This window comes from Salmo trutta, chromosome 32 (genome assembly GCF_901001165.1).
Source record: "Salmo trutta chromosome 32, fSalTru1.1, whole genome shotgun sequence".
Classification (NCBI taxonomy): domain Eukaryota; kingdom Metazoa; phylum Chordata; class Actinopteri; order Salmoniformes; family Salmonidae; genus Salmo; species Salmo trutta.
This window is the reverse complement of record NC_042988.1, coordinates 13,337,488-13,409,576: the sequence shown is the minus strand read 5'-3', so window position 1 is coordinate 13,409,576 and position 72,089 is coordinate 13,337,488. Positions and strand designations below refer to the sequence as shown.

The following is a 72,089-nucleotide window of genomic DNA, read 5'->3' as shown; positions in this document are numbered from 1 at the left end:
TCTACTGACTGTCTACTGTCTGTCTACTGTCTGTCTACTGTCGGTCTACTGACGGTCTACTGTCTGTCTACTGACTGTCTACTGGCGGTCTACTGACTGTCTACTGTCGGTCTACTGTCTTTCTACTGTCGGTCTACTGTCTGTCTACTGTCTGTCTACTGTCGGTCTACTGTCTGTCTACTGTCTGTCTACTGTCGGTCTACTGACTGTCTACTGACTGTCTACTGTCTGTCTACTGACGGTCTACTGACGGTCTACTGTCGGTCTACTGACTGTCTACTGACTGTCTACTGTCTGTCTACTGTCTGTCTACTGTCGGTCTACTGACGGTCTACTGTCGGTCTACTGTCGGTCTACTGTCGGTCTACTGTCGGTCTACGGTCTGTCTACGGTCTGTCTACTGTCGGTCTACTGTCTGTCTACTGTCTGTCTACTGTCGGTCTACTGTCGGTCTACTGTCGGTCTACTGTCTGTCTACTGACTGTCTACTGGCGGTCTACTGACTGTCTACTGTCGGTCTACTGTCTTTCTACTGTCGGTCTACTGTCTGTCTACTGTCTGTCTACTGTCGGTCTACTGTCTGTCTACTGTCTGTCTACTGTCGGTCTACTGTCTTTCTACTGACTGTCTACTGGCGGTCTACTGTCTTTCTACTGTCGGTCTACTGTCTGTCTGTCTACTGTCTGTCTACTGTCGGTCTACTGTCGGTCTACTGACGGTCTACTGTCGGTCTACTGTCTTTCTACTGTCTGTCTACTGTCAGTCTACTGTCTGTCTACTATCGGTCTACTGTCGGTCTACTGACTGTCTACTGTCGGTCTACTGTCTTTCTACTGTCGGTCTACTGTCTGTCTACTGTCGGTCTACTGTCTTTCTACTGTCGGTCTACTGTCTGTCAACTGTCTGTCTACTGTCTTTCTACTGTCGGTTTACTGTCTGTCTACTGTCTGTCTACTGTCTTTCTACTGTCGGTCTACTGTCTGTCTACTGTCTGTCTACTGTCGGTCTACTGTCTTTCTACTGTCGGTTTACTGTCTGTCTACTGTCGGTTTACTGTCTTTCTACTGTCGGTTTACTGTCTGTCTACTGTCGGTCTACTGTCTATCTACTTGGGCTGGCGCTAGAGGGAGTGTGTCAAATAACTGACTGACTATAATCATCACACTAAGAACTAGGTGCTGTGCTACATGGCCACTGGCCACACCTATCTAATGGTCCATTACAAAGCAGGGAGGAGACACTGACGTATAGTCACATTTATCTCACATATATTCGCACAGATTAGACCAGTTTAATTATTTTCGATCCCACACCTGTCTCCTCTCTCTCTCTGCAGTATCACACCTCAATCAACCTAGCTAACCAGAGGCTTTGTTCACTTCACACTAGACACTGTGGACGTGAATACACGTAACTACGCCCACTGAGCTGCTCAGGAGAAGCTCTCTATCCGCAGAACAGAACGTGAAGCCTGCAGGGCTCATAATGAGTAATAACGACTACATGACATGACTAATCATGTTCAAATGGAGGTGCTATAAAGGTTAGTGCACACAGACGGAGGTGTGGGATGACCTGCTGGAACCTATACTTTCCTGTTCCGGATGAACAGAAATCTATCAAGCTCACTTTCAGAATAGTACAAACTCTCAACATCCCTTCAATATTACAGTGCTTTTCAATACAGATCTATTCTGCTTAGCCTACATTCACTTGTGACTGAATTTCATGTCTTAAATCGTCTAACTTGACTCTAAACGGGCCCCTAAAGAAAAATAATTAAACTGGTCTAATCTGTGCGAATATATGTGAGATAAATGTGACTATACGTCAGTGTCTCCTCCCTGCTTTGTAATGGACCATTAGATAGGTGTGGCCAGTGGCCATGTAGCACAGCACCTAGTTCTTAGTGTGATGATTATAGTCAGTCAGTTATTTGACACACTCCCTCTAGCGCCAGCAGTAAATCACCTGTGTGACAGCTCTGAGGCCTATCGCTCTTCTCTGCTCTGTGGAAGTGGCAGCACACGCACACGCACACACACACACACACACACACACACACACACACACACACCACACACACACACACACACACACACACACACACACACGCTTGTGCCAGCCTCGCCCCTCCAGGGTGTGTTCCTGAAGTGAGATTGAGTCACCTCGCTCACCCTGTCTTCTATCTCTCCCTCAGGAGGCTGCATGTCCCGTCTGACTTGAGAGAGCCTCAGCTCACCGCTCCCTCAACGCCCCCACCCTCAGCCCTCCTCCCTTTCCTGTTTGAGTTGTCCTCTTGTAGCGAGTTGTGACATTATCAGGCATGCATACTGTTCATCAGTGTGTGTGTGTGTGTGTGTGTGTGTGTGTGTGTGTGTGTGTGTGTGTGTGTGTGTGTGTGTGTGTGTGTGTGTGTGTGTGTGTGTGTGTGTGTGTGTGTGTGTGTGTGTGTGTGTGTGTGTGTGTGTGTGATCTTGCACCCCGGTGTGAGAAATAAGTGTGAGTGCTGACACATGGCCTGTGAATTTGGTAGTGGTATTGGTGCGTCCTTGTCACGCCCTGACCATAGAGAGCCCTTGGTTCTCTATGGTATAGTAGGTCTGGGGGTGTTCTATGTTGTTTATTTCTATGTTGGTGTGCTTGGTATGGTTCCCAATCAGAGGCAGCTGTTTAGCGTTGTCTCTGATTGGGGATCATATTTAGGCAGCCATTTCCTCACTGTGTTTTGTGGGATCTTGTTTCTGTGTAGTTGCCTATGAGCACTGCTTGAGCTTCATGTATCGTTTATTCTTTGTTTGTGCGTTTCACTTAAATAAAATATGTGGAACCCAGATCACGCTGCATGTTGGTCTGAGTATGCTTCCAGTTCGGACGACGAGTGTGACAGTCTACAGATATAGAATCTTAATTTGATCACCCTGTTGTAGGAGAACTTGTAACGGTTGTCGTCTGATATAGACCAAACTGCAGCGGGGAAATGTGCACTCATCTTCTTTATTATAAACGGACAAGAAGGAGAACCAAAACAAACACAAAGAAAACACAACGACTAATCACAGGCTGGTAAGGCACAAGGCTATACACAGAACAATCTCCCACCAAGTACTCAACAAACACATACCTATATATAGGACTCTCAATCAGAGGCAACTAGAAAACACCTGCCTCCAATTGAGAGTCCAACCCCAATTAAGAAAACATAGAAATACAAAAGACTAGACAGAACATAGAAATACACTAACAGAACAGTGCCCAAAAACCCCCGGAATACATAAATCAAATACCCTACTAAACAAACCACCATCCCGAACCATATAAAACAAATACCCTCTGCCACGTCCTGACCAAACTACAATAACAAATAACCCCTATTACTGGTCAGGACGTGACAGTATTTGAGGTTTAAAAGGCTTCTGAAGTTTATAATTTCCATTTGATTTTCCCTGACAAGAACTTTATCAACCCCTACAAAAATGACCATTAATTATAATCCACATAATAATTTACATTTCTTGTCGCTGCAGGATAATTTTTATGTTGTAGCAAATTGGCTCAAATTAAGATCCTACGTGCACTTCTGCATGTGTGTGTGTGCATGTGTGGTCAGGCATACTATGAGTCTTGTGGTGAGAAACCCCATGAACCAAGCTCTGTAGTGGGAAGTAAAAGATAAAGAGATTGGGTACTAATGATGTCCGTGCTTGGTGACACATCATCTACACAGAATCATACACGAACATCAAGAGCTATAGAGGAACTGATATAAACGTTCTGAAAAACTGGAACACTGACTTCCTAAAAGCAGCACAACATGTGTTCACTCACACACACACGCACACGCATTCACAAACACACACACAAACAACTTACCCGTTTGTCCCATTGGCTGTGCGAGTCGGCTGAGAGAGAGTCACCTCAAGTGGACCCTGTGAAAGAAGAAGAAAAGAAAAAAACACTTAACCCAGGTAGCACATTTGGTTCCTTGAATGTTGTGGACATGTACATTTTTGGTTTCCCATTGGTTCTGGGAATTAAGCCATATGTTTCCTGACCGGTAAAACGTTCTGAGAACGGAAGTGAACATTTAGCCTGTTTTGGGAACATTCATATTTAGGTTGAAGGGAGGTTCTGCGAACGTTTTACTATGGTTCCCTGAACGTTTCCTGAGAGGTTTTATTACTGTTCTGAGAGGAAATTATAGGTTATTTGAAGGCAATAAAAATAAGGTTCTGAGAACATGTTTCAACAAGACTTTTAATAACACTGTTAGCTTAGTTGAACTGTTTTGAACTCCAAGCACAAATCAAAATGAATTTCCTTAGGCATTAATCATGTAAACACATGTATTCTTTTATTGTGGCACATCAGTGAGATTTGAATCTATGACCTTCTGTTCTGTATCCATGGAATTAGTCCACTGGGCCACCAGGATGGAGCTAGAATGCCATGTTTTTTTAACTCATACAAAGATGTTAATTTGAGTCTATTCAAACAGACTCCATTTCAAGGAAAGACGCAGTGATTAAGATCAGGTGTGGCAAATTAGTAGGCTCAACCAACACAGCTGAACACGCTTAGCAAGACAGTGGATAGAGATAGTTTTGTTGATGCTGCAGAACATCATTCTTTTTTAAATAACATTCTTAGAAAGTTCTCTGAACGTTACTAAAGTTTTCTTGTGGTTTTTATGGATCTTATTTGTATGTTCTCTGAGAACATGACTTTAAATAGAACCATGATTCCTCATGTAGGAAACGTTATGCTGAAACTACTGAAAATCCCAGAGAAGAATGTTGTTTCTTAACATACTCAGAACAATGTAAGCACATGACTTTACATAGAATCATGAGGAAACCTATAGGAAACGTTATGCTGAAGTACTGAAATTGTTGGAGAACGTTCCTAGAATATTACCAACATTTTTATTAAATGTAACCATGTTTTAACTTTTAGGAAACGTTCTGTTCAAGTAGTGTAAATGAGCTTTGAATGTTCCAAAGCCAAACAACTATCCTGCACCATTCCCAGAAGGTTTTGGGAAGGTAGTATGTAAAATAACCATAGGACCAACACCCTCTCACCAAGATCTAAGAAACGTTATGGTTCTCATAACCATATGAGAACCTCATAAGGTATGGTTCTCATAACGTTATGTGCTAGCTGGGAAGAGTCTGCATTCTGATTACAACATACATGTGTAATGAGGGGTGATCTGAGAGAGCTATGGGCCCATCAGTTTAAGGTAGATAACCCTGTGGAGATTTGATGTAGGCTAGTTAATGTGCTATGACAGTTAGCATGGTAGGTTCCCAGGTAGGTTCCCAGGCAGTCTAGATGGGGTGATTTCCCCCCTGAAAGTTTTCCCCCCAGCCAACCCTGTGTGTTACAGTACAGCACTCTGCCTGCCTTTCCTGGCAGCCCCACCAGGCACATAGCTGCTCTGTTCTTGTAATGGTTGGCTTTCATGCAAGGGTGAGATGGTTGGAAGAAATATGGCATTCAAAACAGGCTCATTTAACATAAGAGCCAGAAACAGAGGATTATTTTGTGCTTTATCTCAACACACTCCCCACATCCTTTTATTCACATCCAGTCGTTTCTGTGAAAAAGGCAACTAACATCAAATATTTATGGTCGGCCGCACTCCTATATCACATAGCTGTATGTGTCTTTATTTGTTTATTACTGTTATATAAACACACAAATGAGAAAATGATATATTCAAGCTCCATAAGACTTATGTTGGCACAGTGTCAAAGTAAACCAACAGAAATAAATCACTTTTTTTCTTAGCAAACACTTCTAGCCAGAGCACTTGAACCTTTAGGTCACTAAACCAACGAAGGCTGTAACACAGTATAGCCTACCCTCACACTCCTCTTTCAGAGAGAGACAGAGAGACAGAAAGAAAGACGGACAGACGGACGGACGGACGGACGGACGGACGGACAGACAGACAGACAGACAGACAGACAGACAGACAGACAGACAGACAGACAGACAGACAGACAGAGAGTGAGAGAGTGAGAGAGTGAGAGAGTGAGAGAGTGAGAGAGAGAGGCCAGACCAGGGAGACAAACAGACTAGGCCCATAAATGAGGGTGTAGAGACAGACTCCTGTTTCTACTTTAACTGCCCTGATGATTAAGCAGAGGGCTTTTTTTCATTTCCTGGAAAATCACAATGAGGGGCCAACATCATTTCACTGTACAGTACTTTTCCTCTTAAACAGCCATCTATCCCCACCCCTCTCTCTGCCGCACACTGAGAGATGTGTCAACTGAATACATGGAGCCCCTGCTAGCAGTCAAGTTAAATATATTTTCACGGTGCAACAGTGAACTTTTTATTCTGGACGCCCTGCAGCCAGGGTCTGGAAAGGAGATTTCCTATTGCTGCGTATGGGCCCTTAGGATTCCTAGCCTGGCCTTGGAAAACCTCATCAGAGATAGCCTGTGATCCAGTTGGCCCGTGTCCGTAGCCTTCCCTGTAGCTCAGTTGGTAGAGCATGGTGTTTGCAACGCCAGGGTTGTGGGTTTGATTCCCACGGGGGGCCAGCAGAGAAAAAAAAATATAAATAATAATGTATGAAATATATGCATTCACTACTGTAAGTCGCTCTGGATAAGAGCGTCTGCTAAATGACTAAAATGTTTAAAAAAAAAAGTGGTGCGCTGTGTGTTTCTGTGGCCTGTGATGTTGTCTCTGAGGAGTCACAGCCTTGAGGGAGGCCCTGCAACGGCCCGGTGTTCTGGCCTACCTGAAACACTATCCAGGTCAGCTCTGGGCCCCTCGCTGTTCAAACACCACATTTTACTGCTGGGTCTGCTAAGTTTAGGACTCTGCCTCTGCAAAGTGCTTCAGAAAGTTTAAAAAAAATGTGAAAAGAAAAATCCAACTACTAATGTACAGTACTCGCTCTGTATGAGGGTAGACGCCAGGCGGAGGGCCGGAGGTCAAATGAAAGGATAAGAAGAAGGTGTGAGTAATGTGATTGAGTTCAAGTTTAACCCAGGGAGAGGTACTGCAAACGTCAGACGAGCCCGATAGGAATGACTGAATGGTGTCGTAAAGCAATTTGTGAATGAGGCTCTAGCGGGCTGTGGCCCTCCCCTGCTCCTGGCTCTGCTTGGCCCTCGTCAACCCTCAACCGTCTGGCCAAATCCCGTTCTCTAGACATTCTGCTCACACCAGGCACAGCCTGAGCCTGCCATGTCTGACTGAGAGAAAACTGGTGACGGAACTGATTGCCAATTGCCATATGGGAAGTCTTGCATATAAATCCAACAAATAAATCCTCCCCAGGCTTATTGTGAGTAGGTACTCTCTAAGAAAAGAACACTGTCACTGAACATTATCTCCCCTGTCCGTTTATCTAGGCCAGAGATTCCCAAACTTTTTCACTCGCACTTATTTCCTTCAATTCACACATTTTGTCATGAGGTGCAGAGAAAATGTTGCAGTTTTAAAGCTGATTTTCTTGCAATTCGGTACATTTTGCCTTGTCTAATGTGTATTTATGTGACATTTGAGTGACTCAAACATTACAACAAAATCTATGGGCTAGTTGATCTGGACAAGTGATAAATATCTCTCTAATGTATACAATGACTGACGTGACAAGAGGAAAACTGATGATGCACTAACCAATTTATAAATTGCACCTTGTGCATTCCACTATTACAACTTCAGGAGTAAGTTGAAAGCCCCTGCCGATCCCTCGCCCCCCCCCCCCCCCCCCCGGTTTGGGAACCACTGATCTAAGCTACCTCTTTAAATGCATAGTCCCAAAGGTGATAGAAGGAGAAAAGAAGGAGGGAACGGCGTGCTATTCAGAAGTCTGGAGGAGTCGATCTCGAATGGAGAGAGTAGACAGAGTGGAAGAGAGGGCAGGCAGGGGATGAATCATCCGGACTGGAGCCGGGGCCAGGGAAGGAGGGAGGGAGAGAGTGATGCCGTGATGTATTCGTTCCGTGGCTCACTTCCGCTCTCCTCTGGCCCCCCTCCACCACCACCACGCCCTCCTCCCTCCTCCCCCTGCCTGGCCCTGCGGCTCTCCTGGGAGGCTGAGTAACCAGGATGAAATGCTCAGGCTCTGCCAACGCCAGCCTGAGGACCAGATGTGTGGCCTGAAGGTGGTGAGGCCGCGACGCAACGGAAACCAAATATAAACCAGTGTACCGTAACACCTCTGAAGACTCTTTTCTAATAAAGAGAGCGGAGGGGAGGGCAGAGGCATCGCCGTTAACCGGTTAACGGGACCCACTTTCGGGCAAGCCAGGACTGGACCTGCTTCTTCCCGGTAATGCTGGCAGCTAACGTAGACAGGCACAATGCCTGGTGGCAAACATAGCTAGGCCTAACTTCACATTGCATCTAGCAGAATGCTGAGATTTAAGTGGAAACATGGAAGGGAGAGAGAATGACGGATGTCCTCTCCTAAAATTAGTGCCCTGGCTATCTCAACACTGGAGGCATTCATCTCAGCCTGCCTGACTGTTTGGGCAGCTGTTGCGAGAGCAATTTCTTTGAATCAGGATTGTAAACATGCAGGGAAAGGTTCTGAACTGGCCTAGGCAGGGACCACTCTGCCAGCCAAGCCTGCACAAGCGTCACAACTGCCATGCCTCCAACCTCAGCAGGAGCACAGGCCGGGCACAGAGCGTCCCTCCATAGTTTCAGTATTATGGATGTTACGCTTCACAACCCTTCTTGGCAGCGCAGAGGAAAACGTCGACGTAGTAGATGGTGGTGGTGGTGAAGATGGTGGATGGATGTATCTGGAGCGGATGGGAGACTCGTCACTCCTCCACCAGGCCTGTGGGTAGCTGTGGTCATCCCTGGCAGCAGCAGGGACCATTTAGCTAACAGGCTTTTAGAGAGAAAACGTTCCAACACACACACACAGGGAGGGCTGGGAAGTCTGACCTACTGCCTCAAAGTGCGGCTTGTCCAACGCTGGACGTAACTGAGGCCACTGTGTAAACAGTGGAACTTCCCTGTAGGGCTTTCCCAGGACCAGGACTCATCTACGACACCCACCTTCCAACTCCACCCCCAAAACCACCATTGACACCATGGAAAGCTAAATATTACAGTTCACAAATCCTTTGATTTTCCCTGGGATGGACGGCCTTCGGAGTCTGTGCTGTAATGGGGCATTCTTAGTCTGGGTCAGCTGAGGTCTAACGGTTGGCTCAGCAGGTAGTATTGACTGGTCGTATCTATATCCAGCACACATCAGTGAGAGGGGTCAGGCCCGGGAGGAAACAGGATTAGCAGTAGACAGGAAATCAATAATCAATATTTTCTAGGGAGTTGTGTCCGGTTGTAGTTAAGGAGCTGATACAATCTCAAGTGGGAGGTTAGGCCTACTGTTGTAGAAAAGGGTATGAACACACAATAACCTAAGTCACTGGAGCAAACGAAAGCCAGTGGTTTGAACAATAGGCCAAACCCCCATCACCACTCATTCACATAGCCTATGCTCACTGTAGTCCAGATAATACAACATGGATGGCCACACAATGAATGTGAAATTAGATCATTATTGATTGGAACAGGGATGTTCTTTAGAGGTTACTCTCTCTGTTCTCTTTTGGGACAGGAAGTGTGCAGCACACTATTGGGTAAATCCATATGAATTCATTTTAAAAGCTCACAAACAGGGTTGTCAAACTATTTAATAATTTCTTGCACAAAACTATTTTGAATAGAAATTGATATATATTTTTTTTAAATCTTTAACGTCAATTATCTAAAACCGTGTAAACTCAGATTTTATTCATACGTTGTAGCTTAGACCCTACTTTAGATCCTCTGAGGTGTTTGTTGTGCCGCCATCGGTTGAGACACAACATGCTGTCGAATACAGGGTGGGTGTGATTTCAATCATAGAAAACAAATCTGAGAATGGACCTATCCCTTCAGACTAGCTGTAGCTGGTACACCATTAAAATGCCATTTTAAGTTCTAATTACGACCACAAAGATGGTCGCCGGTCCACCCACCGTCGAATGTCAACGGGTCATGTCTATAATATTATCTATCCTTCAATGATTTCAATAGATTTCCTACGGAGGATTGACAGTAGCCTAACATGTAAAACAACATATTCCCATTCAAGTCAACATTCTCTGATATGTGGACCTCCAACCATCTTTGTGGTACTATTTGAAAGTCTAAATGTCTATTTGATTCTCATTTTAGTACATTTATCAGCCAAAACCTGACACCCACCCTGTATTCAACAGCATGTTGTGTCTCAAACTGATGGTGGGCACAACACAAACACCTCAGATTATGTAAAATAGGTTATAAACTACAACATAAGTGAATATGTAATAAAAAATAAATAAATTATAAAACAGTTTGACAACTCTGTTCGTAAGCTTCTAAATGATATTAATCTCAACCGTTTATCTTTTCCAGTGATGAAGACATGTCTCATGGTATGGTGGGGTATGCAAAATAAGTCAACGTTGAGCACCTTAATCTCTTGAAGGTTTTGGCATTCAGGTCCAAAAAGTCACTTTCTGAGCACTTCTACAATGGGCAAATGTGTATGGAAGGTTTTGTTCGAATCAAAAGGGGTGCTGTCAAAAAGTGAGTGAACTCAAATGGATTTACCCTACTGTAAGTCACAAAGGGGTAATGACAGAGAAAAGACATGATTGAGGGGCTAAAAGGGGTGGTGACATTTTTTGGCCTGGATATGCATGGCTAGGTTAGATGGGGGGGGGGGTTATGCTATATGGTGGGAGGTTGAGCACAGGAGGTTGGCGGCACCTTAATTGGGGAGGACAGGCTTGCGGTAATGGCTGGAGCGGAATAAGTGGAATGGTATCAAACACATCAAACATGGGTTCCATGTGATTAATGCCATTCCATTAGCTCCTTTCCAGCCATTATTGTGAGCCGTCCTCCCCTCAGCAGCCTCCACTGGGGTGGAGTGGGTCTTACTTTAAACCCATCAAGCGGCCTTAACTGAGACATACTACAATAACCCTGCATTGATTGAGGAAATGGACCCAGGTTGGAGTTTTTTTAACTATCACTGCCAGACAGATGGTGCATAATGATCAAGACATGGGATGTTTGCCAAGAAGAACAACTCTCCAGTACTGACACCTCTCTGGATCCCCCCGAGCACCACATGTTCCTCTTATCTCCGGACCAGACCAGTCTGTTAGTGCAGTTGGACTGCTGGGAAGAGACCTGCCTATCCATCGCAACTCAAGACCATTTTCATTCAAAAAAGTATCTCCCTCCAGTTTGTAAAACATACGCGTGTAACAGCTGGCCGACAGAACGGATGATAGGAACGGATCTAGACTATCACTCATAACATCTTCAGAGGTGAACAGTAGGGGAGAGTGGACTGTTCGTCTGGATGGGTGTTTCATGTTCTGGTTGTGGAAGAAGACATGCTGCCCAAGTCCAACTAAGCACTGCAAGCAATACAGAAAATATGACTGAAAGCATAACATTAAGAAATATTGAATTAGGCCTACAACTAGAGGGCTTGCTAAGCTGCGGTCAGTAATATCGACTTTGACGATGAATTCAAGGTAAAGCTCCTTTTTAATGGACATGTGAGGAGGGTACAGTACGTTGTGTACTAGATTGATGTGAAGAGGTTACCTCAATACAGGGTAACAATGACCCCTCACAAGTGGGCGGACAATGCTGAACTCTCTGTGCCCGAATAGAAGACTGACATTACAGAGAAGACAAGGCCACAGTCTTGTTTGCCATACAGTGGACGGAGGCCACAGGATCGATTCCATTCAACACTGTGCTTTTTGGTTGCATCACACTGTGTGAGATTACTCAATGTTGCCCAGGCTTCAAAGAACAGGCCAAACACAGGGATCAACACACATTCTGTCTGTCTGCGTGTCCTGTATCCATGACAGTGTAACTGTATTTTATTGTGATGGAGGGAGCAGGTCACATGACCTGACACACTCCCTGTATCCTGGAAAATGAATCAGTCAGGTCGGCATGATGGTACTGGTACCACTTCAAAACTGTAAATATAGGCTCTGTGACAAAGCTGGTCCAACACAACCTCTAGTCTAGGCCTATCTTTGTGCACATAGGCCTGCTCATTGCTGCCTATGTCTGCATGTTACCATGTGTTTCAAGAGCTGGTGTTCAGGGCAAAATCAGGAAGGTGGGTAACTAGGGTGACAAGGGGTCGTGTAGCCAGCTATACCAGCTATACCTATCTGTGGTGAGGAATGAAATTGGTTTTGGTTGAAGGGCTGCCACTTGTGTGTTGCCCTTCAAAGCAAGCTGCACAATGATTTATGCTGGCTATGTAGGTTATGCTTAGTTATAACTATGTTATAACTAAGCTCACTGGTCACCATAACAACACCCACCCGTAGCATGCGCTCCAGCAGGTATATCTCACTGGTTATCCCCAAAGCCAACACTACCTTTGGCCGCCTTTCCTTCCAGTTCTCTGCTGCTAATGACTGGAACGAATTGCAAAAATCGCTGAAGTTGGAGACTTGTACCTCCTTCACTAACTTTAAACATCAGCTATCTGAGCAGCTCTCCGATTGCTGCAGCTGTACACAGCCCATCTGTAAATAGCCCAACCAACTACCTACCTCATCCCCATATTGTTTTTATTTACTTTTTTTGCTCTTTTGCACACCAGCATTTCTACTTGCACATCATCATCTGCACATCTATCACTCCAGTGTTAATTTGCTAAATTGTAATTACTTCGCTACTATGGTCTATATATTGCCTTACCTCCTTACTCCATTTGCACACGCTGTATATAGATTTTTCTATTGCTATTGACTGTACGTTTGTTTATTCCATGTGTAACTCTGTGTTGTTGTTTTTTGTCGCACTGCTTTGCTTTATCTTGGCCAGGTAGCAGTTGTAAATGAGAACTTGTTCTCAACTGGCCTACCTGGTTAAATAAAGGTGAAATAAAAAAAATTAAAAACAAAAAGATAACTATGTTATAACATGTACATGTGTCATAGTAAGCAATCAGATTCAAATACAATTTCTACTTTGTGTACTCTCAAACGTGTTCCATGCAGGTTAAATGCTTGATTACTTTTTATAAACATGTAGCGTCAGCCTTTATGGCGTGTTATTATAATTTGTTATGTCTCCCTACGTAGCAAAATCCCAATTGACTGACATATTGGCTGTTATTTAGTAGTCCTGAAGATGAGAATAATACGTAGGCTGTGCATAGATGCGTATGACAAGTCTTAAGGCTGTGCATAGATGCGTATGACAAGTCTTAACAACGCCGTATAACTGCATCATAGGGGAGGAGGGGGCAGACAAATCATATTAACATGGTAATACTAATAATGCATGCAGATAAGGTTACTTACACGTCCGTTGCAGGTCAGATCCTCCTTGTTGCGCAACTCAAAAGATTCTTCCTCCTCTTTCTCCCCATAGTCCCGTCCGAGCAAATTGAAACCCTGCCTGCAGCACAGAAACCAACCAAATCCTTGCACAGGCATTCAAATCGGGTAAAGTCAGGTGTTTTCGACTATTCTTGTCGTAAAGTCAACATTCACCGTCTGGCCTCTGGGGGTACGCGTGTACGTCTCACAGTACGTAACTAAATCCAGAGTCGCGTGAGGATAACATCCAAGTTGAACAGCTTCTCTCCACAGACTTCCAGAGGGAATATGACAAACAGACACATACGCCAAGAGCACAGTCCAACACTAGCCTATAGAAGAAACATGGAAGCTATCGAAGAGTTCAACCTGGTGAAAGTTAGTCTGAAAGTTGTGTCAAATCTGACCTTCCAAAGGTCTAGTTGTTGCCTTGTCCCGAGACTTTGCTCTTATCTGAAGTCGCTGCGCAAGTTATAACAAGCTAACTAAAATACCAATGTATCTACTTTCAAGCCTAAATACCACTACTGGCTGACAAAACCATGAATATTGTAAATAAAAGCCGTCTAAAGAAATCAATATGAGGAGCGAAATTCGTGTTGCCTGCTGCTGTTCATATACTACAGTGTAGTAGCTAAACTAAACGGTAGGCAAGCGATTATGACTTACTTGACTTGAGTTTGAACAAAAGCGTGCCAGAGATCAGCCAGCCTTGAATGGGCGGGTCGAGCCGTCCCCTCATGTCGAATGAGAAATGTAACTGGCTGGACTATAACACGCCCAGAAAAAGGCACGCCCATCTTACACGCCCCCTCTTCCAACAGACTATTGCGTCACATGCCTCTTTGATGACCTACGACTTTACCATCCTTGCCCATCATTCTTAAGAAAATATGTTTTCTTACCACATGTCTACTTCATGTTTGTGTGAAGGCTACTGTAAATACGGTGTTGGTAGGCCTAAGCCAGTACTTGTGTAATTGTGTATTTTCATGCTGTTTTTTCTGGTTGATTTAGCGTGTGTGCGTGTGTTGTGCGTGAGAGTGTGTGAGTGTGTGTGCATGCCTAATGGTGATGTTAATACAGGCATGTGCCCTCGGAAACACAAGAAATGCCTCAATAGGAAGCAGATGGACTCTCTCCCTTTATTCTCTATTCCAGTAAACTCCCTTCAATGACTTTACAGGCAGTTATGGTGATCACTGATCACTAATAGACAGAGCTCTTCTTCCCAAATGTTGTTAACTGAGATAAGCCTGTCTGTGACTTTGGGTTTGCACTACAAGAAAGCATTTTTCTTTACTTGTGATATCAGATTGAACTCATGAATGTATTACTTTGTGGTTGGAACTTCTTAATTATGATTACCAGATGTGATCAGATTATATCTAGATGTGTTTTTAGCCAATATAAATTTGGCAAATTATACTTGTTGTTTTGTTCCAGAGTGAATATTGATCAGTAATTACCATATAATATAGCTTTGACACTAGACTAATATACTAGACCGGTGTATGAAATTTGCTTAGAGAGCAATTCAGGAGAACTAGAAAACAACCAACACCTCAAAACTTTTATCCACATTCCCCTGACTTACATAGGCCTACAACCTCTTAAAATGGTCCACACGCACACAGTCGTGAAGAAGGCGCGACATTGCCTCTTCCCCCTCAGGAGGTTGAAAATATTTGGCATGGGACCTCAAATCCTCAAAAAGAGCATCTTGACTGGCTGCATAATTGCTTGGTATGGCAACTGCACCGCCCTGGATCGCATGGTGCTACAGAGGGTGGTGTGGAGAGCCGAGTACACCACTCCCTACCATTCAAGACCTCTATATCAGGCGGTGTGAAAGGAAGGAAAATTGTTAAAGACTCCAGCCACCCAAGCCATAGACTGTTCTCTCTGCTTCTGCACAGCAAGCAGTTCCAGAGAAACAATTCTGACACCAACAGGCTCCTGAACAGCTTCTATCCCCAAGCTATAAGACTGCAAAATAGCTAACAAAATGGCTACACAGACTTTCTGCATTGACCCTTTTATTATTGCACAGACTCTATGCACACTCACAGGACTACACACCCACTCACACCCACTCACACCCACTCACACTGAGACACACAAACACACACATAACATGCACACACACTCATACTAACTCAACACACACGCACACACACTCACATACAATCCTTAAATATGCTGCTGCTACTCTGTTTATCATATATCCTGATGCCTAGTGTCACAAGGTGTGGCTCAAGGAAGCAGGAGAGGTAGAGTCAAGCACAGGAGATTCCGTGAATACTTCTTTAATATATCCACACGAAAGAAAAAACACCAGCACGGTCGGGCAGGGCGTATAAATAAAACGCACCACCCTCTCCAAACATAACGCAGGGACGCAACCCAAATATAAACTCAGCGTAAAACACGGGCAGAGGAAAACACAGACCCTCACTTCCAAAACAAGAGCCCTGACAAAAACAATCCCGCACAAAACACAAACCTACCTAGCTAGCCTAAATACCCCACCCTACTAACAACTAATACAAAACAGGTGCGTGCCTATCCTAGACCTAACTAACAGAACGTGAAAACAGAGGATCGGTGGCAGCTAGTAGGCCGGCGATGACGACCGCCGAGCGCCGCCCGGGCAAGGAGGGGCGCCACCTTCCATAGGTCTCGTGACAGTACCCCCCCCCCCCCCGACACGCGGCACCCGCAGCGCGCCGACGCCGGCCTTGAGGACGCCCCGGAGGGCGAGGCGCAGGGCGATCCGGATGGAGGCTGTGGAACTCCCGGATTAGCGTTGGGTCCAATATGTCCCCCACCGGTACCCAGCACCTCTCCTCCGGGCCGTACCCCTCCCAGTCCACGAGGTACTGCAGACATATCACCCGGTGCCTGGAGTCCAAGATGGACCGGACTGTATACGTCGGGGCCCCGCGATGTCCAGGGGGGGCGGAGGGACCTCCAGCACCTCATCGTCCTGCAGCGGACCAGCTACCACCAGCCTGAGGAGAGACACATGAAACGAGGGATTAATACGATAATAAGAAGGAAGTTGTAACCTGTAACACACCTCGTTTATTCTCCTCAGGACTTTAAATGGACCTACAAACCGCGGACCCAGTTTCCAGCAGGGCAGGCGGAGGGGCAGGTTCCGGGTTGAGAGCCAGACTCTCTCCCCTGGGGCAAACACTGGGGCCTCACTGCAGCGACGGTCCGCGCTCTTTTTTTTGTCCCCTGGCCCGTTCCAGTGACTCCTGGACGGCGTTCCAGGTCTCCCTCAAGCGCTGGACCCAGTCCTCCACCGCAGGGGCCTCCGTCTGGCTCTGATGCCAGGGCCCCAGGACCGGCTGATAACCCAACACACATTGGAAGGGTGACAGGTTGGTCGAGGAGTGGCGAAGAGAGTTCTGAGCTAACTCGGCCCACGGCACGAACCTCGCCCACTCCCCTGGCCGGTCCCGGCAGTAGGACCGCAGAAACCTGCCCACATCCTGGTTTATCCTCTTTACCTGCCCATTACTTTCGGGGTGGAACCCTGAGGTCAAACTGACCGAGACCCCCAGTCGCTCCATAAATGCACACCACACCTGGGACGTGAACTGGGGACCTCGATCCGAAACGATGTCCTCAGGCACCCCGTAGTGCCGGAAGACGTGGGTGAAAAGAGCTTCCGCGGTCTGCAGGGCTGTAGGAAGACCGGGTAAAGGGAGCAGACGGCAGGACTTAGAGAACCGGTCCACAACAACCAGGATCGCGGTGTTGCCCTGGGACGGCGGGAGATCGGTGAGGAAATCCACCGCCAGGTGGGACCATGGTCGCTGCGGAACCGGGAGGGGCTGTAATTTCTCTCTAGGCAAGTGCCTAGGAGCCTTACTCTGGGCGCACACCGAACAAGAGGAGACATAGCGCCTCACGTCCTTCCCCAAGGTGGGCCACCAGTATTTCCCACTAAGACCACGCACCGTACGCTCAATCCCTGGGTGATCCGAGGAGGGTAGCGTGTGCGCCCACCGAATCAACCGATCGCGGACACTGAGCGGGACGTACTTACGACCCACGGGACACTGAGGAGAAGTAGGTTCCACCTGTAACGCCAGCTCGATATCCGCATCCACCTCCCAGACCACCGGTGCCACCAGGCAGGAGGCTGGAAGTATGGGGGTGGGATTGGTGGACCGTTCCTCGGTGTCATGGAGATGAGATAGTGCATCGGCCTTAGTGTTCTGGGAACCTGGGATGTACGAGATTGTGAACTGAAATCTCGCAAAGAACATCGCCCACCTGGCTTGACGAGGGTTCAGTCTCCATTGCCGCCTGGATGTACTCCAGGTTACGGTGGTCGGTCCAGATGAGAAAAGGGTGACGCGCCCCCTCAAGCCAATGTATCCACACCTTCAGGGCTCTTACCACAGCCAGCAACTCCCTGTCCCCCACATCATAGTTACGCTCCGCCGGACTCAACTTCTTAGAGAAGAAAGCGCAGGGGCGAAGCTTCGGTGGCGTGCCCGAGCGTTGTGATAGCACAGCTCCTACCCCAGCCTCGGACGCGTCCACCTCTACTATGAATGGCAAAGAGGGATCCGGATGCGCCAGCACCGGAGCATCGGTGAACAGAGCCTTCAGACGGCTAAAGGCCCTGTCTGCCTCCGCCGACCACCACAGCCGCACCGGGCCCCCCATCATCAGTGAGGTGATGGGAGCCGCCACCTGCCCAAAGCCCCGGATAAACCTCCGATAGTAATTGGCAAACCCCAAGAACCGCTGCACCTCCTTCACCGTGGTGGGAGTCGGCCAATTACGCACGGCCAAAATGCGGTCACATTCCATCACCACACCGGATGTGGAAATGCGATATCCCAGGAAAGAGACGGCTGGCTTGGAGAACTCACATTTCTCAGCCTTAGCGTATAGGTCATGCTCCACCAGTCGCCCAAGCACTTTACGCACCAGAGACACATGCTTGGCGCATGTAGCGGAGTAGATCAGAATATCATCGATGTACACCACCACACCCTGACCGAGCAGGTCCCGGAGAATCTCGTCCACAAGGGATTGGAAGACGGCGGGAGCATTCTTTAACCTATATGGCATGACGAGGTACTCATAATGGCCAGATGTGGTACTAAATGCAGTTTTCCACTCGTCCCCCCCTCGGATACACACCAGATTGTATGCACTCCTGAGATCTAATTTCGTGAAGAAGCGCGCCCCGTGAAATGACTCTACCGCCGAGGCGATGAGAGGTAGCGGGTAACTGAAACCCACCGTAATAGCATTTAGACCTCTATAGTCAATGCACGGGCGCAGACCCCCCTCCTTCTTCTTCACAAAAAAGAAGCTCGAGGAGACGGGTGAGTTAGATGGCCGAATGTATCCCTGCCTCAAGGATTCAGTGACGTATGTCTCTATAGCCACTGTCTCCTCCTGAGACGGGATACACGTGACTACAGGGAAGTGCAGCGCCTTCCTGGAGGTTTATCACACAGTCTCCTCGTCAATGAGGTGGTAATTGGGTCGCCTTCGTTTTACTGAAGGCGATAGCCAAATCGGCATATTCTGAGGGAATGTGCATGGTAGAGACATGGTCTGGACTCTCCACCGTAGTCGCACTGATGGAAACCCCTATGCATCTGCCCAAGCACTCCTTTGACCACCCCTTAAGAGCCCTCTGTCTCCACGAAATCTTAGGGTTGTGAGTGGCTAGCCAGGGGATCCTAGTACCACCGGAAACGCCGGGGAATCAATGAGGAAGAGACTGATACTCTCCTCATGACCCCCCCGCATTACCATGACCAGTGGCATGGTGACCTCCCTGACCAGCCCTGACCCTAGTGGTCGACTGTCTAAGGCGTGCACGGGGAAGGGTTGGTCCAGCTGGACCAAGGGAATCCCTAACTTAGCGGCGACCCCATGGTCCATAAAACTCCCTGCCGCGCCTGAATCGACTAGCGCCTTAAGCCGGGAGTGAGGGGAAAAAGCGGGAAAGGACACTAACGCATACATGTGACTGACAGGGGGGTGTGGGTGAGGCTGGTGCTGACTCACCTGAGGTGTCAAATAAGTGCTCTGCCTGCCCTCTAGACTCCCGGGTGAGCTCCTCCAGGACCGGTCCACAGTGTGTCCTCTGCGACCACAGGCGGTACAGGAGAGGGCTCCCCCTCCAGTCTTCCTGGCTACAGCCCCCCCATAGGCGTGGGTGCAGGAGGGCTGGGAGGTGGAATGAGCGGGGCCCGGTTCGGATGCCCACGGGCGGCCAGCAGATTGTCCAAACGGATAGACAGGTCAATCAGCTGGTCCAGGGTGATGGTCGTGTCCCTACAGGCTAACTCCCGGCGGATGTCCTCCCTCAAACTACACCGGTAGGGATCTATTATGGCCCTCTCATTCCAACCCACTCCAGCGGCCAAGGTCCGGAACTCAAGAGCAAAGTCCTGCGCACTCCTCGTCTCCTGTCTCAGATGGAATAGCCGCTCCCCCGCCGCTCTCCCCTCCGGGGGATGATCGAACACTGCCCGGAAGCGCGGGTGAACTCCGGGTAGTTGTCCCTGGCTGAGTCCGGACTGTCCCAGACGGCGTTGGCCCATACCAGGGCTCTACCCGTGAGACACGAGACGAGGACGCTGACACTCTCCTCCCCCAAGGGAGGAGGACGGACGGTCGCCAGGTATAACTCCAGCTGGAGTAGGAACCCCTTACACCCAGCGGCCGTGCCATCGTACTCCCTGGGAAGGGGGGAGTTTAACCCCCCTGGGACTGGGTGCTGTGGGTACTAGTTGGGGTGCCGGCTGTTGAACCGGCTGGTCAGTGGGGCCGGAAGCGCTTCGGTCCCATCTCTCCAGGCGCGCCAGCACCTGGTCCATGGCGGTACCCAGACGGTGGAGGAGGGTGGAGTGTTGAGCGACCCTCTCTTCCATGGACAGGGCTGGCGCTGAAGCTCCTGCTGACTCCATTTTCTTTGGTGCGGGATTCTGTCACAAGGTGTGGCTCAAGGAAGCAGGAGAGGTAGTCAAGCGCAGGAGACAGATGATTCCGTGAATACTTCTTTAATATATCCACACGAAAGAAAAAACACAAGCACGGTCGGGCAGGGCGTATAAATAAAACGCACCACCCTCTCCAAACATAACGCAGGGACACAGCCCAAATATAAACTCCGCGTAAAACACGGGCAGAAGAAAACACAGACCCTCACTTCCAAAACAAGAGCCCTGACAAAAACAATCCCGCACAAAACACAAACCTGCCTAGCTAGCCTAAATACCCCCCCCACTAACAACTAATAAAAAACAGATGCGTGCCTATCCTAGACCTAACTAACAGAACATGAAAACAGAGGATTGGTGGCAACTAGTAGGCCGGCGACGACGACCGCCGAGTGCCTCCCGGGCGAGGAGGGGCGCCACCTTCCGTAGGTGTCGTGACACCTAGTCACCTTACCCCGATAAATATCTACCTCTACCACTCCAGTATCCATGCACACTGTAAATATGGTATTGGCACTGACCCTGTATATAACTACTGACCCTGGAACTGACCATGTATATAGCTACTGACCCTGGAACTGACCCTGTATATTGCTACTGACCCTGGAACTGACCCAGTGTATAGCTACTGACCCTGGAACTGACCCTGTATATAGCTACTGATCCTGGAACTGACACTGTATATAGCTACTGATCCTGGAACTGAACCTGTATATAGCTACTGATCCTGGAACTGAACCTGTATATAGCTACTGATCCTGGAACTGACCTTGTATATAGCTACTGACCCTGGAACTGACCCTGTATATAGCTACTGACCCTGGAACTGACCCTGTATATAGCTACTGATCCTGGAACTGACACTGTATATAGCTACTGATCCTGGAACTGAACCTGTATATAGCTACTGATCCTGGAACTGAACCTGTATAAAGCTACTGATCCTGGAACTGACCTTGTATATAGCTACTGACCCTGGAACTGACCTTGTATATAGCTACTGACCCTGGAACTGACCTTGTATATAGCTACTGACCCTGGAACTGACCCTGTATATAGCTACTGACCCTGTATATAGCTACTGACCCTGGAACTGACCCTGTATATAGCTACTGATCCTGGAACTGACACTGTATATAGCTACTGACCCTGGAACTGACCCTGTATATAGCTACTGACCCTGGAACTGACCCTGTATATAGCTACTGACCCTGGAACTGACCCTGTATATAGCTACTGATCCTGGAACTGACACTGTATATAGCTACTGACCCTGGAACTGACCCTGTATATAGCTACTGACCCTGGAACTGACCCTGTATATAGCTACTGATCCTGGAACTGACCCTGTATATAGCTACTGACCCTGGAACTGACCCTGTATATAGCTTCTTACTTTTTCGTGTTCTTCTTATTTCTATTTGTCATGTGTTTTTGTCCTGCTTTACTTCAATTGATAGTACTACGGATACTGATTGCTGCGTTGTTGGGAAAGAGGTTGTAAGAAAGGAATTTCACTGTATTTGTGTCAATAAAACTCTTTCTACACTACAACATTCCACCGCTGTCCAACCCAAACTCTAACTCTTATACTGTCCTTTTGACGCCCTCAAACACACACACACACACACACACACACACACACACACACACACACACACACACACACACACACACACACACGCACACACACACACTCCCCAATCCCCCCCACCTTCCCCTCTTCCACTTTGCTGAGCACTCTGTAAAGGTGCCGTGATAGAAGGCAGAGTGACTGGTGCTAAATCCAGACACGTGATATCTTTCTAGACCCCTCGGCGCTCACTCTCATTTCTCCCTTAATATCCCTTCATTTCCCCTGCGCTGCTTGGAGCAAACTCCCCCGTGCATTCATGCTCAGCTGGCCTTAACTTATTCTTGACTGTAGGGACATTTAGTAGGGATCGCTGTGTGCTGCAGACTACTGGTCTGTCTGAGGATCATTCCCTACTGGTTGTCTACGTGCCGCTCTTGGCTCAATCCCTTTAGCATTTCTAAAGCACAGGCGTAAGCATACATGTCTGTATGTACACACACGCGCACACACGCACACACGCACTCACGCACGCAAGCTCGCATGGACGCTCGCACGCACGCACGCACGCACACACACACACACACACACACACACACACACACACATACTACTGTCTCCCCCCCATGCTCTGTGAACCCCCCACCTCTTCTGTACCCCATAGTGCTGTGAGGGATAAACTCTCATTATTGTGTGCAGCACAGCAGCTCAATAAAAGCCTATGGATGTCCCTGTTCTGCCGAGTGCCAGCTCCACAATGCACAGTGTCATGTACCATAAGCTCTCTGCCTGCCTCCCTCCCTCAGCCCCGCAGGCCACCCCCAGCCCAAGCACTATGAGGGGGAGAGGAGAGGAGCTGCTCACTGTTTTACAATAACTGTACCATGACACAGGCAGAGCGAGAGAGTGGGGGGGTGGCCTGAGGTGCGAGCGTGAAGTTTTTGTTATGTTTATAGTGAGTATGTATGTGAGTGTATGGATGTGTTTTTCTCTGAGTATGGAGAGTTTCCCCAGCAGCTCTCCTCAGTAATTCTCTCCCTGTCTTGAGTGAACGGCCCTCCCCCACCTCCCCTCTATCTGTATCCATTCTCAGTTCTCTCTCTCTCTCTCTCTCTCTCTCTCTCTCTCTCTGGGCCAGATCCTCCCCCATCTCCCAGAACAATACCCCAGAGGCCCAGCTCCCACAGACCTGCAGGAACATATGTTTTATTTTAGAGCTCGCTCAGCCCACGCCAACGCAATAAAACTGAAAAAAAGAAAGGCCTCTCCCTCCATACGGTTTCTGAGAGTTGAAGTTTCACAGAAAGTCAATGGCAGTTATTATGATTACGTCATAAATCAAGAGAATTCATTGTCAAAGTGTGTCAGATTAGTTTTTCTTTGTTTGCTGAAGGAAGGAGCATCCAAAATATTCAATATTCCTCTTTCTCTGTTAGCATCACTGTGCGCCAACACAAAGCGATTGATCCCATTCATTTACAGTCTCTTTCCAAACTGTCTTACTCTCTCGCTACCCCCATCACTCCCCTTCCCCCTTCCTCTCCCCCTGCTCTCCTCCTTCAGGCCCCCCTCTCTCCTGCCTCTCAGTTTCCCTCAGTTGAGATATGATGCTCCATTAACACATGCACACACCCCCTCACTCAGGCAGGCTAACCTGATACGGGGCGGGGAGGTGGGATTGGGATAGACTCTGCTATCCCTGGAAAAAGACCATTGGTGTGTAGGAGAGATTGCTCTAGTATTTGTAGTCATTTTTGGGGAGGAGGTCCACACAGGGGGACAGACAGGGTAGGGGTCGTCTTCTTAAGCCATAAACATATCTCTTACTCTTGTTTCCACTCCTTTTCCCACCCACTCACTAACTCTATCTCTCTCCTGGTGGGGTATTAATCAAATATTTCCCCCAAGCCTTTCTGTTGGCCGATCCCACCCACTTCCTGTCTTCCTACCTCTCCGCTCCTCTCTTCTCCTCTCCACGGCCGCCCCAGCCCATTTGTTGACATTGGTGGTTTGGTGTTTCCAAGGGAGACGTTTTGTAGAATAGACCCAAGTCACACATGTCAGGCTGATGGGAGACAGAGCAGAGCAGGCCCTGTTGTTCACAGTCTCTCTGTGCATCATCCAGTTACATGTAGGATTACTGCACACGTCTTATGGGGGTGTACTTGACTGATTATTAACATCAACGTTTCCGTGAAGCTTTAAAAGTCAGTGTAAGTTAGTGGACCCTACGGTCTTGTCAGGGATTGGAGCGGTTGATAGGTTAGGATTGGAGAGGGGTAGGCCTACTTATTTATTGGTGCAAAATTGTGGTATTTACTTACAGGTGCAGAAGTTGAATAAAGTTGGATCCATCTAGATTTTCAACAGCAAACAATACATGGCCAATAACTGAAGCTACGACTGGTCGACGCTGTGAAAGGAGGGAGGGTGGTTCCTTTGGAAGGAGATCTGTCTTTGAAGAGTTAGCTACAACCATCATCTTACAGATGCAGTCCCAGTGTTCAAAGGTCACGGGTCATCTCATTCCTCTGAAATAGGGATTTAGACTATCTACTTTACCCTATTGACCTCTCAACCCAGTCTCCTACAGGATTTCCTGAGTCCCCACTGGGTCAAGCGTTGAACTTAACCCCCATCTCATCTCTCCACCCCTCACCCTACTGCTGTTAGGTGTGGTTGAGGGTTACGCTATGAGGCTACAGTTAGTTGGTGAATAGAGGGGCGCTATTGGCCCATTATGTACTGGATAGTGGAGCCCTTTAACTACAGTACCTGACCGGAAGTTCCATCTGAGGAATATCCTGATATATATATATATAACCTTTATTTAACTAGGCAAGTTAGTTAAGAACCAATTCTTATTTAGAATGACGGCCTACACCGGCCAAACCCGGAAGACGCTGGGCCAATTGCGTGCCGCCCTATGGGACTCCCAATCACGGCCGGTTGTGATACAGCCTGGATTTGAACCAGGGTGTCTGTAGTGACGCCTCAAGCACTGAAATGTAGTGCCTTAGACCGCTGCACCACCCAATACTATGTGACAGAAAGGCCATGTAATGGAAAAAAAGAGAATTAAAGAATGACGATGTGGACTGTGAGTGTAATCAGTGTATGTTGTGTGTGTATGTGCATGTGTAACGCATGCTTGTGCGTGTGTGTGTACAGCAGGTCTCCCTGGTCAGCCTGAGGGGTCATGTTAACTAGCAGTGGAGGATCATGGGGTTTTGAACCATCGCCGCGGGCACATCTGTTCCCAGAGAGAGAGGGAGCCTGTGGTGGAGCAGAGGGACTGGTGTCAGGGCCAGGGCAGGGTGAGAAGGGGAAACATTCCCAGTTTAAACTTCTGACCCCCTCGCCCAAGTTAACCCACAACCCCTCTCTGGCTTCAGTACTGTATTAATACCCCTAGCACTACCATCCTGTTACACTGAGCACACTTGCCTGTCACACCAGTACATCCCTCAAATTGGACTGGAAGAGACTTTGTGTTATACTGTGTTACTGGTACACTGCTAGTGTTGTGTTGAGAGATGGGAGTTTACTGCGTGAGGAATGTTTTTGCTTTAAAGAGCCTCTTCTGTTTAAGCAGGCCACTGTGGTATATGTCCACAGGAGGACAGGAGCTGAACTGACTGGCTGTGTGCGTATTGACTGAGCATACACAAACTAACCAAGCGTTTTCCTACCTCACCCTCTGGACAATAATACAAGGGACAGTTTAGAACTTACAATCGAAATCTCTGTCCCCACCCTCCGCCCCTTCAGACAGAGTAGGGAACATTTAATACTTTTCCCTGGGTTCTGTTGAACTCTTTTAGGAGTCTGGAGACATTGATTTATCTCCTTTTAAACGATATTCTCCTGAAAAATAAAAAAGCTTATCTGAGTTTACAAAACATGATATCTTTCTCTGAGCTGAGTTACAGTAGGCGTATACAGTGCTGTAAGTATTTTGGATTAAGTATAAGGTTATATCAAGGACACCGAAGACGTGCGTGCCCTCAGTAGAATTACATAACAGAACACCATTACCCCCCGTTACTCATACATAGATGAATATTCCATAGGCACTAATTCCTCAACTGACCAACAAATGAAAACAAGACAAGAAACAAAAGCTTAAGCTCCCTTATCATCGACTTTAATCTTTAAACCAAACAACAGGCAGAAAGAACTTCACAGCCTTGAGACAAAACGAGGGAGAAAAAACAGGGAGATAGGAGATAGGAGATAGGGAAGGAGGGATAACGGGATAGGACAGATGCTGGGATTGCGATGAAGAGGTAGAAGACAAAACAAGGAAAAAGCCAAACAAACAGTGAGGAGAGACAGAGGCCAGACGCCCTCATATTGCCTGGTATTTTCACATTAAAGGGAAAAGGCTGGAGAGATAAGGCTTGATGGAATGCACACTGCGCACTTCAATACAGTTACACTCCGTCTATTCTGTCCTCGGGCAAGGCTCACTGCTCAAATGCCAAAACAGCATTTCAAATCGTTTTTTTGGAGTTAGTGTGCGTGCATTGCCACTCTTCCATGCATGGTGGACATTGGAGCGGTAGAAGGAGGCAGTAAAACTGAGGTTCGTTGAGAATCAAGGGAGGGTAACAGGCTCAGCAGGCTCAGAGAGGAGAGAGGATAACTTATTGAGAGTTAAGGGACTGGGCAGATGGCCAGGGTCCTTGAACTATTTTTGGCTCTTTGACTGTGTGCTCAGTACTCAGAAAACAGAATGTGTGGTACTTTGCCAAAATAAAACTCTGGACCGACCTGTGTGTGTGTGTGTGTGTGTGTGTGTGTGTGTGTGTGTGTGTGTGTGTGTGTGTGTGTGTGTGTGTGTGTGTGTGTGTGTGTTTGTGTGCGTGTGAGCATGCAAATGTGTGTGTGTGTGTGTGTGTGTGTACTGTAAGTGTGTGTGTGACTGTGTGTGTGTGTGTGTGTGTGTGTTTGTGTCTACATGTATACACGCTGGGGGAATGTGTTGACTGGCAGTCACAACAGGGCGTTGCTGAATGATGGACATGTCAGAAACATTGGCAGATTCAGTGGAAACCCTTTGCCCAGCACGACTAATACGATACCTGTGTATACCTCGAACTTAGCAAAGAACCTTCACAGAGGACCTTTGCAAACTTCTGCTCCTTTGATTTGGCTCTGTCTGTGGGAGTGTTTAGCTCAATGTAAGGTAGTAAGGTTGAAAAGCACGACAGCATGTCTTCCAGGTATATACTGTAAGCGTGTGTGTGTGTGTGTGTGTGTGTGTGTGTGTGTGTGTGTGTGTGTGTGTGTGTGTGTGTGTTGTCTCAGGTTCTGCTGAGGCCCAGATCCAGACTGTTGCTAGGCGCCGTGACCTCCAAAAGCAACAGTTTCCTGGGCGGAGGGTGAACCCTGCTATGTGCGGGGCAGTATTTCATTACTGCACCCTCCTCCAAACACACCACATACCACACACCACTGCCGTCTCCTTCAGGAACCGCTCATGGGTTAATTCTGTAAATGCTAGGAGCAACATCCATCTCTTAATGTCCCCACCAATCAATGCTGATTGCCTTATTTTTCTTTGGCTGACCAGAAGAGTCAGAATGGCCACCGTTCACTGGGAGGTCTCTCTCTCTCTCTCTCTCTCTCTCTCTCTTTCTCTCTCTCTCTCTCTCTCTCATCATGCAGGAACAGACTGCAGTGTCAGACATTTAACACAGACTCAATGTGGGTTTGACCTCCAAACAACTGGTGCAACACAAGCCTGCTTGGATTAAAGAAACATCACATGATTACTTTCCATTTAAAATCATATTCTGCCACTAGTATGCCTGCCCTGCTAGGCCTGATAGAGGAATTACAGCCATTCCAGAGAAGCACTCCCCCCCCCCACACACACACACACACACAACACACACACACACACACACACACACACACACACACACACACACACACACACACACACACACACACACACACACCCGTGTGCTCTGGGCTGAGTGGGGGCCATCTGCAGTGCTGAGAGGACAGGCCGTACTGCCAGAGGTACTTTACTGGAGCTCAGCTCTCTGCTCCAAGAAAAAGGAATCAGCACTGGCCCAGGGTGAAGGAGAAAAGGCCTGTAGGACTGTCTGGCCAACCCTGTGTGTGTGTGTGTGTGTGTGTGTGTGTGTGTGTGTGTGTGTGTGTGTGTGTGTGTGTGTGTGTGTGTGTGTGTGTGTGTGTGTGTGTGTGTGTGTGTGTGTGTGTGTGTGTGTGTGTGTGTGTGTGAGTGAGTGAGTGGGTCTAGGGTGGTTTGAGGGGGTTGGTGTGGGAGATTCCTAGTAAATATGTTTGGTGAACCCATGGATCACCTCAAGCCTTTCTGCTTTGAGTCTCATTACAGTTTTTTACAATGACTTTGGCACTAATTTCAGAACCTTGATGTCATTTTTCAAAACTCTAGACACAAAACTCACAACAGATGATAAAAATGCACATTTTTCAAAACTCTAACACTTTTTCCAATATCTTGGATACAATACACATAAAGCTAAGATCATTTGTTCAATGAACTAAAATCCCCTGTTCAAAATGACACAACTTAACATCAAAGTATTACCATTTCACACTGTTGCATTACTCTTAATGCATAGCTTTATGGAAACTATATTTCATGTTTAGATCATGAAAGTTTCAGGATAACGAGATCCATTGACACCAATTACTGTGGAACAGGAACCAATTGGACTACATTATCTATGGATGTAATATTTCATCATCATTCTTTATCAGACACTGTTTCTATGGTCCCATGTACCACTTTTCCAGACCATGTTTTCAGATTTGACATTACTGTACACTCACCGGCCACTTTATTAGGTACACCTAACTAGTACTGGGTTGGACCCCCTTTTGCCTCCACAACAGCCTGAATTATTCACGGTGTTGTACGTTAAGAGATGCCCTTCTGCACACCACTGTTTTAAACGACTGTTATTTGAGCATTTGTGGCCTTTCTGTTAGCTTGAATGAGTCTGGACATTCTCCTCTGATCTCTCTCATTAACAAGGTGTTTTTGCCCACAGAACTGCCACTCACTGAATGTGTTTTGTTTATCGCACCATTCTCTGTAAACTCTAGAGACTGTAGTGTGTAAAAATCCCAGGAAGGCAGCTGTTTCTGAGATGCTGGAATCACCATGTGTGGCACCAACAATCATACCACGGTCAAAGTTGCTTAGATTACACATCTTGCCCGTTCTAATGTTTGGTCGAACAACAACTAAAGCTCTCTACTCTATATACTCTATATATTGAGTTGCTAAGTGGCCAGGGTGAGTGTATGTATGCAGGCCCTTGTAATTGCTTTTCCAATACTGCCAACTCGTTAGTGATGATTGATTTCACATTGTGGTGCGAGTATATAGTGAAATGAGTCGTATCCACATACAACAATATAGCGATAACATGGAGCCGACAGGTGATCCAGGTCACAATAGAGGTCAAGCAGTGGGAGGAGGAAGACGAATGGCAGGGGACAAGCACCCCTTCTGAGAGGTGGTCGTGGGCCTCATTTGAGAGGTGTGGGGGAACGTGGTAGAGGACAAGGCCACGGACCAAGACAGTGGCAGCAACAGCAAAGAGTGTCCAATGAAATCCGAGCAATAGTTGTAGACCATGTGGTAAATCATGGCATGACAATATCTGAGGCAGCTACAATGATTCAACCAAACCTCAGAAGATCAACCGTGGCCTCAATCATCAGAACTTTCCTCAGTGAGAACCGGTAAGTCTTCATCATGCACTAAACATTAGGCTACTCTCAATTGTCAAATGACTGTATACTGCATGCCAATGTGTACCACAGAGTAGGTGATGTGACTAAATGTGTTCTTACTGTCATTTTCCCTGCAGAATGGAGACTTGGCCAAATAGGGGAGGCAGAGGAAAAATTCTGACTGACCAACAAGAGCGGGCTGTGGTCAATTTGGTTTGGGCCAGAAATGATATTCGCCTTACAGAAATTCAGCTGCACATCTTGGACAATGACGACATGTTCAACAATGTGGAAGCCATAAGTTTGCTGACTATTGCACGCATACTGAAAAGGCACCAGGTGTCTCTAAAACAGCTATACCGTGCGCCTTGTGAAAGAAATGCAGATAGAATGAAGCAACTGAGGACTGAGTATGTTCAGGTATGTTCAGTTTCAAGATGCCTGTTGTGAAAAATTCCCCCAAAATTCTGCATCATTGTAATCAGTAATTTTCTTTCCAAAATGTATTTTTAGAGGCTGATGGAGCTGGATGCTGACGAAAACCATCACAAATTCCTATTTTTGGATGAGGCAGGCTTCAACCTGGCCAAGACAAGGAGGAGAGGTCGGAATTTCATTGGCCAGCGGGCAACCATCCAAGTACCTGGACAACGTGGGGCCAACATCACCATGTGTGTGGCTATATCAGAAGATGATGTGGTGGGACGCAGACCTCGTATTGGATCATATAATGCAGCTCTCCTTGTAACCTTATTACAAGTTATTTGAACCAATGATTCTGCAAGTGCAACGTTTCTTTAAAGATATGAATGCACAGTGCAATGTTATCAACGTTGGACAGCCTGTGTTACAAGTGATGACTGTTTTGAGTTTTGTGTCTAGAGTTCTGAAATTAGTGCTAAAGTGATTGTTAAAAACTGTAGTAACTTTGTAGTAACTTTGTAGTAACACAGTGTTAGTGAGACCAAACCAAGTGAATTCACAGGGTTTCCCACCTCATTGTGTCTGTTATCTAAGATCTTGTTCCACAGGCACAAGGTGTCCTTTGTTGACAAACTGCACTGGAAACAGTCTCGTACTGTATACTCAGACTCATTGTTTGTGTTGTGCTAAGTTGAATTCCCATCACTCAAACCAGTCCTTTCTCACATTCGGTCACCTGATCCGATGTGTTTTCCTTTACCCTCTCGTCCCAGCTGCAATTGTCAAGTGCTACAGTCAGCAATCAACATCAAACAAAAAAGAGAAGACAGGGCAACAAAAAGAGAAGACAGTGGGCAAACAAACTGACAGACAGACTAAACATGTATGGCTTGTCTGGCGTGTGGGGAAATGTAGGACCAGGCAGGGGGAAGTGTGCATGAGTCTGTGTGTGTGTGCGCGCAAACGTGCATGTGTGTGGGATTGGCAACAAACAGTGGGAACAAAAGAGCCTCAGCTCTTGCTCCAGTAGGGCACAGCTGTTGGTATTTAAACTCAGTGCAGGTGCTGCCGTCTTTGTGAAGCTACCAGTGCGTCTCCATCGTCTCCTTGTGTTTGAGTGTTTGTTGGAGATGTGTGTGTGAACGGTTAATATTGAGCTAAAGAAATAAATGTAATATGCAGAAGACTTTCAGCTTTGCGAACACATTTGGAAATGAACAGAGCGAGTGTGTGTGTGTGTGTGTGTGCGTGCGTGCGTGTGCGCACGTGCAAGTGTGTAAGAGAAAGATGATGAAGTGGTCCTTCATTAGCAGCGTGTTGGTGGAGGCCCAGTGACACCCAGACAGTGTTCACACTCCCCAGTCACGTGACCTGAGTGAACCTCACCATGCTGCTGTCATGGCACTTCAACATAGTAAAGTGGAATGTGATGATAGAGCAGTGAATACTGGCCAAGACTTATTATAAACCTACCTCTACTGCTCTGGCTGAAAAGACAAAAAAGGATTAGTTCCTCTCAGTGCCATCGGGGAAACTTTACTTAGGGGGAAGTTATTTCACGTAAGAGGAACTTCACAAAGCATTTTCAGGAAGTTGCTGGATATGCACTTGTGAGATATCTGTTGCATTGTACACACTTCATGAATTGTAAAGAAAACTATTATTAGGATGGCTAGGAAATCACTCTTTTAAGCGTGTTTGCTTGCTTATTTTGTTTGTCTATGTCCACTTTAAGTCCTGATTGTTGGAGCGGGCTCTGCTCGTTGTAGCAGCTGTCCAGGAGGCACCAGTTGAGCTAACAGTGTGGCTGGACCAGGAGGGGGGCTGACACCAGGTGGGATCCCAGTCTGGATGCCCCCTGCTGGGCATGCTCTCAGCTGGGACTGAGTCATCCTGGTGGAGGTCACACAGGTGGATGGACAACAGACCACCGGTGTGTGGGGTCCTCGTGGCTCCCATGGGTGGGGGCCGGAGAAATGCCTGTCTACAAAAAGCACCCAGCTATCATGTGTAGTACACTTCAACATCATAAAGAGAGACATTCAGTTTTCTCTGATGGAAACACACTTGCTCACAAACACACACACACACACACCCACACCCACACACACAGAGAGGTCCTCTTCAATTTACTGTAACTTCATTGTTTGTTTGTCTCACAGTATACACATATACATGAAGAACGTGCTCATCATACCCCGTTTTTCCTTCCATCCATCTTCATGACATCTAGCACTCATCCATGATCAGTGAAACTATCTCTAGGGAACATTTGGGTGTGTGTCAGGACTTGTCTGCATCCCCGGTTGTGTATTGTGTATGTTTTTGTGTGTGTATTTGGTATTTTTGGTATTTTATTAGGATACCCAATAGCTGTTACGATAGCAGCAGCTACTGTTCCTGGGGTCCACCAGAGGCCTACTTTTATGATTTACATAATACAGAACATTAATAATCAAACATTTATGATTTACATTTGGATATGTGACATTTGCATTCAGTAGCATCTACTGTAGACTATCAGTTAGACATACATATCAGTACAATACATATCAGTACAATACATATCAGTACAATACATACCAGTACATACATATCAGTACATACATATCAGTACATACATATCAGTACATACATATCAGTACATACATATCAGTACAATACATATCAGTACATACATATCAGTACAATACATATCAGTACAATACATACCAGTACATACATATCAGTACAATACATATCAGTACAATACATATCAGTACAATTCATATCAGTACAATTCACATCAGTACAATACATACCAGTACATACATATCGGTACATACATATCAGTACAATACATATCAGTACATACATATCAGTACAATACATATCAGTACAGTACATATTAGTACAGTACATATCAGTACAATACATATCAGTACATACATATCAGTACAATACATATCAATACAATACATATCAGTACATACATATCAGTACATACATATCAGTACAGTACATATCAGTGCAATACATACCAGTACAATACATACCAGTACAATACATATCACGACATACCACAGGAGGTTGGTGTCACCTTAATTGGGGAGGACAGGCTGGTGGTAATGGCTGGAGTGGAATCAGTGGAAAGGTATCAACAACATCAAACACATGGTTTCCATGTGCTTGATGCCATTCCATTTGCTCCGTTCCAGCCATTATTATGAGCCGTCCTCCCCTCAACAGCCTCCACTGTTACATACGTATCAGTACATACACACAAAATATTTAGGTAAAACAGGCGAGAGTCGTTGTGCTGTGAGGTGTTGCTTTATCTGTTTTTTAAAGCCAGGTTTTCTGTTCACTTGATTTGGGGGCTGTGAAAAGGAAATGTATGGTGGGGTAAGTGTGTGTGTCAACACATTAATGTTTCCTATAAAAACAAGAAACGATACTTACGAGAGAGACTGGCATGCATAGTATTGGGCCAGCTACAGTTTTTCTAGATCCTTATTTGCAGCACCGGACCATGTGTGTGTGTGTGTGTGTGTGTGTGTGTGTGTGTGTGTGTGTGTGTGTGTGTGTGTGTGTGTGTGTGTGTGTGTGTGTGTGTGTGTGTGTGTGTGTGTGCGTGTGTACACAGCTTGTGTCCCTTGCCTTGTACAATGGCACCCCTATGGAAAATACACACTCTCCAATGGGGGCTGGCCAAAGTACAATCTGATCAAAAATTCCCTGTGTGTGTGTGTGTGAGTGAGAGAGAGAGAGAGAGAGAATGAGATAGAGAGAGAGAGAGAGAGAGAATGAGATAGAGAGAGAGAGAGAGAGAGAGAGAGAGAGAGAATGAGATAGAGAGAGAGAGAGAGAGAATGAGATAGAGAGAGAGAGAGAGAGAATGAGATAGAGAGAGAGAGAGAGAGAGAGAGAGAGAGAATAGAGAGAGAGAGAGAGAGAGAGAGAGAATGAGATAGAGAGAGAGAGAATGAGATAGAGAGAGAGAGAGAGAGAATGAGATAGAGAGAGAGAGAGAGAGAGAGAGAATGAGATAGAGAGAGAGAGAGAGAGAGAATGAGATAGAGAGAGAGAGAGAGAGAGAGAGAGAGAGAGAGAATGAGATAGAGAGAGAGAGAGAGAGAGAATGAGATAGAGAGAGAGAGAGAGAATGAGATAGAGAGAGAGAGAGAGAGAGAGAATGAGATAGAGAGAGAGAGAGAGAATGAGATAGAGAGAGAGAGAGAGAGAGAGAGAGAGAGAATGAGATAGAGAGAGAGAGAGAGAATGAGATAGAGAGAGAGAGAGAGAATGAGATAGAGAGAGAGAGAGAGAGAGAGAGAGAGAGAGAGAGAGAGAGAGAGAGAATGAGATAGAGAGAGAGAGAGAGAGAGAGAATGAGTGAAAAAAAGTGCTAAACTATAAAAAGGATCATTTTAGGAATATGAAATACTTATGAGAAAGGTCATTTGGGATTTTGAAGTAGCATATTGACCCAGTAGCTATTTGCACATTATTCATTCAGTGTGTTCAGTTTTCATACATTTCCTAGTGTCAGTAAAAAGGCACATTTCGAGGGGGAGAATAAAGTCTAGTGATGAATAGACAGGGTGAGATGTGGACAGCAGCAGTCACAGCCTGCGTCCTTCAGTGACTGAGCTTTAACATTGAGCCTCAGGTGACATCTGGTGGTCAGTTAATGTATAACACAAGAATGCAACGAATCCTAGACAGACATTATTTCCAACACATAATATTTTCAACTCATTACATGAATACAAATGAATACATTGATCAAGTAAATTGTAGTCAATTTCAGTAGGCAGTATCAGTGCCTTCAAAACGTATTTTGGAATGGGACATTTAGTTATGATGTCTGTGGGACATTTAGGTATGACGTCTGTGGGACATTTAGGTATGATGTCTGTGGGACATTTAGGTATGATGTCTGTGGGACATTTAGGTATGATGTCTGTGGGACATTTAGGTATGATGTCTGTGGGACATTTAGGTATGATGTCTGTGGGACATTTAGGTATGATGTCTGTGGGACATTTAGGTATGATGTCTGTGGGACATTTAGGTATGATGTCTGTGGGACATTTAGGTATGATGTCTGTGGGACATTTAGGTATGATGTCTGTGGGACATTTAGTTATGATGTCTGTGGGACATTTAGTTATGACGTCTGTGGGACATTTAGGTATGATGTCTGTGGGGCATTTAGGTATGATGTCTGTGGGACATTTAGTTATGATGTCTGTGGGACATTTAGGTATGATGTCTGTAGGACATTTAGGTATGATGTCTGTGGGACATTTAGTTATGATGTCTGTGGGACATTTAGGTATGATGTCTGTGGGACATTTAGTTATGATGTCTGTGGGACATTTAGTTATGATGTCTGTGGGACATTTAGTTATGATGTCTGTGGGACATTTAGGTATGATGTCTGTGGGACATTTAGGTATGATGTCTGGGACATTTAGTTATGATGTCTGTGGGACATTTAGGTGCGATGAGGCTCTATGAAACGGTTTGTTAAGCAGTTGATCCATTACTTTCAATAACTATTAAGGCCTGTCATGTAACATAGACTAGAGTGTAAAGTCCCTATGGTTTAATTAATATCCACTTGGCCAGTCATAGACCAGTATGCTACACTAAACAAAAATATAAACGCAACATATAAAGTGTTGGTCCTATGTTTTATGAGCTGAAATAAAAGACCCATATGTTCAAAAAGCTTATTTGTCTAAAATTTTGGGCACAAATTTGTTTACATCCCATTTAGTGAGCATTTCTCCTTTGCTAAAATAATCCATCCACCTGACAGGTGTGGCATATCAAGAAGCTGATTAAACAGCATGATCATTACACAGGTGCACCTTGTGCTGGGGACAATAAAATAGCACTCTAAAATGTGCAGTTTTATCACACAACACAATGCCACAGATGTCTCAAGTTTTGAGGGAGCGTGCAATTGGCATGCTGAATGCAGGAATGTCCACCAGAGCTGATGCAAGATAATTTAATGTTAATTTCTCTACCATAAGCTGCCTCCAACGTCTTTTTAGAGAATTTGGCAATACGTTCAACCGGCCTCACAACCACAGACAATGTGTATGGTGTCGTTTGGGCGAGCGGTTTGCTGATATCAACGTTGTGAACAGAGTGCCCCATGGTGGTATGGGCAGGCATAAACGAACACAATTGCATTTTATCGATGGCAATTTGAATGCACAGAGATACCGCGACGACATCCTGAGGCCCATTGTTATACCATTCATCCACCACCATCACCTCATGTTTCAGCATGATAATGCACGGCGCCATGTCGTAAGGATCTGTACACAAGTCCTGGAAGCTGAAAACGTCCCAGTTCTTCCATGACCTGCATATTCATCAGACATGTCACCCATTGAGCATGTTTGGGATGCTCTGGATCGACGTGTATGACAGCGTGTTCCAGTTCCCGCCAATGTCCAGCAATAGAAGAGGAGTGGGGCAACATTCCACAGGCCACAATCAACAGTCTGATCAACTCTATGCATAGGAGATGTGTCGCGCTGCATGAGGCAAATGGTGATCACACCAGATACTGATTGGTTGTCTGATCCACGCCCCTACCTTTTTTAAGGTACACTACATGATCAAATGTATGTGGACACCTGCATGTTGAACATCTCATTCCAAAATCATGGGCATTAATATGGAGTTGGTCCTCCCTTTGCTGCTATAACAACCTCCACTTTTTTGGGAAGGCTTTCCACTAGATGTTGGAACATTGCTGAGGTGATTTGCTTCCATTCAGCCACAAGAACATTCATGAGGTCGGGCACAGATGTTGGGTGATTAGGCCTGGCTCGCAGTTGGCATTCCAATTCATCCAAAAGGTGTTCGATGGGGTTGAGGTCAGGGCTCAGTGCAGGCCAGTAAAGTTCTTCTACACCAATCTTGACAAACCATTTCTGTATGGACCTCACTTTGTGCACAGGGGCATTGTCATGCTGAAACAGGAAAGGGCCTTCCCCAAACTTTTGCCACAAAGTTGGAAGCACAAAATCGTCTAGAATGTCAATGTATTCTACAGCGTTAAGATTTCCCTTCACTGGAAGTAAGGGGCCTAGCCCAAACCATGAAAAACTGCCCCAGACCATTATTCCTCCTCCACCAAACTTTACAGTTGGCACTATGCATTCGGGCAGGTAGCGTTTTCCTGGCATCAGCCAAACCCAGATTCGTCCATTGGACTGCCAGATGGTGAAGATAATGCATTTCCACAATGGTGGTGAGCTTTACACCACTCCAGCCAATGCTTGGCATTGCACATGGTGATCTTAGGCTTGTATACGGCTGCTCGGCCATGGAAACCCATTTCATGAAGCTCCAGACTATTGTGCTGACTTTTGGAGGACAGACGATTTTTACGCGATACGCACTTCAGCACTTGGCGGTCCCGTTCTATGAGATTGTGTGGCCTATCACTTCGCAGCCTAGACATTTTTGCTACTAGACGTTTCCAATTCACAATAACAGCACTTACAGTTGACAGTTGAGCTCTAACAGGGCAGACATTTTACGAACTGACTTGTTGGAAATGTGGCATCCTATGATGGTGTCACGTTAAAAATCACTGAGCTCTTCAGTGAGGCCATTCTATTGACAATGTTTGTCTATGGAGATTGCATGGCTGTGTGCTCGATTTTATACACCTACAAATGTGAAGGGGTGTCCACATACTTTTGTATATACAGTGGATATTGTGAAAGATGTCTTCAATGATCACACATGGGATAAAAATTATGGAAATTTGATGTTCAGTCACTTTTAATGGGTAGTACAAGTGTATTGCCTAATGTGAAAACAGTGTAATGTACTGTAATGTACAGTACCGCAGCATTTACATTCAAATAGCAATTTCGAAACATTTATCTTACATTTGTGCTATTGCTAACGGGTTGTTAAAATAACTGCATTGAGAAGATAACATGATGTTGTGTTTTGGTGATTAAACTAATGTACTCATTACGTTCACAGTAAACTTCTATGTTGTATCAATGGCTGTGAGGTGAAAGATGTCTCGAAACAAAATGAATGCAGGTTAATTGTTTTGTAGTTTGGTCAGGACGTGGCAGAGGGTATTTGTTTCATGTGGTTCAGGGTGGTGTGTTTTTGTAAAAAGGGTGTTTGATTTAGTAATTCCGGGTGTTGGTTTATGTTTAGGTATTTCTATGTAGAGTCTAGTGAGTGTATGTCTATGTTTGGGTTAATTGGGGTTGGGACTCTCAGTTGAAGGCAGGTGTTGTCTATCTGCCTTTGATTGAGAGTCCCATATAGTAGGGTGTGTTTGTGTTTGGTATTTGTGGGTGATTGTTCTGTGTTGAGCTTTGCTTGGCCAGACTGTTTGTAGTAGTAGTAGTAGTAGTAGTAGTAGTAGTAGTAGTAGTAGTAGTAGTAGTAGTAGTAGTAGTAGTAGTAGTAGTAGTAGTAGTAGTAGTAGTAGTAGTAGTAGTAGTAGTAGTAGTAGTAGTAGTAGTAGTAGTAGTAGTTGTTCGTTCGTTCGTTCGTTCGTTTGTTTGTTCGTTCTTTTGTTTTGTTATTTTGTACGTTCATTTTTGGAAGTTAATAAATCTCAAGATGAGCATACACATACCTGCTGCGTTTTGGTCCTCCTTCACCGACGACAACCGTGACAGAATCACCCACCACTCAAGGACCAAGCAGCAGAGGAAGGAGCAGACGGTTTTCGAGTTGGACTGGCGGGAGAAGTGGACTTGGGAGGAAGTTCTGGACGGGGCCGGACCTTGGCACGAGGCTGGGGAGTATCGCCGCCCGCAGTGGGAAATTGAGGCAGCCAAGGCAGAGAGGCGGAGGTACGAGGCCATGGACGCGCTGAGAGAGAAGCACGAGAGGCACCCCCAAGAAAATTTTTTGGGGGGGCACACGGGTAGTTTGGCTAGGCGAAGGAAGAGCCGGAAGCCAGCTACCCGTGGTTATATGGAGGAGCGTATGGGGTGGAGAGCGCTATGTTTCGCTGAGAAGCGCACTATCTCACCCATACGCACGCACAGTCCGGTGCGAGTTATTCCAGCCCCTCGCAGGTGCCGTGCTAGAGCAGGCATCCAGCCTGGTAGGAGGATGCCTGCACAGCGCATCTGGTCGCCGGTACGCCTCCGAGGACCAGGCTACCCAACTCCCGCTCTACGCACGGCTACCATCAGGCCCCTGCACAGCCCAGTCTGCCCTGTGCGAGCACCCCGCTCGTACAGGGCTACTAGTTCCATCCAGCCAAGGCGGGTTGTGCAGGAGGTAAGATCTAGACCGGCTGTGCGCCTCCATAGCCCGGGGTTTCCAGCTCCTGTCTCTCGTGCGGACCCGGAAGTGCGTCAACCCAGTCCGACTCGTCCTGTTCCCGCTCCCTGCACTAGCGTTCAAGTGCGTAAACCCAGCACCGCCAGTCAACAGTCGTCAGAGCTGCCCGCCAGTCAACAGTCGTCGGAGCTGCCCGCCAGTCAACAGTCGTCGGAGCTGCCCGCCAGTCAACAGTCGTCGGAGCTGCCCGCCAGTCAACAGTCGTCCGAGCTGCCCGCCAGTCAACAGTCGTCGGAGCTGCCCGCCAGTCAACAGTCGTCGGAGCTGCCCGCCAGTCAACAGTCGTCGGAGCTGCCCGCCAGTCAACAGTCGCCGGAGTGGCCAGACTGCCCCGAACTGCCGGAGTGGCCAGACTGCCCCGAGCTGCCGGGGTGGCCAGACTGCCCCGAACTGCCGGAGTGGCCAGACTGCCCCGAGCTGCCGGGGTGGCCAGACTGCCCCGAGCTGCCGGAGTGGCCAGACTGCCCCGAGCTGCCGGAGTGGCCAGACTGCCCCGAGCTGCCGGACTGCCCAGACTGTCCCGAGCTGCCGGAGTGCCCAGACTGTCCCGAGCTGCCGGACTGCCCAGACTGTCCCGAGCTGCCAGACTGCCCAGACTGTCCCGAGCTGCCGGACTGCCCAGACTGTCCCGGACTGCCCAGACTGTCCCGAGCTGCCGGACTGCCCAGACTGTCGCCCAGACTGTCCCGAGCTGCCGGACTGCCCAGACTGTCCCGAGCTGCCGGACTGCCCAGACTGTCCCGAGCTGCCGGACTGCCCAGACTGTCCCGAGCTGCCGGACTGCCCAGACTGTCCCGAGCTGCCGGACTGCCCAGACTGTCCCGAGCTGCCGGACTGCCCAGACTGTCCCGAGCTGCCGGAGTGGCCAGACTGCCCCGAGCTGCCGGACTGCCCAGACTGCCCCGAGCTGCCGGACTGCCCAGACTGCCCCGAGCTGCCGGACTGCCCAGACTGTCCCGAGCTGCCGGACTGCCCAGACTGTCCCGAACTGCCGGACTGCCCATACTGTCCCGAGCTGCCGGACTGCCCAGACTGTCCCGAGCTGCCAGACTGCCCAGAGCTGCCAGACTGCCCAGACTGTCCCGAGCTGCCAGACTGCCCAGACTGTCCCGAGCTGCCAGACTGCCCAGACTGTCCCAAGCTGCCAGACTGTCCCGAGCTGCCAGACTGCCCAGACTGTCCCGAGCTGCCAGACTGCCCAGAATGTCCCGAGCTGCCAGACTGCCCAGACAGCCTGGAACGGCCTGAGCCGGAGCCACCTCCAGAAATAGGTGGGTTTATGAGGGGGGGTGTAGCACAGTGCCGTCGTTGACGGCAGCCACCCTCCCTTCCCTCCCTTTAGAAAAGGGGAATTTTTGTTTTGGTGTTGCTTGGGGTTATTTTTGTTAAGGTGCTTCGGGGGTAGCACCTTTAAGGGGGGGGTACTGTCACGTCCTGGCCAGTATAAGGTTAATTGTTTTGTAGTTTGGTCAGGACGTGGCAGAGGGTATTTGTTTTATGTGGTTCAGGGTGGTGTGTTTTTGTAAAAAGGGTGTTTGATTTAGTAATTCCGGGTGTTGGTTTATGTTTAGGTATTTCTATGTAGAGTCTAGTGAGTGTTTGGGTTAATTGGGGTTGGGACTCTCAGTTGAAGGCAGGTGTTGTCTATCTGCCTTTGATTGAGAGTCCCATATAGTAGGGTGTGTTTGTGTTTGGTATTTGTGGGTGATTGTTCTGTGTTGAGCTTTGCTTGGCCAGACTGTTTGTAGTTGTTCGTTCGTTCTTTTGTTTTGTTATTTTGTACGTTCATTTTTGGAAGTTAATAAATCTCAAGATGAGCATACACATACCTGCTGCGTTTTGGTCCTCCTTCACCGACGACAACCGTGACACAATGAAAGGTTTTGAATGTAAGACTGGCTGTGTTACAAATGTTAACAGTTTGGAGTTCTGTACTAAGAGTTTTAAAAAGTCACAACAAACTGTAAGAAGAGACAGGTCAAGGTCACCCAGGAAACAGATGGTAATCAAGATGGATGTTGCATTCAGTTTGACCCCTGACCCCAACCTGAATGTATACACCTGTGTGTGAATGAGAGAAATTAACACTTTCTAGTGTGTGTGCGGGTGTGTGTGTGTGTGTGTGTGTGCGTGTGTGTGCGTGTGTGTTTGTGTGTGTGCTATTTTTTTTTTCATTGCTGACTTTTATATTTTTTTCTAATCTACCTTGGCCGTACGGCCAATCACTCTATTTTTCTCACTGTTGTTGACCAACCAGTGCTTTGCTGAGAGAACCAATCCAATCAATGTGACATGCATTTTAAAACCACAATGATTATTCTTTATACAAGCAATTAGTGGGAAGAAAAACAACTCTAGACCATTACTCCTCCCCCTCCTCCTCATCTTCTTAGAGAGTATACGCTTCATATATTCCATTTCCAAAGGTATATAGTATGTTTTGATATTGCTGGGGGAGGTGGAGGCAGAGAGATTACAAAATGCCAATCTGATATGATGGCCAGTGTGCCACGCATTTCATAGATAAATCCCCCAGTCAATCTGACCAGCCCGCCCCCACCCTATCCTCTCTGCCTCTGCCTGTCTCAGCATCAACCACAAACTGGCAGTCACTAACCCGGGCCACACATTATCAGTCTCTTGTCATTTTGTTGGTACCTATTCAGGGCCCTATTGTAGGTCAAGGTCAGTCCTCCACATAACTGCTTGTGGTGTAGCCTACTGTAGGCTCCTCTCTCTTGTACAGCACAGTATTATTCTCGACCACATAACTAGGGAGCAAAGGCAGACATTATAAGCGTCAGAATCGTTGTCAGACTTTTGGTCTCAGGGGAGTAAGAGGCTTTTGACCAAATTGATGATGCTCTCTGATAGGCTCAGTGCGCCTATGACCAGTGCGAGGCCGTGAGAAGTACCGCATGCCAAGCCCACTGATGGAATATGGGAGATGCCAAACCAAAGCGGTATACGAGTGTAACGATGCGGGAAAGGAGCAACCTTATTCTACGACGGTAAAACGAATCGCATAAATCCTAGGCTACTAAGCTACAGACTAGGTATATTTGCGGAACTATTGACGACAAAGTCAAACGTATAGCGCAAAAATTATCTACTGGGAAACAGAAGTAGCTTGCTGGACAAAAAAGTTTTTTTCTCTCTCCCACCCCTTCCTTACTACCTTCCTTCTGGACCAAAACTACGCGGAATTCTGGAGGACCCACTGAAGTCACAGTGTCAAAGCACGCGTTGCTAGTATCTCACATCCACAAAGTGATCACAATGATCACTTGGAAATGTGTCCCCTATATGTGACCTTAATTAAAAACAATTTACATAAAATATAGCCTAGCAATGCGCGGTCTCGGTGAAGCGCAGCATCAGCACCAGTAACTGATGCGCGTCCCCGCCCCGGCAGAGGCTACCCGAGATCCCGGGAAGAGGAGTTGAAACTGCGCTAGTTAAAGTTGGGAAAAGGGAGGTGAAAGGATGCTACCGTGCCCTGTGGATAGGAGAACACAATCTACGATCTAATTAACATAGCATGTGCGGAAACGCGTGTCCTCTGTAAAGGATGATTTGCAAAATATTGAGCATAAGCCTTTTATTTTGGGGTGTTCAAGAATGCTCATCACGTAAGTCTTGTGAAACAGTAATGGTCATTTCTGTCAGTGTCTTGTCCTTCGCTAGCCTATTGCTATCATATTAATTAAATAGCCTAAGCCTGTATATGCAGCATATTGATAACAATATTGACATAAAAAGGGATTCATTGTAAAAATGTGAATCAAGAAAGAAGTGGCCAAAGCCTCTGGGCAATAGGTGCATCTAGTCTTTGAAGGGCAGAACATCTGATTTAAAATGACCAATAATCATCAAAACATTGTATAAGGGTTAACGATGGCTGCTATGTTTTACACAGTTGCATATTCTATATGTTTTTGCTTTGAATTCTGAGGAAAGTCAAGTGGCATGTTTCCTGCGGGCTGAGGGCGCGCGGCGGTTACAGTCTCGTACTGGGCTTTCTGCATTGCAGTGCTTTCTCGCGCCAGCGTGCAAGTTTCCTGCATCGCATGGTTCATTTCCCGCCCACCTCTCTAGCACTCTGTAACGGTCATGCCAAATAACCACTGTGCCGTAGAGAATATCCCAAACTGTGTGATAATGATGGCTCTGAAAATGTGGTTTATTATCTGTAAAAGCTGCAGGATGCTGTGGGATGATGGATGATGGATGATTAGAGCCGTATCCTAACCTGCCTGCTGCGTGCGGGACCACCCCACTGCAGTACTTTCGCAGAGTGTGTGCTCATCACCTGTACGCGAGCAAAACGTCCCCTTCATCTAGGAACACGCATGACGCGGCAAAAATTCCTAACAGGAATTCCGTGATCAATGATGTATATCGTTTTTTTATAGTCGCTTTTGGTGTGGTTGTACAGCAGGGTATAACATGCAAGGTCGTAGGGAGGTGGATTTGAGATGCATGTGGAGAAAAACTTGGTGGTGTGTTTTTCCATAAATCACTGTCGAAACAATTACCTCAGAAGATCTGAATTAAAGGCTGCAGCAGTGTGATTCACCAAGCAGTATTTTAATAGATAGGGTGGGGTGGAGGAGGAGGGAAAGGGAGGTAGGGTGGAGGGAGAGAGGGGGGGTGGTGGGCTAGGACCACCTGACACCATGATATATGAATGTACCATGTAAAGGTCTAAACTTCTGAAAAACATTGTTACTTCACTTCATATCAGTGCATATAGTACAGTAAACAGGGCAGGTAGTTTGTTTTTCTCTCTCTAGGCTGTATTAGTGATTACTAGTGAATACTTAGTGCCCCAGTGCCCTCTTGGTGCTGTGGCGGTGTTAGCCTACTGTAAGAGGATCACACGGGCAGGCTATCCTGCGCTGCTGGACTATCAGATAGACTGATTAAGGTGGGATTTAAATATCTGGAGCATTTGGGTGTGATATTGTGGTGAGTTGTACTGTATGTCCATGTATGGTACATTTGGTTGTATAAATCCGTTGTGAACACTTGTTATGGGCATGTGGTGCGACGTGTACTTTTTGTTGTGGTCTCACATGGATTCCATTTTGGGTAACTAGGTGGTGTTATGGAATCCGTGTGTGTGTTGGGGTAACCACACTGGTCAGTTTTTCTAGATGTGTTTATACCAGTAGAGTATTTGGCATTTTGTTCTGTGGTCTATTGCGTTACTACTGTATGCCTTCAGTATTGAGGGAAGTTGGTTGTAAGTACTGGCTATTAGTGGTGTAGAATCACACCACGGTGTTTGGAAGCTGACAGGTTTACTGTGATGGTGTTGTGGTGATTTACCCCCTGTAGTTTGGCCTGCCGGCCTGTGTATCTGGGTGGTGGCAGGCATATGAGGCAGTGCCCACGACTCAGGCTGTGTCAGGCAGGCAGGCAGGCAGGCAGGCAGGCAGGCAGGCAGGCAGGCAGGCAGGCAGGCAGGCAGGCAGGCAGGCAGGCAGGCAGGCATATACTCTACATCTGCTGTGGATGGGATGTGAGGTACACAGTGGAACTGAGTCAGATTAGAGCGGAGACTCCATTCCTGGGACATCCTCATCTGGGGTGTGGCTATCACACAGCATTGCTGGAACACTCCTACTATGCTACCGCCCGTGCAGCTGCCCTGCTGTGTGTGTGTGTGTGTGTGTGTGTGTGTGTGTGTGTGTGTGTGTGTGTATCACAGGAGGTTGGCAGCACCTTAATTGTGGAGAACGGGCTGATGGTAATGACTGGAGCGGAATCAGTGGAATGGTATCAAATACCACATGGTTTCCATTCCATTTGCGCCATTCCAGCCATTATTATGAGCCGTCCTCCCCTCAACAGCCTCCTGTGGCGTGTGTGCATGTATGTGTTTATTACTGTGAAAATGTGTATATATCTGTTTGTGTGTGTGCGCACTGATGTGTGTCGTCCTGTCTTGGTGTGCTGCCCATGCATCTCCAGTCCTCACAGAGACTAGTTGTGTGTTGTGGTGTGTGTGGCTGTGTGTGAGTGAGTGTCAGTGAGTGAGGGGAATTGATATGGAGGATAGAGGTGCACCAGTGTGGAAACCTTGTTCTGTTCTATTCTTAGACAGATGCAGGATGCTGTGGGACGATGGTCCTGTATATGAGATCTTTTGGGGCTTTGATGTCTTTCACATTTAGCTTCTTTTTTAAAAAACTTTCCCTCTGTCGTCCGTGTCGCCAGGCAGACACTCCCCACTGTGAGGCCTGACTTTGGCTATGAATAATTCAGTCTGCACTCTAACACGCACCAACCTGCCTTCCACTCTGTGTGCCACACAACCCCAATACAAAACAATTCTGGCATTTAACATTAGGATTCTTGGCTCCTAACCATACATGAAAAAGAAGAGATATTCATCACACTGTACGTCATTTATCATGGGCCACTGCATGATGTGTGAGGAGGCTGTTTCAATATGCACAGCAGTTGTGATGTGTCAGCCCAGACAGCCCCTTGCAGCCTCTCCATCCCACAGTAACACTAGACTGATGCGTCAGCATCTCTGATAAGCCGGCAGCAGCTCTTCACACTTATAGCGAACTGAGCCAAGCCCTTAATGATAGATGGATTGAGAGAACCCCTGGTGCTGGTGGAGAGAGAGAGAGAGAGAGAGAGAGAGAGAGAGAGAGAGAGAGAGAGAGAGAGAGAGAGAGAGAGAGAGAGAGAGAGAGAGAGAGAGAGAGAGAGAGAGAGAGAGAGAGAGAGAGAGAGAGAGAGAGAGAGAGAGAGAGAGAGAGAGAGAGAGAGAGAGAGAGAGAGAGAGAGAGAGAGAGAGAGAGAGAGAGAGAGAGAGAGAGAGAGAGAGAGAGAGAGAGACTATGTACAGACTCAGTGAGCATAGCCTTGCTATTGAGAAAGGCGGCTGTAGACAGACTTGGATCTCAAGAAAAGACAGGCTTTGTGCACACTGCCCACAAAATGAGGTGGAAACTGAGATGCACTTACTAACCTGCCAAACGTATGACCATATTAGTGACACGTATTTCCCTCAGATTACACAGACCCTCAAAGAATTCGAAAAAACAAACCCAATTTTGATAAACTCCTACATCTATTGGGTGAAATACCACAGTGTGCCATCACAGCAGAAAGATTTGTGACCTGTTGCCACAAGAAAAGGGCAACCAGTGAAGAACAAACACCATTGTAAATACAACCCATTTTTACATTTATTTATTTTCCCTTTTGTACTTGAACTATTTGCACATAATATGACATTTGAAATGTCTTTATTATTTTTGAACTTTTGTGAGTGTAATGTTTACTGTTAATTTGTATTGTTTATTTCACTTTTGTTTATTATCTACTTCACTTACTTTGGCAATTTTAACATATGTTTCCCATGCCAATAAAGCCCTTAAATACAATTTATGAGAGGAAGAGAGGGTGGAGAGAGAAAGAGAGAGAAGGAGAGAGAGATAGAGGGAGTTCGAGAGAGGGCGGTAGGAGAAAGGGAGAGAGAGGGTGAGAGAGAGAAGTAGCATGATCGAGAGAGGGGGTGAGAGTGAAAGAGATGGAGAGGGAGAGAGAGAGAGGAGGAAGAGAGAGAGAAAGAAAGTGAGAGGGAGAGAGAAGAAGAGGAAGAGAGAGCGGGGGGTGGAATGTTCTGGATAAGCTCTGGGTACATCCTTTAGTAACTGCGACACAGCGACACCCACTCGAGAGGTATTTGAGATAAAATGAGAGGAAGAGAGAGGGAAGGTGTTAGGTAAGGCGCTCCCTCATGATTTTGGCTCAGGAGAGAGAGAGAGAGAGAGAGAGAGAAGAGAGAGAGAGAGAGAAGAGGCATGCTGAGTGAGATGGAGGGATAGGTGATGTGAGGAGAGAGAAGAGGGTGGAGGGAGGTTTGGAGTCGGATGGAGAGGAAGAGAGAAGAGCATCTTTTCAGTAGGGGGTGGGCGTTGAGTGGCAAGGCCTGGGTTAACCTACAGCATTCCTATTGGCTCTCTGCTTTCTCTATGTCTTTACTCAGTGGCGGTTCTAGACCATTTCAACTGGGGGGGCCAAGCTGGGGCCAGTTGTACTGTTAGAGGGGCCAGTTACATTAGACGTTATTGTTGTCATATCGTTTTCTTCACTGCATTGCAGGCATTAGCAGGCAAAAGACCATGTTCATAATCATCATCGTTGCCACTGTCTAACGGATGTAAAAAAAGAATGATAGCAAAAATTTGTTATGTAAAAATTATTTCATACTCCACATTTAGGGGGGCCACAAGGGGGTCCTTTACTACCTGTAGTTCTTCTCCACCCTCTACAATTCTCTACACTGCTCGCCACAGAAATTAACAAAAATCTATGTACCTTAAACTGGAAGTTATGTACCTTAAACTGGAAGTAAACGTGAACTTCTATTAGTGTAGGGTTAGTTATAGGCTTTGTTGTTGACTTGACTAACAAACTATAGGCAGCAGAGTATTGTACTTCATGACATACTTCATTAACAGTGAGTTCTCATTCTGTAACGTCTGCAGGAGAGGATCAGGGGACATGGCCAGAAAGGTCACCCAGTCCAGACTCAGATACCCAGACAGAGACCGTATACTATAACACTCAAGGTCAAAGGCAGCACATGTCTCTGGCTCAGCTGATTTCTTTCCACCTGAATGGACTTGTCCTTGGATGACAGCATTCACGGTCCCGTGACAGATTGAGCTGTTTTGACGGTGGGAAATGAAATGGAAGGTGTTTAGGCTCAGAGTGAGTGGCATAGTGTACTGTTGTAACTGAGTGGCATAGTGTACTGTTGTAACTGAGTGGCATAGTGTACTGTTGTAACTGAGTGGCATAGTGTACTGTTGTAACTGAGTGGCATAGTGTACTGTTGTAACTGAGTGGCATAGTGTACTGTTGTAACTGAGTGGCATAGTGTACTGTTGTAACTGAGTGGCATAGTGTACTGTTGTAACTGAGTGGCATAGTGTACTGTTGTAACTGAGTGGCATAGTGTACTGTTGTAACTGAGTGGCATAGTGTACTGTTGTAACTGAGTGGCATAGTGTACTGTTGTAACTGAGTGGCATAGTGTACTGTTGTAACAAGGACCTCTCTTCCTGACCAGTTCAATGATGCTGTCTCATATACTGTGGGGTAGTATGGAGAGTACAGTGGGGTAGTATGGAGAGTACAGTGGGGTAGTATGGAGAGTACAGTGGGGTAGTATGGAGAGTACTGTGGGGTAGTATGGAGAGTACAGTGGGGTAGTATGGAGAGTACAGTGGGGTAGTATGGAGAGTACTGTGGGGTAGTATGGAGAGTACAGTGGGGTAGTATGGAGAGTACAGTGGGGTAGTATGGAGAGTACAGTGGGGTAGTATGGAGAGTACTGTGGGGTAGTATGGAGAGTACAGTGGGGTAGTATGGAGAGTACAGTGGGGTAGTATGGAGAGTACAGTGGGGTAGTATGTAGAGTACAGTGGGGTAGTATGGAGAGTACAGTGGGGTAGTATGGAGAGTACAGTGGGGTAGTATAGAGAGTACTGTGGGGTAGTATGGAGAGTACAGTGGGGTAGTATGGAGAGTACTGTGGGGTAGTATGGAGAGTACAGTGGGGTAGTATGTAGAGTACAGTGGGGTAGTATGGAGAGTACAGTGGGGTAGTATGTAGAGTACAGTGGGGTAGTATGGAGAGTACAGTGGGGTAGTATGGAGAGTACAGTGGGGTAGTATGGAGAGTACAGTGGGGTAGTATGGAGAGTACAGTGGGGTAGTATGGAGAGTACAGTGGGGTAGTATGGAGAGTACTGTGGGGTAGTATGGAGAGTACAGTGGGGTAGTATGTAGAGTACAGAGATAAGGTTTAATTCTTCAGCTGAGGTTATCCCCTGATAGTTGTTCCTGTTTGAGCTCTTCCGCTCCGACGCTCCTGTCTCCATTTATTTTCTCCCTCTTCAAGAGGTGTTCTAATAGATGAGTCTACTCCCTCCCTCCCTCCCTCCGCAGGCTGAATACTAATTCTGCAAACGTCTCCCTTGGTTTCGACCTCTCTCTGTCGCTCCCTGTCTCCCTCCCTCATCGGTTTGACCTCAGAGAATGCTGTATTAATAGAAGCTACAATGGTGAAACTAGTTTTAAACAACAACCGTGGCACAGAGAGGATTACTCCAAGACATGCGGGTTGGGGGGGGCATGGTTTTAGCCTCCCCAGGTTTTGTACTGTGAGATTTGGGTTTCTCTTTCTTTCCCCCCTTTGTCTTTTTTTCTCTCTCCATGTTCTCAGTCGGTTTGTCCAACTGTCCCTCTATCTATTCCTTTTCTACCCATCTACATGACTCTGAGCTGGGCGGAGGAGTAACAGACATGTTATGACATTGCAGAAGATAAGGCAGTGTTTTCTAGTGACCGTGGCGAGGACATAGTGGGTTTATCTGTGCCAGTGACAAGATTAGGCAGAATTATAGTGATTCCTAATTGCTGAGGGTATTTATCGAGGAGGGGGGACGGCGGATGAGACAGACGGTTGATGAGACGATGAGGGAAGGCCTCTGATTTATTTTGCTGCTATCTGTCCACTAGGCACCCGTAGAATAACACTAGCTATCTCCCCGAGAGACAGACAAGGCCTCAGTCAGTAGCGCCGTTCATTAACTGCATAGTAGTTCATGGAAAACAGATGTATGTGATCACACACGCACGCACGCACACACACACACACACACACACACACACTCGCACTGTTCATTTCCAAATGTGTTTGCAAAGCTGAAAGCCCTCTGCATATTCCATTTATTTCTTTAGCTCAATAAAAAGGGGACGGGTGGAGGTTCTCTTCTTGATAACGATCATTCATCTCACAGGCACAGTGGAAAAATACTTACTGGCTTCTGATTTCATGCCTGACTCAATCCCCCATCCATTACTGCTGAAATAAAGACATTAGTTAGGTCTCTGGATCTTTATCTGGGAGGATTGATGGTTAGATTCATCAGTATAGCTCCACCTGTTCTTAAGGAGCCATGTTATACTGTAGCAGTACAGATGACTGCACCATGCACTGTGCAGATGGGAGGTCATATTCTGGAAGGGTTATTACTGCACACCACAGAGAGGCCTAATTCGTCTGTGCTTTTGTTTTCCTGCCTCTGAATGCAATCAGACTTTTTGGATGTTCATAGCTTGTGCCCAGCTACAGGACAGATTATGCAGAGCCTAATTAGTTGCAATCCAACGTCTGTCCCTTATCTGTGTGAGAGGCACCACTCGACATGTTGGGTTCTGTTCAGCTGAAATCCCTGATGTTATCATGTGATTTGAACGGTTTTGGAGAATGATGTATTGTGTAGTCTGAGTATTACTGTAATCTCTGTGTTTAACCACCTCTTCTCTCTCATCTTTTGTTCTAGATGAGTGTGTTGATCCCTTGGTATCTTCGCTCTATGCCAACTCCTTCTTGGCCTCTTCCAGATATAACTTTTTGTACTCGGCCAACTTTGCCAAATTGTATGGTTAGTTTTCTTAACTACTTCATTGATTAATTTGTTGTTTTATGTCTTCATGTAGACTATTTGGTGTTGTGTATGTGATTGGAGGATTTATGTTGTGTATATTGCCTATTATCGACAGTATGTGTGTGTTCTGTGTGATGAGAACTGTGTGTGTGTGTCTGTGGGTTTCTGTGTGTGTGCATGGCTAGTGTGTGAATATTGCCAATATCTATGTGTATGTTTTGTGTGTAATGAAGTCAGAGTGTGAGTTCTGGTTGATGACGTGTGTGTGTGTGTGTTGCGTTCCTCTTCCAGGAAGCAGTGGCTGGTCCCCGTCCCCCCGGGACAGTCAGCCCTGGCTGCAGATTGATCTGAAGAGGAAGTACCGCATCCAGGCCATCGCCACTCAGGGCACCTTCAATTCCTATGACTGGGTCACCAAGTATACCCTCCTCTATGGTGACCGCCCTGATGCCTGGACACCCTACGTTATGAAAGGAGGGAACTCGGTAGGGGAGGGGGGGGGGTTAAAGGGATAATTTACTCAAATTATTTATTATTTGTTATCAGCTTGAAAGTTGTCTACAGGCTAGGAGTGACTGTTATGAAATTATGACATTTGAGTGAACTATCTATTTAGGTTGGGGTCTGTCAGGTCAAAAAACAGTCATTCAAATGTAATCCTTGGCAGTCTGTTCACACTGGGCACAGACTTCAAATCAATGTCTATTCCACGTTGTTTCAACGTAATTTCATTGAAATGTATTGAAATAACATGGAAACAACGTTGATTCAACCAGTGTGTTCCCAGTGGGTTGTTTGATTTCATGTTCATTTTAGAAATGTTCACCACAGAGTAACAGTAAGTAGAAACAACATTACCACATTATCCCTCAGTGAGAGAGTCTGACAACACTAATCTGTTTTCATCTGTTTATTAGTAAATGAATAACTGTTCTTCTTCTCTCTCTATCTCTATTTCTCTCTCTCTCTCTCTCTGCTGTGCACAGACGATGCCTGGGAACTGGAACTACCACCAGGTGAAGAGGAATGTGTTCCACTACGCCTTCACAGCCAAACACATCCGCCTCCTGCCCCTGGGGTGGAACACAGAGAACGGAGGCAAGATCGGCGTCAGGCTGGAGGTGTTTGGCTGTGCTTACGGTAAGGACATCTTCCAGAATCATTGGAACTCTAATTTGCTGTAGGAGTCTTTTCTGAAATCTCAAGATAGCACACTCAACAGTCATGCAACTAACACAGTTAACAGTCAGTAACTAACCTCAACAGTCAATTGAGTCAACCCTCATAACTCAATGAGACCAACGTCAAACAGTATCTATCAAACATCTATCTACACCGTATCACAGGAACGCTTTTGAGCCTCTCAACCATTTCAATCTTCATAGGATCACAAATGTGCCATTCAACCTCTAACATCTAACCACTTCCCCTTCTTTCTTGGCCAGACTCCTACGTGATGCAGATGAACGGGGACGACTCGGTGGCCTACATGTTCCCAGGGAAGAGGTTCCGGACCCTGCAGGACCATTTTGCCGTGAACTTTAAGACCCTGGAGCAGGACGGGCTGCTGCTACACAGTGAGGGAGTCCAGGGAGACATCTTGACCCTGGAGCTGAGGAAAGGACGCCTCGTCCTCACCATCGGACTAGGTAGGAGCTGGAATGCGTGGGGTACGGCTGGGCAGAGACGCTAAACAGGTCAGAGTGCTGTATGCCATGGATGGAGGACAGATAAGAAGCACTCTGACTTGTTGGTCTGTGAAGGATCAAATCGAATAAAAGGAAGTCAAAGGAAATTCAATCTGTTTATTGTCATAAACACAAGATACAGGATACAATGAAATGCTTAATGGAACATAAATATTCATGTTGTGGGGTGATTATACAATCTGATAGGCTGGGATATGACTTAGGGGTTCAGTTTCCTAGATTAGATTTAATTCTCTTTACTGGATGAAAAACAGGGCATGAATATCCCTGTCAATCCTCCATTACTGCTGAAGTAGACATTAGGCTTCTGTATCTGTGAGGAGAACTCAGGTTGGTATAGCCATTACTTCAGCTTCACCTTCTCCAAAGGAAACATTTATAGAAAAATGTATACACGCGTAACTGTAAGTCGCTTTGGATGAAAGCATCTGCTAAACGGCATACAGTACAGCTATAGCTTGAACTATAGCGAACTTGATTATTGAATGAGTTTTACCCAGCAGTACTCCCATCATCCTATCAAATTCTTACGTCATTCATTTCCGTTCTCCTATTAAAGGAAGCAGTACGGTCAACCAGGTGGACGGTCGGACCACAATGACCGTTGGCAACATACTAGATGACCAGCACTGGCACTACGTCACCATCAAGCGCTACGGTCGACAGGTCAACTTCACAGTGGACGCCCACACTGAGACGGCCATTAGCAAAGGAGATTTCACCTACATAGACCTGGACACTCAGGTTGGTCGTAGAACTAGATGCTAAAGTGTGTCTGGACATGTTTTTTGTTGTTGAACATTAGAAGGTAGTGGGCCTGGAGAGTTTGGAGTCAGGCTTGTGACAGTGGTCCATAAGGACAGGAAGGAAGTGGTCATTGAAGGGGTCAATGGTCGTAAACAGAGATCAGCCTACTATTTACCTGGCGCCTGCTAGTCATTCAGGGTGTACTTTGTTGATATACACATGATCTGTTCCTAGGCCGTCATTGAAATTTGTTCTTAACTGACCTGCCTAGTTAAATAAAGGTAAAAAAAAAAAAAACTACAAATAAATGTGTGACTTTGAGTATAATATTCCATTGATCATAAGGGTACATTTATCTAATTCATTCCTCTGCTGGTACTCTCCCAGATGTATGTGGGCGGAGTGATTGAGCCCAATGTGCCCCACCTCCCAGAGGTTCCTAACTTCCGTGGCTGCCTGGAGAACGTCTTCATCAACGGGATCAACGTCATCAACATGGCCCAGGACCAGGAGCCTGAGATACGCATCCCTCGGCAGGTGTAGCTTCTCATCAGACTTCACCTCTGCATCACCTACTCGTTTACCTACACACACACACACACACACGATTTACCTGTGACCTACAGTGATGTTGCTAATCTTTCTTCGTAGTTTGTTGTAAATGCAATTATCTCTTCCTCGTACCTCGTGTTCTTTTTTTCTCAGAAGAAAATGCACTACGCGTGCCGTGACATCCTGTGGAAACCCATGACCTTCGCCGGGCCCAACAACTACCTGCAGGTGCCTGGGTTCTTCAGGAAGCCTCGGATGTTTGTGAAGTTTAAGTTCCGTTCCTGGGACTACACAGGCCTGCTGATGTTCACACGCTTCGCTGACGAGCTGGGAGCCTTGGAGCTGGGCCTGAGTGAGGGACAGGTCAATGTCACACTCTTTCAGCCAGGCAAGAAGAAACTACAGTTCGCAGCAGGTGAGCCAAAATATGGAACTGAACTCACCCTGCCTCGTTAATAAATTCTTACCCTTCTATAAATTATAAATAATGTGCAGAACATTTGTTGAGAAGGTAGAAGATGCAGCTTTGGCAAATGAATACTGTATTATGTTGCATTCATAGTGATTGCTCATTCATTACATCTAAAGCTGTTTTAATATTGTTTCTGTGTGTTCTCTTCAGGTTACCGTTTGAATGACGGTTTCTGGCACACGGTAGACGTAGCAGCCAGAGACAACCTACTGTCCATCACCATAGATGAGGAGGAGGGCTCTCCGCTGAAAATCACCAACCCCTTCACTGTCCGCACAGGGGACCGCTACTTCTTTGGAGGTGGGCTGTTCACCACACCTGTTCTGGCTCTTCACTTTACTGTTCCCAACATCAACATACATTACCATAGCAACCACTGGAGGTGAGCTGTTCACACCTGTTCTGGCTCTTCAATTTACTGTTCCCAACATCAACATACATTACCATAGCAACCACTGGAGGTGAGCTGTTCACCACACCTGTTCTGGCTCTTCACTTTACTGTTCCCAACATCAACATACATTACCATAGCAACCACTGGAGGTGAGCTGTTCACACCTGTTCTGGCTCTTCAATTTACTGTTCCCAACATCAACATACATTACCATAGCAACCACTGGAGGTGAGCTGTTCACCACACCTGTTCTGGCTCTTCACTTTACTGTTCCCAACATCAACATACATTACCATAGCAACCACTGGAGGTGAGCTGTTCACCACACCTGTTCTGGCTCTTCACTTTACTGTTCCCAACATCAACATACATTACCATAGCAACCACTGGAGGTGAGCTGTTCACACCTGTTCTGGCTCTTCAATTTACTGTTCCCAACATCAACATACATTACCATAGCAACCACTGGAGGTGAGCTGTTCACCACACCTGTTCTGGCTCTTCCCTTTACTGTTCCCAACATCAACATACATTACCATAGCAACCACTGGAGGTGAGCTGTTCACCACACCTGTTCTGGCTCTTCACTTTACTGCTCCCAACATCAACATACATTACCATAGCAACCACTGGAGTTGAGCTGTTCACCACACCTGTTCTGGCTCTTCACTTTACTGCTCCCAACATCAACATACATTACCATAGCAACCACTGGAGGTGAGCTGTTCACCACACCTGTTCTGGCTCTTCACTTTACTGTTCCCAACATCAACATACATTACCATAGCAACCACTGGAGGTGAGCTGTTCACCACACCTGTTCTGGCTCTTCACTTTACTGCTCCCAACATCAACATACATTACCATAGCAACCACTGGAGGTGAGCTGTTCACCACACCTGTTCTGGCTCTTCACTTTACTGTTCCCAACATCAACATACATTACCATAGCAACCACTGGAGGTGGGCTGTTCACCACACCTGTTCTGGCTCTTCAATTTACTGTTCCCAACATCAACATACATTACCATAGCAACCACTGGAGGTGAGCTGTTCACCACACCTGTTCTGGCTCTTCACTTTACTGCTCCCAACATCAACATACATTACCATAGCAACCACTGGAGGTGAGCTGTTCACCACACCTGTTCTGGCTCTTCACTTTACTGTTCCCAACATCAACATACATTACCATAGCAACCACTGGAGGTGAGCTGTTCACCACACCTGTTCTGGCTCTTCACTTTACTGTTCCCAACATCAACATACATTACCATAGCAACCACTGGAGGTGAGCTGTTCACCACACCTGTTCTGGCTCTTCACTTTACTGCTCCCAACATCAACATACATTACCATAGCAACCACTGGAAGTGAGCTGTTGACCAGAACTGGGGTACGTCCCAAATGGCACCCAATTCCCTTTATAGTGTACTACTTTTGTTCTTATATACCAGAACACTGTTCATCTACATCATTTGTTTTATATTTTTATATTTTAACTTTTTTTGTCATTTAGCAGACACTTATCCAGAGCGACTTACAGGAGCAATTAGGGTTAAGTGCCTTGCTCAAGGTCACATCAGCAGATTTATCACCTGGTCAGCTTGGGGATTTGAACCAGTGACCATTCCGTTACTGGCCCAACGCTCTTAACCGCTAGCCACCATTTTGATGTTCTCATTATCAAAATGACAACCCAATAGGAACATATCTTCACACCTCCCTCTGTGCTTTGATCCTCAGGGTGTCCGAAGACTAACAACACGATCAGGAAGTGTGAGACCAAGCTGAACCACTTCCATGGCTGCATGCAGCAGATCTTTATCGACAACGAGCCGGTGGACATCGACATCATCCTGCAGCGACGCTGGGGACGCTACGCTGAACTGTTGTTGGGCACCTGTGGTATCACTGACAGGTAGGGGGCATCAGTAACAGAGCAGAGGGAGGGGGGCATCAGAGACATATATACGGAGGAGGAGGTTGGCAGAGGGGCACAGACTAAGATACTATGGTGAAATGGTTTGTTTGCAACAGGCTAGGACAAGCCTGGGCATTTATTTTTCATGGAGGGCCACATTAGAATATATTTTTGCCTTCGCGCGCCAGAATCATATTACCGGATTATACATCATGTGTATGACCGTGTTGACAGATATATCTACTGTAAATCCCGCCCAGATAAGCTACTTATTTTACTTGTTTAACATGCACAGAAATAAACCACATCCATGTTCTCCTTTTGGTGGGTATTTTCTTTCTTAAACAGGCAATGAACTACAAGGAGGGAAAAGTACACTGCATTCAGCACCACGGACAGAACTCTTGTTAACGGTTATGCACAAAAATACAAGACAGAGAGAGAGAGCTCAACATTACATTTAAACTACTCAATCAGTGTGAGGAGTGAAGTCTCTGAAGGGCATTGACTAGAGCAGTGAAGTCAGGTATAGCTTGACGTCGCTATGCGCAGGATTGCTGAGAGTCAGTAAGAGATGATCTGTGCCTTGTTATTTTTCATCACAGAAAATGTCTGTTCACATACATAGGTTGACCCAAACAGTACAAACATCTTCTGAGCATGACTCCAAATCTTTGGAAAGTTTTGTTCATCAAGAGATGTATAGAACCTCGTCAGTGTTACGATCGTCTGAAGAACTTGACCAAGGTGCAGCGTGGTAGGCGTACATTTTACTTTTAATAAAAATGACACAGGGAAAAACAACAAAACACAAAAACGAACGTAAAGCAATATGCAGTGCTGAAAAGGAACTACACACAAACAAGATCCCACAATCACAGGTGGGAAAAAGGGCTGCCTAAGTATGATCCCCAATCAGAGACAACGACAAACAGCTGCCTCTGATTGGGAACCATACTAGGCCAACAAAGAAATAGAAACCTAGATATGCCCACCCAAGTCACACCCTGACCTATCAAAATAGAGAATAAAGAAGGCTCTAAGGTCAGGGCGTGACAGTCAGTGACATTGTTTTGAATAGTTCTCCAATCACTGCATCAGACTGAAGATCGATAAGCTCAATTTGCAGGTCAGTGGGAGCGTTATCCACATTGAAGGTGAAAGGAGAGGAAACCAACAGCATGTCATTTTCCAACACTTTGAAATCCTCAAAACGACAAGAAAACTCACCGTTCAAAGCACGCAGCAGCGATATATACTTCTCCTGCTGGTCATCTGATAGGGAACAGACTAGTAGTGTCAGAAGGTGGGTGAGACTGTTGGCTTCTACTTGGCGGGTCAGGAGGAGTAATTTTCCCTTGAAGGCTTTGACAAGGCTGTACATCTGATGTGCAAAAAGGCCCTTCCCTTGTAGTTTGGAATTCAGTTCATTCATGAGGGCCATGATGTCCACGGTGAAGGCAAAATCAGCCAATCATTCTTTATCTTGCAGTTGAGGGAAATCCATCTCTGACTTCAAGTCCCACACCCTTTTAAACACCTTCCCCAAACTCACTCATCTCAAGTTTGTGTGGTAGGGGAGATCTGCATGACCTGACTCTGTCTCTGTCAACAGTACGACAAACTGCCTGTGGTTTAAAGATTTTGCTCTTATGAAGTTTACCACTTTAATGACTGTATCCACAACATGGCTTATTTTCAGAGCACATTTACAGAGCACCTCCAGATGAATAATGCAATCATCTTCTGATCTGGGTTCAGCTCAGCTACTTGATCTTGTATCCTTTTCAAAAGGCCAATGTTTTTTCCTGTCAAGTTTGGGCATCAGTGGTCACACTGGATAACTTTTCAAAACTCAGTCCCAGCTTTGCCACACACTTATTAACCTCCTCCAATAAATCATTCCTTGTGGTTGTGCTCTTCATTGACTGCACTGAAGCAAGCTCATCTATAATTTCAAAGTCCGGGCTTATGCCTTGTAAGAATATCAACAACTGCGTCGTGCCACATGCATCACTGCTCTTGTCCAGGGCCAAGGAGAAATAGCTGAAATCCTTTACCTTGTCTTTCAACTGCTTTTCATATTCTCTGCGATGTTCTCAACACGCCGTGTCACTGTTCGTCTTGACAGGGAAACATTTTCAAACAGATCTTTCTTGTCGGGGCAAAGTATTGCTGCAGAGTCAAACATTCTTTAATGAATTCACCCTCAGTGAATGGCTTGCTATGTTTAGCAATTTTGTGGGACATAGCTAGCTCTCGCAATTCTGTCGTTTGCTGAATGCAGTTTTGTGACAAGTCCTTGCTGCTTTTGCAACTGAGAAAGCAACTCTTTCGATGCACTTGCCCTCTGGTCAGAAGACATATTCCTATATTTCTCTGCATGCTTCGTCAGGAAGTGTCGGGACAAGTTGTAGTCTTTCAAAACAGCGATGCTCTCTTTTCACACTAAGCACACAGCTTTCCCTGATACCTCAAAAAATACATATTTCGATGTCCACTCTTGCTGAAACACCCTACATTCATTGTCTACTTTCCTTTTCTTTGAAATCTTTGAAAAACTCATTTTTTCACAATTTCTAGCTAGCTACTATTTGTAACTGTGACGTGTGTGTCAGCCTGTCAGTCACTGTCTGTCCTCTTGCAGTCGTTATTTATACGTGCCTTCAAAATAAATGTCCCACAAGCGGTGGGAGCTAAATCATTACACAGAAGGTGAATATTCATTGGCTTTTAATTTGAATAACAAATACGTTTTTCAAAACTTTACTATCGCAAATTTTTTACGTTATCTGAGCATGATTCCGCTCTTCCGTATTGAATCAGGTCGTGGGCTGCACACGCCCCCGGCCCGCCTTTGCCCAGGCCTGGGCTAGACAGTAGTAGCACAAGGGCAAAGGTTACATACAGTATCCATGATGAATCCATGGGTAAACTGATTGGATGCATTCTAAACATTATATTCAGCCTTGTAATATCAGTGGAGTACAGAGATAGTGTTGGAATGTTCCATCCTGATGCCTGATGGACCAATGTGACAGACAGAGTCAAGGCTCATTGCTATAGGAGTCACGGCTCATTGCTATAGGGATTAATCATTCTGAGAAGGCCTCTCATCTCAGCCCCCATGGCAGACGTGGGACTTATAACACTCAGACACCTCCAGGAGATTTACTACCGGTTGATGACAGGGGCTATGCTCAGTTGAATGCACCTGCCTGGACAGGGAGGATTATTTACATCAGAGTAGGATCCATGTTACGGTATAAAGTATGTTGATGGCCACGCCACATGTTACCTCTCTCACTGCAAAACGTTTGCGAGATCAACATTTTAGAAAAATGTCAATGGAAGACCATCACATGTAACACTAAACTTCAGTCCACAGTTTTCTACAATCACTCCTTTCTCCTCCTCCACTTCTCCCCTCCTTTTATATGAAAAAGATTCGGGAGGAGCGCCAATTTCTCTCCAAAATCATGTGCAAAGACCATTGTGTTCAAAACCATTGTGTACTAGTTTGTATTCCTGTCACATGCTTACATCAGTATGTTACATATTCATCTGCTTTATGATTTAGGATACTTTCTCTGTGCCTTCTCTGTTTCACGAGGGTATCAGCATGACTATGTATGTGGAGCAGTCAACCTTGGTGGTTCCGAGTCTTCCTGCTTTCCTGGTGTTTCAGAGTGTTTTCACACATAGTTTTTGATGTATAGTTCGAATCAGAGTTTGTTACTTTGTTACATTGTATTCTTTTCATTTGGCTCGGCTGGTTTCACATTGCCAAATATCAAACAAACTAAAATTCCTAAACAAAACCACGTGTCCATGTAACCATTTATTGATTGGACAAAAATGAATCTATGATTATCATCAAGCATCACTTGTGTGCCCCAATCTTCATATTATTTTCGCTTTGGTCTTCCAACAACAGGAAACAGCGCAATAGCCGCTCTAACTACAACGTGAATAGTCTATATTCAGTAGCCTACTGTATATCCCCATTATAGCCCCCGTCTCCCATAATCTGCATCGAATGCGCTCATAAATGCACTGGTATTCACAGAATGTTTCAAATATCTCAAGTTAGTATGATGCTGGTTGCGTTTCATCAAATGCTCACAGTCAAACAACCAATAATACTGCCCGACTGGGTTTTTTCCTGTTTGGTCTGTACTGCGTTCTCACCTGCAACAACCGCACCGTGGTACAAATTTAATCGGACCGAGACCACTCTTTTTGAGCGAACCACGGTGCATTGTTTAGTGTTCTCCCTAGTGCAGATAGAGTATTCACACAAGACCAAACTATCCGAACTAAGGTGGTAAACACACCAGAGTTCAATTTAGGAGTTATGCAGTATTATTGGTTGTTTGACTGCGAGTATTTGATGAAATGCACACAGCATCATAACTTGATACAGTATCTCTGAAACATTCTGTCAGTAGCAATACATTTATGAGTGCATCCGATGCAGATTAGGGGAGACGGGGGCTAAACCGGGCCTACAGGCGACTGAATAAAGGCTATTCACAATACAGTTAGATCAGCTATTGCGCTGTTTCCTCCCTCATGTTGTTGGAAGTAATACGAACATTGGGGCACACAAGTGATGCTTCATGATAATCATAGATGGATTTAACGTGAGCTTTTTTTCCCCAATGTGAAACCAACCTGACCCAATGGAAAAAATACAATGTAACAAATAATCAAACTCTGATTCGAACTATAGATTAAAATGATGTGTGGAAACACCCTTAGTGACCCTGAGAATCAATATTGAGACCAATATGTGTAAATTATACGAAAGACATGTACAGTAATTTATCAGTTGACGCTAAGGGCTGAGGGGCTGCAGACAAAGCCCACCCCAATCAGAGCCGACCACAGCCCTTAAATCTTCCCTCATACAGTAAATAAAACCTGCCAGAGGACTACAGAAAAGTGTGAGAGAGAGAGAGAGAAAGATATTGAGGGACCTAATCCTCTCTCTACCCTCTCATGTCCTTTCATACTCTCTCACCACCCAAATAATGTTTTCTTGTTACCGTATAACGAACAAAATACACTGGGTATACCAGACATTAGGAACCCCTTCCTAATATTGAGTTACATCCCCCGCCCACTTCCCCCTCAAAACAGCCTCAACTCTACAAGGTGTCGAAAGCGTTCCACAGGGATGCTGGCCCATGTTGACTCCAATGCTTCCCACAGTTGTGTCAAGTTGGCTGGGTGTCCTTTGGGTGGTGGACCATTCTTGATACACACGGGAAACAGTGAAAAACCCAACAGCATTTCAGGTCTTGAAACAAACCGGTGCGCCTGGCACCTACTACCATACCCTGTTCAAAGGCACTTAAATATTTGATCTTTCCCATTCAACCTCTGAATGGCACACACAATCCATATATGTCAATTGTCTCAAGACGTAAAAATCATTTGATAACCTGTCTCCTCCCCTTCATCTACACTGATTGACGTGTATTTAACAAGTGACATCAATAAGGGATCATAGCTTTCACATGGATTCACCTGGTCAGTCTATGTCATGGAAAGAGATGTTTTGTGTACTTAGTGTACAGAGCATTCAGAAAGTATTCAGACCCCTTGACATTTCCCACATTTTGTTATATTACAGAATTATTCAAAAAATGTATAACATTTTTTTTTCTTCTCATCAATCTACACACAAAACCCCATAATGCAAAACAAAAACAGGTTTTTGTAATATTTAGCAAAAAAGAAATCAAATGAAATATCACATTTACATAAGTATTCAGACCCAACTTTATTGAAGCACCTTTGGCAGCGATTACAGCCTTGAGTCTTCTTGGGTATGACGCTACAAGCTTGGCACTCCTGTATTTCGGGAGTTTCTCCCATTCTTCTCTGCAGATCCTCTCAAGCTCTGTCATGTTGGAATGGGAGCGTCACTGCACATCCCCACAGCATGATGCTGCCACCACCATGCTTCACCGTAGGGATGGTGCCAGGTTTTCTCCAGACGTGACTCTTGGCATTCAGGCCAAAGAGTTCAATCTTGGTTTCATCAGACCAGAGAATCTTGTTTCTCATGATCTGAGATTCCTTTAGGTGCCTTTTGGCAAATTTCCTAGCGGGCTGTCATGTGTCTTTTACTGAGGAGTGGCTTCCATCTGGCCACTCTACCATAAAGGCCTGATTGTTGGTGTGCTGCAGAGATGGTTGTTCTTCTGGAAGGTTCTCCCATCTCCACAGAGGAACTCTAGAGCTCTGTCAGAATGACCATCAGATTATTGGTCATCTCCCTGACTAAGGCCCTTCTCCCCCAATTGCTCAGTTTGGCCGGGCGGCCAGCTCTAGGAAGGGTTTTGGTGGTTCCAATGATGGTGGCCACTGTGTTCTTGGGGACCTTCAGTGCTGCAGAAATGTTTTGGTACCCTTCCCCAGATCTGTGCTTCGACACAATCCTGTCTCTGAGCTCTACGGACAATTCCTTTGACCTCATGGCTTGGTTTTTGAACTGACATGCACTGTCAGCTGTGGGACCTTATATAGATAGGTGTGTGCCTTTCCAAATCATGTCCAGTCAATTGAATTTACCACAGGTGGACTCCAATCAAGTTATAGAAACATCTCAAGGATGATCAATGGAAACAGGATGCACCAGAGCTTCATTTTGAGTCTCATAGCAAATGGTCTGAATACTATTTCTGAATAGTATTTCTGTTTTTTATTTGTAATAAATTTGCAAAAATGTCAAAAAAATGGTTTTCACTTTGTCATTATGGGGTATTGTGTGTAGATTGTTGAGGGAAAACAATCATTTAATCAATTTTAGAATAAGGCTGTAACGTAACAAAATGTGGAAAAAGTCAAGGGGTCTGAATACTTTCCGAATGCACTGTACATGCCCCATTTCACTTTTACCCACACTCCTGCATGGTATGCTCTCTAGATGTACTCCAAACCCCTGTGAACACGAGGGCAGATGCATCCAGTCCTGGGATGACTTCATATGTCTGTGTGAGAACACAGGCTACAAAGGGGAGGTGTGCCATATGTGTGAGTATTTCCTGAGAGAGCCTAATGCTGTTTGTGAGTACTAATGACAGCATGTTGTCGTAACCTCACCAGTGTAACAACCAGTTTGTTGAGGCCTATATCCTGCGGTAGTGTGAGACGGACCCATGTCGTCATTAAAACCTTGCTGGTGTAAGTTAAAACACTACTTCTGCTTCTCTCTTCCCCAACAGCGGTCTACAAAGAGTCGTGTGAGGCCTACAGACTTACTGGCAAATCCTGGTCAGGGAATTATACCATAGACCCGGACCTGAGCGGACCCTTGAAACCATTCGAGGTGTACTGCACGATGAAATGTGAGTAACTGGCTTTTCAAATGTATTTTCTACATTCATAAAATGTACTAGTATTCAATTATATTATACCATCTGACCAACATGACTCCATGGTGCATATGGAACATAACGGTAGTCAGTGCTTACGGTACCTTTCAGAAATGGACTGTTATTGAACGTATTGAGGCAGAGACCCTGATATTAAACTGTGTTCAGGTTGAGGTGAATGTTGACTGTATGTTCCATGAGGAATGAAAAGGCAACAGCAGCAGCAGAGGAGACAGCAGGTCCATCTGTTGGATGTTGATCATGTAATAATGAACTCCAACAAGGACAATGGAGAACCAGTTTGGGGCCAGATCAGTAATTGGTTGTGGGGACAGAGTATTCTCCATCCAATCCAATTAACCAAAACCTAATACTGTAGGTTCCATGTAAATCCCTTAGATTAGTCAGGGTCTACTGCGTTAGAGCTGTCTGTGATAATATCAGATCTCTGGACACAGCATGGCACAAAAACAGATTCCTCAGTAGTAGATGTGCTTTCTCTCACGTTGTCTCTCGCTGGTTCTCTCTCTCTCTCTCTCTCACTTACACAATCATACATTTTTACCCTTTCATGTCAACCCCTTCCTTGTCTGTTGACAAAGCCGACAAGGCATGGACGATAGTGATGCACGACCGTATCGACGGCATCAAGGTGACCGGTAGCACGGTGGACCGTCCTTACATAGGAGACGTCAACTACTGGAATGCCTCCTGGGACGATGTCACAGCACTGGCCAACACCTCCATGTACTGTGAACAGTGGATCGACTACTCCTGCTACAAGTCACGCATCCACAACACGGCCAGTGAGTAGGAGTGGTTAGGGCCTATGGGCAAAGGTAGCTATTGAAAGCACCTGAATCTGTACCTATTTGTATATATCATAGAACGTTTCAATGATTAAATCATTATAATCATATTACTTTGCTCTATCGTCATGTCATTCAGATGAGAGACCGTACAGTTTCTGGATTGGTCGAAATAACGAGAGTCATGAGTACTGGGGCGGGGCTTTCCCTGAGAGTGGGAAGTGTGGCTGTGCTATAAACCAGACCTGCACTGACGCCAGGTTTCACTGTAACTGTGACGCTGACTACCGCCAGTGGTGAGCGAGAAAGGATTTGAAAGACTCTTTTCTATAACTTTTAGAAAAGTGTTTCCATAGATTGATATACATTACTGTACAAATGGAACCTGTTGTGCAGGTACTCAGACAAGGGCTATCTGATGTGGAAGGACCACCTCCCAGTGAGGAAGGTGGTGGTGGGGGACACCAACAGGACGGGGTCAAAGGCCCACATCAGCCTCGGGCCCCTACGTTGCCACGGCGACAGTGAGTTGTAGTAAATCCATTCTGCGGTATATAATTTGTCAAATGATTGTTTATCGAGGTTCTGGTTTGGATCTCATGGCCTCTTTGTACTCACAGGGAGCATCTGGAATACCATATCGTTCACCAAGCCCACCTACATCGAGTTCCCCACCTTCAGGCCAGGCAGCACCGTCGACATCTCCTTCCACTTTAAAACCTACCGCCCCCACGGAGTCTTCCTGGAGAACTCGGACGACTGGCTCCGTAACTTCATACGCATTGAGCTCAACAGTAAATTACCACAGATTACCTAGTGTGAATCACAGGAAATTACTCATATAATATACACTATTTAGAAGACACTTTTCTCCAAAGTGACTTACAGTCATGTGTGTATACAATTTACATATGGGTGGCTCCAGCAGGAATCAAACCCACAACCTTTAGCACGGTAAGTGCCATGCTCTACCGACTGAGCCACATAGGACCGAGGCAGGAAACAACATTTCCGAATTACAATTTTCGAAATGTTTTGTTGCAGTGAAACTTATAGGTTTAGAAATGATATTATCAATATTTTCCAGGTATTTATTTATATAATATATTTCATCCCTCATTCTGTTTTGTCTCTTCTTCATCCTTCTCCCAGCCACCCAGAACCTGGTCTTCATATTCATGGTGGGAGACGGCATCCTCAACGTGACGCTACGCTCGCCGGTGCCTCTAAACGACAACGAGTGGCATTTTGTCCAGGCAGAGCTCAACGTCAAGTTGGCCAGGATCAAAGTGGACTACCAGCCATGGGCTGTGAGACGCTTCCCTGGCCAGACCTTAGTCACCATGGAGTTCTCCCACCCTCTCCTCGTGGGTAGGTCACCTGGCTGCTGGGGCTGGGGCTGGGGCTGGGGAGGGCAGGGTGGTGGTCCACAAGGATTTTGGACTTCTCCCATTGGTGGATGTAATCCACTCCTATGAGTGTCAATAGCACTACAGCACGGGAAACAGATGGTTTTTTGTTGTTCTTATAACGAACACTTATTTATTCTTCTTAATCCAAAATGCTAAACTTTACAATGTGATGATTAACTGACGGTGTCTCAATATATCCAGGCGCAGCCAATCGCACGCTGTGGCCATTCCTGGGCTGTCTCCGAGGGTTACGAATGAACGGTGTAACCCTTGACTTGGAAGGCAAAGCGAATGAGGAACAGGGTATACGGCGGAACTGTACGGGCCAGTGTCTGAACGCGACCATACCGTGTCGGAACGCCGCCCAGTGTATCGAGGGCTACGCAGCCTACACCTGTGACTGCGGCAACACTGCCTTCGACGGATTCTACTGCCACAAAGGTGAGCTCTACACAGGTTGGGTTACCTCGGTTTTTCATGGAGCCCCAGAATCACTAAGACTGCCTTAAGCACACTGGGTTACAGTAACAAAAACCTTGATTTATTTTGACAGTGTTGGCGATAACCACAAAGTGTCATAATAGAAATAGGCATTTAGCTCAACTTGATCCTGTTTGTACCCCCTTAGACATTGGGGCCTACTTTGAGATAGGCTCGTGGTTGCGCTACAACATCAGAAAGAAGCCTACGACCAATGAGGAGTGGTGGGCTAACTGGCTGGACCCCCACTACCACAACTTCAGCCTGGGCTACAACGACACCAGTGATGAGATAGAGTTCAGCTTCAGTACCTTCCAGACGCCGGCTGTACTGCTCTACATCAGCTCTTTCGTCCATGACTACATGGCTGTCATCCTGAAGAAAGATGGTAGGAACGCTCAGCAGGGAGGAGCACTTTAATATTATGGGTTATTATGGTTAAGATTCAAGGCAGAGAGGGTTCGAATTGAACTGGCTTTTCAATTAAGATTTTACTGTCACTGATTGATGTTGGATTACTGTATGTTCCACAGGAGGCTGCTGAGGGGAGGACGGCTCATAATAATGTCTGGAAGGTTGCTAATGGAATGGCATTCCACTGATTCCGCTCCAGCCATTACCACGAGCCTGTCCTCCCCAATTAAGGTGCCACCAACCTTCTGTGGTATGTTCTTTAGTTATCCAATTTATTTGAGTGGAAACACAAAGCAAGATAGGACTTGGACAAAAATATATCACTGTACTTTTTTTCTTTAACTAGGCAAGTCAGTTAACAACAAATTCTTATTTACAATGACGGCCTACCAAAAGGCTAAAGGCCTCCTGCGGGGACAGGGGCTGGGATTTAAAAAATATATATATATAGGACAAAACACACATCACGACAAGAGACACCACAACACTACATAGAGACCTAAGACAACAACATAGCAAGGCAGCAACACATGCCAACACAGCATGGTAGCAACAACATGACAACAACATGGCAGCAACACATGACAACACAGCATGGCAGCAATACAACATGACAACAACATGGCAGAAACACATGACAACACAGCATGGTAGCAATACAACATGACAACAACATGGCAGCAACACATGACAACACAGCATGGTAGCAGCACAACATGACAACAACACGGTAGCAACACAACATGACAACAGCACAACATGGTAGCAGCACAAAACATGGTACAAACATTATTGGGCACAGACAACAGCACAAAGGGCAAGAAGGTAGGGACGACAATACATCACGCAAAGCAGCCGCAAGCCATACTCCTCACAATAGTTCATGGAAATATGTTTTAATGCCTTACATTATGAACTGTGGAGTGTATTGTTGCACCTTCCCTCCACAGGAACCTTAGACATGAGGTATAGGTTGGGGTTGATTACCCACAAGTACCAGTTGTCCTTCAGGAATCTGGCAGATGGATACCCCCACTACGTCAACATAACCAGACACAACAGGACCATCAGGACACAGGTGCGCTGATGCTCCACCCCAATGTCTACACCTGTTAACACTACCTACCTCCTTCACCACAGTTTAAAAGTCAATCACAAATCAGGATTGTCTGGTACCACTTTACTTGGTTTGTAAGTGGTGTGCATTTGTGTATTTTCAGTCTTTGACTTATTTGTTCATGTTGACATGTTTATGGTTGTGTGTGAATATCAATGTGTTTGTGTTGATGTGTGTAACTCCTAGGTGGACTACATGGAGCCGATAGTGGAGAAGATCACCCTAGTGGAGGACGGAAGGTTTGACTCGCCCAAGAACATCTTCCTGGGGAGAGTGATGGGTAAGATTACATTTCACCCCCCCCAGCTGAAACATTTCTGCTTCCCTCTTGAGAATTGATTTGGTCACACTTTATTTGGATAGTCCGGAGAGTCCATCTGTAGGTGCTCTACAGATGGTCATACTATCAACAAACAAATATGTTGATAAGTAACTGCTTGCTAAGGTTATGGTTACGGTTAGGGTTCGAATAATGGTTAGGGTAAGAGTTAAGGTTAGGGTTAGAGTTAAGTTTAGGGTTAAGATAAGGATTAGGGTTAGAACTAGGGTTAGTAGATAGTTGAAATGTTACTGATAGTCTGTAGAGCATCTACAGATGGACTTTCCAAATAAACTGTTACCCATGGAAGTAAGGTATCAGTTGTCCCACTGTAAGTTTGGGAATTAGTTGAGGTGGATGTGCACATTGTAACTCCTCTGTCCCTCTCTCTAACCCCCTCAGAGGTGGGTGACATTGACTATGAGATCCAGAGGCATAACAGTCCTGGTCTGGTGGGCTGTATATCTGGGGTGAGGTACAACATCTACGCCCCTCTTAAGACCCTCTTCCGGCCGAACGAGACGGAACCGCCGGTCACCGTGCAGGGCTTCGTCTCCGAGTCTAACTGTGGGGCCTTCCCTCCTGTCCATGGATATGTCCCCTGGGAGGCGGACCACTGGTTCACTTCTATAGGTGAGACGACATATCCCAGAAGCGATCAGTAGATCTACTTTACATGGGACTGCATATCCCATCAGCAATCATGACCTAGTGATGATAGTATAAGTTCCCCATAATAACATAATTGATGTATGTTTTCATTTCAGAATACATCTATATCCACGATGACCTAGGCCTGTTTTGGTTGACAGGTAAGTCTTTACGATTCACAATAATGTGAATCATTTCTCATGAAACTATACTTTGATGATTTTTGTGAAATCTACAAGTATAAGTGTTCATCTATCGTCTGCCATCTGTGAGTCCTGACCTTAGTTTACCTCAAGATTCAGATTAAACCTCCTCTCACTCTCTCTTCCTCTTGCTACCTCTCTCTCTCTCTCTCTCTCTCCCACTCTCTCTCTTCCTCTTGCTACCTCTGTCTCTCTCTCTCCCACTCTCTCTCTTCCTCTTGCTACCTCTCTCTCTCTCCCACTCTCTCTCTTCCTCTTGCTACCTCTGTCTCTCTCTCTCCCACTCTCTTCCTCTTGCTACCTCTCTCTCTCCCGCTCTCTCTTCCTCTTGCTACCTCTCTCTCTCTCTCCCGCTCTCTCTCTTCCTCTTGCTACCTCTCTCTCTCTCTCCCTCTTGCTACCTCTGTCTCTCTCTCTCCCTCTCTTCCTCTTGCTACCTCTCTCTCTCTCGCTATCTTTCTCTTTTGCTCACTCTCTCTCTCCCCTACTGACACAGATCGGCAGTAGTTGAAATTCTCATTTTCATTTTCCTAAAATCCCCTAATCCTAAAATCTGAGACCATCAGATTCCAGAATAGGCTTTAGGTCCTCACGATAAAAGCAAAAAATGTGACATGTACCAGAACAAATGCTGGAATGTAAGAAGGATATTTTCTTGTGTCTGCTGAATATGAGAGGCGAAGGAAGCCCAGGACTAGACAGCAGCTCAGAGAGTCTGTAGTCTGTACTCTATCCCTGTCTGAGATCCTCACCGGATCAACTATATTTAGAGCTGCTCCTCTCTCCACTATTCATCACAGATATATGCTTCAGCTTAATGTACTGGATAAATCTGTGCAGGGGTGTTATGGTAACGCAGAATGTGTAAGTTTGATTTCTGATGTCTGGGCCGGTCCTGCTGTCCCCTTGCCGGCCTCCAGTTATTAGACATCATTTGAGATGGATGGCTCCCTCATAACAATATATGGCTGTATAAGAAATTATACCTCGTCTCTAAAGGGAAGTTAAGTTAGTTTGGCAGAGAACCAACTGAGTCATAATGATATTGATTGAAAGGGATATTTGTGTCATCCATCGAGATACAGGTATATCTTTTCACAGTGGCAATTCCAACGTGAGTCATAGAACCCTACTGTGACGAACAATGGATTTTCAGCTGTTTGCTACACACCGTTTTTTTTACCACAACTTGACTGTGTGTGTTTCTCCCTCTAGTTGTCGTCATCGCGGCCGTGATATTGCTGTTCATAGGTCTGTACAGCATCTACATCTATCTGTACCGGTACAAGGGCAGCTACCACACCAACGAGCCCAAGAACTTCCTGGAGTCCCCTGGAGGCAGCAGCTCCAGGCCCCTGACAGGGACCCTGGAGAAGAAGCGATTTCCAGAGATAGAGGAAGACTTTCGGAGTGACTAACCTCAGGCTGGGAAGGTGGGAGGGAGGAGGGGGTGGGAGGGATTGAAGTGGGGCGGTTTTGGGGCTTACAACAACCACAATACCTGTTTATGTTTTATAATTCCTCAAACTTTTTGATTTACTTTTCGGTTTTGTTTTCCTTTCCCCAGGTATGTGTTATCTTAAGCCTGGTGCTCGACTTAGTGTTGTTTTTGTAATGGGTTCATAGTTTTGCAGGCTTCGGAGCTCAAATCAAGCCCGTATTGCGTGAGTGACGACCGACCAAGCTCACACTGCATTGAAGGGTTGACCAACTGAAGTGCCTCGACTGAGCAAAACGAGATCAGAAATAACCCCATGAGTTCATTCAGGATTTGAGACTTAAACTGAGGGAATTAGATTTCACATGCAGTAACACGTTTTCAGCAGCCTCTTCTGGTTTTTAGGCCTGTTATTGAGATCACTTGATAGATCAATGCCATCTACTGTGTAACTCTTTCCGACAATCCACTCTTGCAGCCATTTTGATAAAGACATCCAAACTATCCCACTCGCCCCATCCTTTGACTAGTGAGCCAGGATCCACCGCAGAGAGATGCTGCAACGGTGCAGCAACAACAACAACAAACACAATCTGGCATCTGCAAACAGTATTTCCTGCTTAACACCAATTGAAGAAACTATAAAAAGCATGGAGCTCTAAGCTTTGAGATGACATATCTAAAGAATAATGGAAGGCATATAAACATATATTTGTTGTATTGCAGCCTATGAAATTGCATACCTATAAAAAAGAGGAACATGTATTAATGGTTAGTTTCATTAGATAGCAGCTTGGCCAATTACAGTATGCTCTGCGATTCCTAACCGATTCCCAACCAATCAATTAAGCAGTCATGTACGACCAACAAAACATACTGAATACATGTGACATTTGGCTTGGAATATAAGATGAGCCATAGTCTTGTTCAGAATCCCCAGAGTAACATGAAATGGCTGGGTAGCGCTAAGAAGCCGTGGTAGTTTGCCGTTTCCCAAAGGTAGTGCTATCGTGTTATTGTGAGACTGACTGTTGGTGCACTGCAGAAAATGTAATGGAGATGTTGAACCTAACCAGGGACAGG

The 72,089-nt window shown here is 46.0% G+C and overlaps 2 protein-coding genes across 3 annotated transcripts in view; one reads left to right on the top strand and one right to left on the bottom strand.

The window, feature by feature from the left end:
• LOC115171135 (unconventional myosin-X) overlaps positions 1 to 14,081 on the bottom strand; it is a gene marked incomplete in the record, with an annotated part of 30,311 nt that extends 16,230 nt beyond the window's left edge. Inside the window, 2 exon segments of the mRNA XM_029727669.1 lie at positions 3,874 to 3,929; positions 13,383 to 14,081. Of these exon segments, the coding sequence (XP_029583529.1) occupies positions 3,874 to 3,929; positions 13,383 to 13,517 (191 nt within the window).
• A 28,359-nt stretch (positions 14,082 to 42,440) lies between these two features.
• On the top strand, positions 42,441 to 70,993 carry LOC115171133 (contactin-associated protein 1-like). 2 transcript variants are annotated; one of them, XM_029727665.1, is made up of 24 exons: positions 42,441 to 43,117; positions 50,873 to 50,974; positions 51,269 to 51,462; positions 51,964 to 52,117; positions 52,423 to 52,626; positions 53,246 to 53,430; positions 53,821 to 53,970; positions 54,142 to 54,400; positions 54,608 to 54,757; positions 56,598 to 56,772; positions 63,716 to 63,822; positions 64,014 to 64,136; positions 64,766 to 64,969; positions 65,112 to 65,268; positions 65,369 to 65,496; positions 65,593 to 65,766; positions 66,125 to 66,343; positions 66,586 to 66,825; positions 67,013 to 67,252; positions 68,229 to 68,356; positions 68,582 to 68,675; positions 69,117 to 69,347; positions 69,482 to 69,526; positions 70,784 to 70,993. In XM_029727665.1, exons 1-24 carry the CDS (start codon positions 43,057 to 43,059, stop codon positions 70,984 to 70,986), a joined length of 3,927 nt encoding a protein of 1,308 aa, XP_029583525.1. In that variant the 5' UTR covers positions 42,441 to 43,056; the 3' UTR covers positions 70,987 to 70,993. The 2 variants fall into 2 exon arrangements, with proteins under 2 accessions (XP_029583525.1, XP_029583524.1); XM_029727664.1 differs by having other exon boundaries at positions 54,139 to 54,400.
• The last annotated feature ends 1,096 nt before the right edge of the window (positions 70,994 to 72,089 follow it).

Coding starts and splice junctions, on each gene's coding strand:
- LOC115171133 (XM_029727664.1), top strand. CDS start 43,057: ATGATTTGCAAAATATTGAGCATAAGCCTTTTATTTTGGGGTGTTCAA. Junction 52,627..53,245: donor CGTCCTCACCATCGGACTAG/GTAGGAGCTGGA, acceptor CTCCTATTAAAG/GAAGCAGTACGGTCAACCAG. Junction 68,357..68,581: donor ACAGGACCATCAGGACACAG/GTGCGCTGATGC, acceptor TGTAACTCCTAG/GTGGACTACATGGAGCCGAT.